At 40.4% G+C, this 71,530-nt stretch overlaps 3 protein-coding genes across 9 annotated transcripts in view; all 3 read left to right on the forward strand.

The window, feature by feature from the left end:
* The window catches only part of rgs12a (regulator of G protein signaling 12a), a 45,661-nt gene extending 41,026 nt beyond the window's left edge, over positions 1-4,635 (forward strand). For all 5 annotated transcript variants that reach the window (XM_055024439.1, XM_055024438.1, XM_055024442.1 and 2 more), the window contains one exon: positions 3,291-4,635. In XM_055024439.1, the coding sequence (XP_054880414.1) occupies positions 3,291-3,571 (281 nt within the window). In that variant the 3' untranslated portion in view covers positions 3,572-4,635. The remainder of the gene's footprint in view (positions 1-3,290) is intronic.
* Positions 4,636-7,179: 2,544 nt separating this feature from the next.
* Positions 7,180-21,938, forward strand: LOC129354874 (hepatocyte growth factor activator). 2 transcript variants are annotated; one of them, XR_008605206.1, is made up of 14 exons: positions 7,180-7,595; positions 7,724-7,778; positions 8,871-8,964; positions 10,611-10,672; positions 10,749-10,886; positions 11,834-11,965; positions 13,959-14,069; positions 14,368-14,542; positions 15,109-15,221; positions 18,148-18,412; positions 19,336-19,475; positions 19,983-20,123; positions 20,276-20,392; positions 21,616-21,725. XR_008605206.1 is itself a non-coding variant. In XM_055024404.1 (14 exons), exons 1-14 carry the CDS (start codon positions 7,545-7,547, stop codon positions 21,787-21,789), a joined length of 1,794 nt encoding a protein of 597 aa, XP_054880379.1. In that variant the 5' UTR covers positions 7,180-7,544; the 3' UTR covers positions 21,790-21,938. The 2 variants fall into 2 exon arrangements, 1 of the variants encoding a protein (XP_054880379.1); XM_055024404.1 differs by having other exon boundaries at positions 20,250-20,392; positions 21,616-21,938.
* Positions 21,939-23,674: 1,736 nt separating this feature from the next.
* LOC129354923 (protein Dok-7-like) lies at positions 23,675-52,982 on the forward strand. 2 transcript variants are annotated; one of them, XM_055024476.1, is made up of 13 exons: positions 23,675-23,761; positions 23,872-23,917; positions 25,778-26,008; positions 27,822-28,022; positions 32,680-32,799; positions 35,680-35,778; positions 36,144-36,925; positions 38,279-38,327; positions 38,460-38,960; positions 39,669-39,757; positions 41,616-41,685; positions 48,141-48,320; positions 51,050-52,982. In XM_055024476.1, exons 1-13 carry the CDS (start codon positions 23,708-23,710, stop codon positions 51,184-51,186), a joined length of 2,559 nt encoding a protein of 852 aa, XP_054880451.1. In that variant the 5' UTR covers positions 23,675-23,707; the 3' UTR covers positions 51,187-52,982. The 2 variants fall into 2 exon arrangements, with proteins under 2 accessions (XP_054880451.1, XP_054880452.1); XM_055024477.1 differs by lacking the exon at positions 38,460-38,960.
* The last annotated feature ends 18,548 nt before the right edge of the window (positions 52,983-71,530 follow it).

Consider the following 71,530-nt stretch of genomic DNA (forward strand, 5'->3'; position numbering starts at 1 on the left):
AAAAAACCCTCCAAACTTGCATTGGTTTGTGTGAAAAGCAGGTCAAGCTATAGCAGCCGAATCTAAAAAGCTATGACTAAATTACAGCTGGCCTCAGTGATCCTAGTCGGAGCCAGTCAGAGGAAAATTTGGCATATTTCTATTACTGAGTCATAATTTGGTGCTTCACTTAGATTTAAGGCTTCCTTCTGACTCCTTTCCAGAGCCAGGTCTTGTTTGTGTCAACGGTGTGCTTCGAGGCGCAGCATGACTCCAGTTTTCCTCGGGCTCTTTCATGGACCTTCCTCCCGTTGTCCCCAGCGACAGGCGCTGACCCCGGGCCAGCCTCATTATCCATCTGACAGTCAGAGGCACAGATCTCTGGCAGCGGGCCTCGGTGCAGACTGTTCCTGGGTCTGGTCCAAGCCTGCTGCTGCTGCTGCTGCCATGAGGGCAGGAGACACCGGCTGCGTTGAAACCCCCATTGTTTTAACATGTCCGACTGCACAGTTTGACAGCTGAAGTATCGAAAACTTACATTTAAACGACGCCAGACGATGACATGTTGTTGCACAGAGCAAAACGACACAGAGGGAGGTGTCACTATGCGGACAGATGTAAGATGAACAAGAATCCTCCATGTTGTCTCAACTCTCGTAACTCAAAACTCTTAAGCACTGCAACTACAGAAGTGCTGCACCACAGAGTGCCATTTGTGCCTGAAAGAGACAGGAACTAACACCAAAAGCATAGTTGTAAATCTATTGGTTCGCTGATTGTTCTCCAGTCTATCATCCAGAATAATCAATTATTTTGAAAGTTTAAATATTTACAGCCTGGTGGCAAAATTGCATTAGCTGATCAGCGACATGAATATATACACACTCCCCCACTAATACTTGGCTAAATATTCTCTATCAAGTTATCGTATAATTGTTTTTTTGTTTTTTTTGAGTGCTGGAGTTTAGACCCAAAAAACTAAATCATAATCTGCATAAAAACCATTTCCAAAACTGTTGCTTAGCTGAAATTATTGATAGAAACAATTTTTTCCACAGTAATATTTTACAAGAACTTAGTTCAGCTTATATCCTGAGCTAGACTTTTTCTTTTTTTTTTCTTTTTTAAACGACAGCGGCTGTGAGAACCACCATCTGTTTTTGTTTGCCTTCCATTTCGGCATAAATAATTCATAGCGTTGGACGCTCTCCAATTCATCACACGTGTCAGCCAGCATGTCTGCGTGCCGATGCATCGCTCGCTGCGGAGCAACCCACTGACGTGAATGTTAAAAAGGAAGCTGAGAACTTTACTTGTTCCCCAGAAAACACTTCACCTTCTTTCACAACTCCTTGAATTCTCCCGGGAGTTCAGGAAGGTCACTCATCCACGTTGTTTCATGTCGGTGTTTTTCAGAAAGGGGAAGTGGAGGATGGCTCGGCAGAATTTGTTTACAGCCGCACAGAACATGAATGAATCACAGCCTGCAGTTCTGTGGCGAAGTGCTGGGTTTGAGCCCTGCTGCCTTGTGTTTAGAGTCTGTGGGGCCACAACTGCGGAAGGTTTTATCGCTCATCACAGATCTTTAGGCTCCACCTAGAGAAGGGGGAGGTAGCTCAATGTAGAAGGATGTTTTCTTTATCATTTTTTATTTTTATGAGGTCAGTTGGGTGAATTAGTCATAAAAAAAAAAAAACCGCTGATTACAAACATGCTATATGACAGCAAAGCAGTGAGTCATCGGGTCTTTGGCTGTGCTCGCCTCCATTCAGTTCTCTCCCAGCTTAAGCAAGTCGGAGCAGAAGTGCTTGTGCCATCGGCCGTGCCTGAAAGCGGCCGATTGCGCAACAAGATAACAAAGACACATAAAAGTATCAAAGTGAAGTGATGATTAAAGCTAAGAAGACTGGAAGGAAGGGGGGAAAAAAAACAGAAATGATGAGATTCATCTTCACTGATCTGACGTTACAAAACATGACTCAGAGGGGATGAGCTCCAAGAATGACTGGGCCTTTTAAAAGCACTTCTAAATTTACCTTTGCTCTTCATTTCAGAGCCTAATGAAACGATGCTCTTTTACGTTTGTTCACATTATCACTATAAATGATGTTGTATTTCCTGCAGGACGTAGCTCATGGTTGTGACGTGGATGGAGATCGATTCACTGTATTCAAAAGTTTTAACAAATGGAAATCTGTAAAGTGCAGATCCAGCATTAGCTGCAATTAAAGCATCAGGTGTTTTTTTGTTTTGTTTTTTACCAGTTTTGTACAGACTCAGATGGATATTCATTTAACAGCTCTTCTTGAAAACAAGCTCAATTGTTTTCAATCCGGACTTTAACTAGGCCATGTTGACAGATGAATATGACCTGTCAACATGGCCTAGTTAAAGGCCATGATACTGTCCTCTTGAAGATGAACTGCAGCAATAGTCTGAAGCTTTGTGCAACCTGTAACAGTTTTTCTTCTTTTTAAACAAAGCATCCTCCATTTTCCTAATAGCACTAGCTTCTCCGTCACGGCTGAAGGGAAGCATGCTGCTGCCATGTTGATTAGTTTAGATTAGATTACACACATCTGGATTTCATTTTCTGGATTGTGCTGGATTTCAAATTCACACCACATTTAGATTTTTATTCAGCTTTGTCTTCACTGATGCTTTAAATATTTATTTGTATTATGGTTTGTGGTTCCTTGTTAGATGTGCATGACTCAATGATAATAGGCTGTTTGAACAAACTGTGCTATTACTACAACTACTACTACTTTAATTTGGAAAAGCAGTCAAGGAGAAGGCTAGCTCCTGTTAGCATTTTACTAAAGGAGGCTGCATGATACTGTGTGTAACAATGAGTTCAACATCAGCAAAACTGCAGCTCCTCTTAAGTTTAGATGCAGAGCAGCCATATTAGATTATTATTCCAGCTGGAATTCCAAGTTTTCCAGACAAATCTTATCCATTCATTTTCTCAACCCAGAAATTGAGCATTTCAGTCAAGCAGACTCCCTCATTTAAAGATGTAGCTATGAACAAACTCTAATTCTTTAGTTTTATAACGTATTGCGACAAACTGAGTGTCCGCCACTGTGAGCAAAGCTGTAAATGGAGCAGTGGTAGCTGAATCAACACTGTAGACCAGCATCCCCCTTTTAAGTTCTAGCTTTGAGCAGTGTTCTCCCAAAATACGTTGTTTTCAACTTTTGGGAAGTTTTTATTCTCTTGTGATCCTCAAAGACTCAGATATTTTCCCCTTTAAAAAAAAACAAAACAACAAACTCATCCTCATTATATTTTTCTCCTGTGCACAGAGAGAAGAAAAGAAACGCCCCACGGCACCAAATCACCCGCTGACAGAGCAGATGCTGCGCAGGAGGTGATGGATGTGGAGGGGGTCCACCTAGAAGAAGCCCGAAACGTGGAAGCGTCCCAGGGCGACGACTCGGAGCTCAGCCTGAGCTTTCAGGGCTACGTCGCCGAGCTGCGGCAGTGCCAGACCAAGATGAGGAACGCCCAGATGCCTCAGAACGGCCGAAACCCGTCAGAGGGCAAAGACTGCCAGTCAGACATGTACAAGGCCACGATTGTCTGAAGGGAACAACCCCACCCTGAAACACACACTCTGCACGCACACACACACACTACTGCACTTTCTAAGCCCGAGGCACTGATATGTAAAACTATGAGCTGCATGTAAAAATGTCGTTCTCTTTCTTTGAAAGAAATCTCAACGGTGACAGATGTAGTTATGGTGAGAACCTCACAAACGCTCACCGGCGGCATGGATTACAACAATTTGGGAGTTTTTGATCATTTATTTGAATGAACTTTGACGCAATTTCATTTACGCTGTCACAAGCTTGAAATTGTAGCCCATTAAAAAGATAAATTACACTAAACAGCCTGAATATAGAAGAGTAGTAGTGAAATATAAAGTCTGAATTATCCCCAAACATGGAGTGGAGGTGTCCATTATCAATATGCGGTTTATTTGTGGAAAGGAGAAACTTTAAATTCATTGGAGCGATTGTTTCATGATTATTGTACCTTGGAAAACTGAACGCTTCGAATTGAAGCTCAGGCTGAAAACGTAATTATTTTGGCGTTCACGCCCGTCGTGAGTGCAAACCTCTCACTGGAACTGTGCATTTCTTCAAGGTCACAACTTTTGTTGTTAAGGTTTGGTATTGTAATTTTTAGAGAGTGACACGTAATTTTTTTTTTTTTTTTTTTTGTACAGTTCAATATTTACGTTTAGCGTGGTGGAGTTAAAAAAAAAAAAAAAAAACATTCCTGAAACTTACCTTTGAGTAGTATTTTCTATTACAGTACGAATGTTGTTGGTTGCAGATGGTTAACTCTTAAAATATTTTTTTCTATGGTGGACGACTGTCCAATGGAGCTGATCTTGTTTTAATGTTTCAGTTTGACTTTCAGGTAGATTAATTTAAAGCCACTGGTATGTGGAGAACAACGATGCAGGCAGAGCTCTGTTTTCACAATCAAACAGCGGGCGAAGCACAATTTACGAGTTATTTCTTGTTAAATGGTCTTCCTTTGTCACAGTAATACCTTACACAGTACCTCTATTGTCTGTATTTTCTGCTTCTGTGGTTTTGAGATTGTCTAAATTGTTGAATGATTAAAAAGCCTTCATTGTGACAGTTTGAGCAAACTCACGTTCTTGCCTTTTGTGGGAGAGTCCTGTTCGACTTTGACCCGAAGTGTTACACATTTAAAGTCTCCTATTTGACTTTTATTTTTATTTATTTTTTGCCATGTTTAATGTATTTGCTAAATCGGGCAGTGCTGTAAATTATAAATGGTGCCGTTTTCTTTGCTGAGCCGGCTTTCTCCCACTGAGGGATCGAGGGATAAACCGTCTAGCCTCCTCTTTGTATTTCCAGCTCAGCATCTGGAGAGCGATTATTACAGCTGGTGAAAATTACAGGTTTGATTGTGGGACCGGGTCGTTTGTCTTGATGCAACATGTCAGAGCTGGAATCCTGACAACACACGAAGCTTAAAAGATCAGACTGGCTCTTTGCTTTCATGCCACCCTTATCTCAAAGGTTTAGTTATTAATGAGCTCCTTATTAGAACAGTAACTCCTTCCAGATGTTAAATACAGCCTTAAATCGGACTTTCTCTTTCCTGAAAGAAGAGCATGACAGAACATGTTGACCCAGCTGAGGAGATTTACCTGCAAATATTCCTTTCACTGTGACTCAAACATTTTCCCCCCCTCCCCTTCAATTGCTGCAGAGCCCTGGCATGATAGACGTTTGGTATTTTATTTGGAAGCACAATGCATGTAAGGTATCTTTAAAAAATCAGCTGCAAATCTCTATTCTCTCGGTTGTAGCAAATGTGCGGTGTCTCCTGCGCAGTGTGTGCCAGTGGTTTGGGGTGGAATCACACGACAGGAAATGATCTACATGTGGCAGTTGCTAATATTTAAACTCTTGGCTTCCTTTACCATTGATAGTCCAATGCACTATTATTATTGTGATGTAATTGGTTGCAGTTGTGTCTCTTGCATGGGTTCAGATGGGTTTCTGGAGACGCGTCTATGAAAGAAGAGATCAAGATATAAAACACCTCCACATTAAAAGATATAACTCTTTTATTCCACTAACTTAAACCGTTATAGGTGACGTTTATTCTAGCACTATTTGTCCTGTGAGAAAGAAGTCCCACTCTGAATAATATTTGTTTTTGATAGCAACACTTATTACGCTCCTTCCTTTTCTCCTGTCACATTTTCCTTAGATCCTCTCTCATCCAGAGTAAATCACGCCTATAAATAGCCTCGACTCACCCAACATGAATGCCGAAGCTCTCAAAAGTGGTCGGAAATGAGAAAACTTTGTATATCACAAACACACGGTCGGCATGGAGAAACCGTCGGGGTGTGATTGCATATAGAAACGCTCAGGTGTTTCCAGCCACGTCCTTTCACTGCGTCAAGATGTGACATGCACCGCAGCTCTCCGACGCGGCAGAGCCGCGGTGTCACATCGGTAATATTTCCTGCCAACACGCTCTGCTCATCTCTTGTGCTGTTGCTCTTGTGTCTTGTGCTCTGAGGTGTTCTGCATTTCAAACACACAACGTTGCTGCGTCACATTTGTTAAGGTAATTTTTAGAAAGATGTTCAGAAAAACAAAGCTATTAAAAAAAAAAAGAAAAACAACACTTGGCATTGGTCAAAATTAATCACCAGGTGAATTTTTACATTCAGAAGCTCAAATATTAAAGTCACATTTTCCTAGTTGGGGGCAGCCAACTTCTCCGTCCAGCCAACATCGATTCGAGTTGAATTTTCCACGCGCAAACACCACTTTCGACTTGTTCAGCAGAGTTGCAGGTGCTACGTGTGACACCGAGTTTAGATGCGGTCGTGCAAGTGAGTTGTGAAAATAAACACCACAGAGTACGACTGTCGACGCTGCGCCGACATCCAATGTGTTTTCCAACTCAGAGGCTTGAACTTCTGAGTTCTGACAGCAAATGAAACACTTGAGCTTAGAGATATGATGTTTAAAAGAAGAATTCAATATTTAAAGAAGAATAAAAGCTGCTTTTGATCATACTGCCTCATTTTTTTAACAAGATGTTCAACTGTGAAATAAATGTATAATATGCTTTTAAGTCACATAGTTTAAGGGCAATGGTACCTAATGAAGTGTATTTAAACTTTTGACTTTAAAAACTGTCATAAAAAATTTGACTTAAAAATTCTCTTTCTCCTTTATACTGGCATTTTGCAAACAGAAAAAAAATACATTTGGGGAAACCCAAATTGACCTAAAATAGGAAAAGTTTATTCTGATGTCACGTTCACACAATGTGAAATAAATTAATCATGGTCGTTTTATTTAGTGCACTAAACGCCTGCCTTCGTTTGTAACTTTGTAACTAACGCAATTACACACAGATTACATTTGTTTTATTTATTTTGTGAATAAATAATTCACCCAAAGCAACCAGTCAGTCCTCCGCCCTTGTATAATCAATAGTTAATCAAATTTTTTCTTTTCTTTTTCTTGGGGGGAGTGTGTGTGTATGTGTGTGTGTGTGTGGGGTGGGGGGTGGGGGGGGATTGGGAGGGGAGTGTGTGTGTGTGTGTGTGCGTGCGTGTGTGTGTGTGGTGTGTGTGTGTGTGTGTGTGTGTGTGTGTGTGTGTGTGTGTGTGTGTGTGTGTGTGTGTGTGTATGTGCGGCGATGCTCCTGCCGCCCGCGTCCTCACCTCTGCTCTCCGCCTCTGGGTGGAAAGTTTCTCTTCCCGGCCGATCAGCTCCAGTGATGAGCCGTGGGCGGCTGCGGGAGCAGCAGCGGAGGGAACACCAATCTGGACGCGGGATGCGTTTGACTTAGATCAGGCTAATGACGCAACGGGTTTACTCATCGCAGCCTGAAACGGTGAGGAACAGGACGCCACTCGCAGGGATTCCCGGGTCTCCTGTGACCGAGCGCTGGCTGAAGCTGACGGCTATAACGTGACAGCTTCACGGACTTCAGGAAATCAGCCTCTCCGGCGACACCAGATGTGAACTTTCAGCATGGGATTCGGCAGGCTGGCTTTTCTCTTACTCGCTTTCAGTGGAGGAGCGGTAAGTTTCCTCCTGCTTTATCTTCTTTTATTTTTCTTTGCGTGCGGATAAAACAAAAAAACAAACAAACAAACAAACAAAAAAATTTGAATAACAAATAATTAATGTTTCATTCCACTGATTTTCAGCGCATGTTGGTGTTTGGATCTGAAATTGTGTTCTCCATGGCGCCCAGCAAGAAAGGTAGGTTTTCTGTCCCAGATGTGGTGAACAGAGTCAGAGCAAATGTTTGGAAATGAGGCGAAAGTTCTCTGGAAAAGAAGTGATATGAAGTTTTGGGAAGAGAAGTGCAAATATAGTGTTTATGCAGAGAAGCCAGATACTACTCAAGTTAAAAATAAAAAGTCGTGATGCAAAAAACAATAAAGGGAAGAAAAAAAGAGTAAATTACTATATTTGGATCCTGCTTAATGGAGTAACTGTTTGATCTCAATATCTAATTATACAGAGAAAGATATAGAATATTTCCCAAATTCTGGTATTTTAAAAAAGTGTGAAAAAAAAGTGTTCATCAAAACCATGTTTCCAAGGTGACAAGGCAGAAGAAACCTAATTTTCTTTTACTTTTCCCACTTTCACCTTTACTTTTTAAAGTTTTTAAAACTGCTGGAGGCAGAGTTTGGGAGAATATCAAAAAAAAAAAAAAAGGTAAATTTACTTCTGTATATTTTTGCTCAAGTAAAAGTAAAAAGTAGCCGTCTAAAAGTATTTTGTAAAAAGTCCACTTGACTAACTGATCATAACATCTGATTTAATATTTAAACATGATGTCACAAGACATACAATAAAATGAAATTATGTGCAAATATGAATATTTCAAAGACTAACATAAATAAATAAACTTCTGAGATGTCCTGACCAGGAAAAACTTCTCACTGACTTTTGTAGAATAGCACATTTCTCTGTTCTTGAGCAGTAAGTACAGGCTTTTAGTCTTTTTAACAACGTTGAGTGATAACACACTGAACTTTTTGCATATCCGCAATCATTTGAGTTAAGTGTGCATGAAGGACTGTGGGTTCTGATCCAGTATGTTTCTGGTTATACGGTGATATTCCAGCTGGAAGGTGAAACCCTGCCCCAGTCTTAAATATTTTCCAAGTAGCTAACTCTCCCACCTGAGCCTCTGACCTCTGCAGCTCCTCCTACTTAAACGAGTTTGAACATTTTAGTTTGTTTGTTTATTTTTTGGAGATGTCAGTATTTCCTTTGTGTGAACAGACTGAAAGCCGTTTTTTTTTTTTTTTTTTCCTTTGGTTTTGGTTCTTCTCCCAGTTCTGACTACATCTGGCCAAGAATGCAAGTTCCCTTTCCGTCAGGGTGGATGGCTCCATCACCGCTGCATCACCACCTCCGGCTCCAAACCATGGTGAGTCCCCGGCAGCTGGATCAGCTGGATCCGCCTCAGTAGGTACACCTGCAGTCGTTAATCTGCGACAAGCTCAAACCTCGCTTCTCTCAGACTCTTTTCTCTCATTCACCGTTTGGTGGGTTAGCATAGCGATTCGCTGACTGATCGCTGATGCAGTTTGTAACTCGAGCAGTGAAGTCACACCTATTTCCAGCTGGCTGTGCTTGGGGTTTCATGCAGCAGTGTCATCACAGCAGAGTGGTGGGTGAAGGATTCTGCCCCCTAAAGGGAGACTTGCATAATTTCCTCATTGCTAAATTGTTGGCGGGACTCATCATGTCATCAAGTCTTCATTACTCTGGAGTTATCTCCATTGGTTGTGTTAAAAAAGGTAGCTCAATATAAACAAAGACACTTCCTCTAAAACTGTGGTAACAGCAGAAGTTTGTACTACATCTTAGTCTTTCTCACAGTTCATCCTCGGGGTGTATAAACAGCTGACGCAATAAAACCATAATGAAGCTTTTTTTTTATGACTTCAAGTCGTAACCTCTTTCTCTTTTATTATTTTGGAAGAAGCAACCCAAGACATGTTGAATATCTTTCGAGTTGCCGTCACTTGGAGTCGAGACAGGAAGGGTGGATGCCAACAAGTCCTAGCAACCTATACGCAATTATATATGGCCCAACAACACTTGTCCACCTACACCTTAAGTTTTTGCAATAAGGCCCCACATGTCTCTGTGATGAGCTCATGGGCTCAGCGATGTTGCAGCAGGTTTGTAGTCTTGTGCTGTAAATTCACTCAGAAGGGTGGTTGAAGAATGCAAAAGGGGGTTGGGGGGAAGAACGTCTTTTTTGCTGCCGATTACTAAACAGCTTTCAAAACGAACAAATGAAGCCAAACCAAACTGCACCTGTACTGAAAATATTCCTGAGCCTAATAACTGGTTGTGTCACTCAGTCTGTGGAATCCTTTCCTTTAGTGACATTGGAGAGTTTTTGAGCGTTTTGTTTAAGGTTTTATTGTAAGGTCTAAACTCGATGTAGCTCTGGACTTTGACTAGTCCACTTCAGAATCTTCATTTTAGTTCTTTTTTAGCCATCCAGGTAGAAAACGCAGGATTCCATTAATTACAGCAATTCTTCCAGATCTGGATCACCACACTGATCATCACACTCCCACCAACGTGTTTGGGTGTAAGGAAAATGCTGTTGGTTTCACGGCGGGCGGAATGGGATGTAGACCTCCCAAAAAGCACGACTTTTGTCTCATCTGTCCACAGAATATTTAGTGACTTTCATGTTGAAAATCATCCAGAGGATGTAGTTTCTGCTCAGTCTCTGTGTCACTATTGAATGATCAACACTGACCTTAACAGAGGTGGGTAAGTCTTCATCAGTGCAGACAGATTGTCTGCACAGCTTAGCGTGAGATTGAATAACATTATTGCCAGCTTATTGCTGCTGGATTTGAGTAACATCTACATATTTACTTCACTTAACAAAAAATGCCTGCTGGTCAGTATTGCAGAGGTAGCAAGTGTTTCACAGCAATACGCACAAATCAACCAAAACTTGTGAATCCATCAGCATCTGAGCATTTTACTCATCTTTGTTGAACTTGTTGAAAAGGAAGCGTCGCCCTGTTTCTTCTGCCGTAGGTGCTCCCTCACACACAACTTTGACCGGGACAGACAGTGGGGCTTCTGTGCTCAATCTGTTGGTGAGTGTCCTTTTTTGATTGGAGTGGAGGTTTCACTCACGTCCTCCACTGAATTTTGTTTTTCTTCCTTTTCGAGGTGCGTCTCGCAGAGAAGTCGATCCCTGTCGCTGGAGGAATCCCTGTCAGAACGGAGGCATCTGCACAGCGATCCCACAAACAGGATCTTTTCGGTGCTCGTGTCCCGAGGAGTTCACCGGGAGACACTGCGAGCAAAGTTAGTCAGCACTCATATTTCCTGCTACAGTTGGCTTGATATTCAGCAACCAAAAAGATTCGTTTCTCATAAACTTCTAAACATTTTATCTGTAAGCCGCAAACTGCAGAGTATTTCACTGGGATTTTCAGTGACAGGCTGACACAAAGCAATGGAAACTGTGACGTGATAGGAGAAATGACATAATAGTGTCAACATTTAATAAATAAAACATTATCAGTGTTCATTTGTAGACAGCTCACATGAATCAAATTATTGTAGCCACATTGTGTTTTCTTCACAGAGCAGAAAGATTCATTTTGGTCTTGTTTAACCCGAGCAACTCGGTGACAGGATGCAAACACGACTTCTGGCTTTCTCTCAGCATTGGCTTTCTCCTTGCCACTCTTCCATAAAGACCACAATTGTAAATTGCAAAAGCACTGCTTATTTATTGGTTTACATATTTTTAGTAAGAAAGAAATAGAGAAACGTGTCGCTTTTTTCAAATGATTTCACGGTTTTGCACTACTTTGTGTTGGTATCGCATAAAACATCCCCCAAAAAGAAGTTCAATTCTGGTTGCAATGTAGAAAATGGTCAAAAAAGTCATTGGAGAATGAAGGCTCCTGTGAAAGACTCTTAAATAAAAGGGCATTTTATTTTAATGTTCCTTTTATTTCAGAAGCTTTGCACCCAAAATATATATCATTGCATTCATTCTGGCTTTTAGCATCCTTTTGGTTTCAAGCCAGCAATTTGAGAAATTAGAGCGTTTACTTAGTTCTGACTCACTTGTTACTAAGGTTTCCTCATTTCTAACACATGCAGTCAATGCAACAACGGCAAAAGAAAAAAGAAAAAAAAAACTCAGCCACTTAGCATGCATTTTGCACAGCTCATCCATCCTCGCTACGCTCCGATGAGCTCTTTAATCTCCTCTCACGTTTCCACCCGCTGCCTTTCAGAGAAGTGCTATGAAGCCGCACACCTGCGGCGCTATGACATCGGAGAGTCTTGGGGACGAATTCACCTCCGTAACGTGGAACAGTGCACATGTGAGGCGGGGGAAATCAGCTGTCAAAGAGTCCACTACACAAGTAAGATATGCTTTCTGCCTTTGATGCCGTGCCTCCTGTTTGTGCTCCTTTGCCTCCTTTTGTTGGCTTGTTAAGAAGTGAAACCCAGGATGGGAGGTTGTGCTGACCTAAGCAGTGTTTTCTCTCTGATGACCTCTTTGATTGTGTACGAAGATAAACATATAGAAAGAACAGCTTGAACAAACTACTGCGTTCAATGAAAAGGATCACCCTCCCTCTTATTCTGAAGAAAATGTTGTTTTTTTTCCCTCCTCAGCAGAAGCAGCCCTTCCCTTTCTTTGATCACAGCTCCATAGCTACAGGAGTAACCTTGCCTTTGAATAAAAGGCAGATTATATGACTCACAGTGACTCAGGGTAGGTGTTATATAGAACACACCCCGCGGGTCCTCGCTGAGCTTTTTATCTCAGCGGAGGGATGTTCATGGGAATTTGACAGATTTTCTCGCATGAAGAAGAGATCATCACTGGAGCGTTTTATACTCTCCCATGTGGCCCTTTCTTTTTTTTTTCTTTTTTTTGTCATCATGGTATGGGCTTAAATCACATCAGTTCTGCCCAAAATAAAAGAAAAATATGTTCACTTCCGCAACAAATGCAAAAAAAGAATAAATTAAATTGATACAGTCTACCACTGCACTGGTGTGATTTGTGGTGGAGAGAGAGAGAGTCTCCAACTCTGATTAAGAGGCAAGCAGGTTGACGCAAAGAAGGAAACAGCTTGATACTACCCCCAGTCTGAATTTGCAAAACGAGACACAGAGCAAACAGGGGGCAATAAATCATAAGCAGGCCAAAGAAAGGTTGGTTGTAAAACAGTAAAATAACAGTGGGATATGGATGGATCACACAAGGAGTGAATGAAACTGCAATAAAAAAAATTAAACTCATATGTCATATAGATTAATTACACATGAATTAATATTTAAAGCTTTTACTCCTGTTAATAACGATGAGTAAGGCTGCTGAAAACTAATGAAAATCCAAAATCCATCTGTCCATCATCTTGCCTTGTCAGTTGAAACCTGACAGTTCTTATGTACACAGTCATTAACATCAAAGATCGCAAACCCATAAGTGGTCACTGCGAAAGAAGTTGGGTGTTCACCATCAAAGCACATTACTAGAAGACCGAGTGGAAGGAAAAAGTGCGGTTGAAACAGCACAAGCAGTAGATGAACCCCATTCAACGGGTTCAGGAGGTCCTGAAACCCTTGAGTGGGTTTCAGGACCTCCTGTCCAGGACGTGGAGGTCTTGTTTTGCTTTTGTTAGGCCACTCTTGCACCAGAGACTGAATGGCTGGAAAAACGTTGAAAGAACCACGAGATGTGTTTGTTTGCCAGAGGCGGCAAGGAGAGGAGTCAGTTTCCCTCCGGCCAGGACATGATTCATGAGAAACTCAAATTAATGAACTACGAGGAAGCTCCCTCAGCACCAGAGAAGGCGTTATTCAAAAGTTTCTCTTTTTCCGCCTCAGCCACACCTAGTTCAAATTTCTTAGTGTCACACAACAGCGTTAGGATTCCAGAAAGTAGTAGAGAGCAAGCTGCAAAATCGCCTCACTTTACAAATCATTTTCATTTTTGCCCATATCACCACCATAGATGATCTCAAGGACCAGTTTTGTGAGACTGTATTGATAAAACCTATTGACAGACTGCTGAGATATTAATAAAAAGCTGTTTCTGCATTCAGTAAGTTCTTCTTAAAACAAAATAATATTAAACATTTTTAACATTGATCAGTCCCTCTGGGATTTTGATTGTTTTTTTTTTTTGTTTTTTTGTGCTTTTTCACATTCAAAAAACCGATTTTGTGGTGCTAATTTGGAAATATTTGGAAGAAATCATCAAGTACAGCCGACGCCGGATTTGTTCAAGGTGGAAGAGCTGCTCCACCGGTGTGGAGCTCTCGGACGCTCTTGCTTCATTTCTTTATGCCATTTGGCAGTAAAATGCAAAAATAGATGATGTGATATTTTGTGTGTTTTCAGAGTGTCGCAGAAACCCTTGTAAAAATCAGGGAACATGTCGGCTGATTACGTCCACCGGAAAGGAAGTGTGTTACTGCAAAAGCGGTTATGGTGGACCTGACTGCAGCCTTGGTAGGTAACTGTAACATGACTCTGTTTCACTCAAAAATCCAATAAAATTATGAATACCCGCTACCCCGCACACACACACTTAGGTGCTGCTTGTGTGTGTGTTATCTTCTATCCAGAATAGAAGATAAGTGTTTCAATTTTCTGGTTTTTCACAGATACTTGAATGTTGTGTGAATTATAGTGGCAGCGAAGGAGACAAGTGACATTTCCTCTCAGCTGACTTCAGTTCTTACTTGAATAAATGGGTCCAGACTGATTTCGCTTCGTGTGTCTCTGTCTGCCGTGTGTGTTTGTGCAGTGCCAGAGACTAAGTGCTACAAAAGCAGGGGCACGGGCTACAGAGGAGTGGTGGGCACTGCCGAGTCCGGCGCCCGGTGTCTGCCCTGGAACTCCGACCTGCTCTTCGACGAGCTCCACCTCGGCACGGTGAACGCGTCGGCCCTCAAAGGTCTCGGGGAGCATGCCTTCTGCAGGTGTGTGCATGCTGGGATCCTGCCATCGCTGCGCCCCGAAATGAAAATGATGCGGGGAGCCGGCGGCCTTATCAGGAAAACCAGGCTCGCTTTGATATTTCTTATAAATTCTATTTTAAAGCAGAGATTTCCAGCTTTCTTTTAAAGCCCTGCGCCACCCAAAGCGGTGCGCTCCTTATCTCCAACGCTTGTCACCCGAGTGGAGGCACCAGATCTACCTTCAGCGTTTGAGAAGCGGTGGGAAAAGGGTTTTATCTCTGATACAGTTGCTCTGTGTCCGGTTCCCACTGTTTTTCTTTAGTCCTTCTTGTTGCCATGACTACTTGGCAGCAATAAGGTTCACCCACATCAAATGCTATGTGTTGAAAAATGTTCCAGACGTCCAAGAGACAATTTTAAGAATCGGTAAAGGAAGCCTTTCGGGCTACATTCTGATAACAAGAAAGGAAATCCTTCAAAGACTTAAACACAGTTTCTTTATTTTATTTTTTACGTGTTTACCCTGAGAGACCGATGTGAGGGTCTGCCTCTGTGTTGTGTAACCCGCTGCATCTGTGTGTGCACAGAAACCCAGATGGAGACGTGAAGCCCTGGTGCTACACAGTGACTGACAGCGCCATCTCCTGGGAGTACTGCAACGTCCTCGCCTGCGTGACGCGAGATTGGCAACAGCTGACAGGTAAAGAGGAAACGCCGTTTGCCGAGTTACAAATATGGGCCTTTTGTGTTGGGCTTGCACATCAACATGACGTCGAAAACGGGAAGAAATGCTCAGAGAAAATGAGACAGAAAGCGCAACTCATGACCAGCAAGATACAGAATCCCTGGAAAATACTGATACATCAAAAATGATAATAAAGTTTCTAAAGGTGAATCGCTCCTTGAAAGTAGGATGTGATTTCAAAGTATTTTGATGGACGGTTCTTCTATTTGTCCCTTCCCTGCACTTTTAATTCCACCTCTGTAGTCTCGTAGTTTAACCTTGCCATGGTTCAGCATTTGAGGACAGTTATTCAAAACGCAACTTTAAGTTATTCAGAGAAGATGTGCCTATTCGCAGATTTCTTTTCATAAAGCACATTCAGAATATTATGCAGGTTATAAGACCAGTGATATTCCTCAGTGCTGTATCCCCAAGCAGAAGCGGTTCTGGACATCGGGCAGAAGTCCAGAACCTCCCGATGTTCTGGACATCATTTTAAATTTTTACTCTCACTGTTTTAACGAATTAGAAATCAAAGTGTTGCTCCTGCAGTTCCACTCGAAATGGGAGTCTGTAATCAGCTCTTTGGCTCACTTAATATGCTAAATGATGAAATACTGTCCTGTTTTTATTGTTTCTTAATTTTCTGTGTGTACCGATGCATATTGAAATATATTTGCTGTTTGAACTGTTAAAATAAGGAGTTATGAGCATTTTTAGAGGGAATCTCTAAAATATGTGGTTCCCAACCACATAAAACAATTAACCATAAGCTATATTTGACATGTTTGATGTAAGAATCATTAAATCCCATCCATCCATCATCTTTACAAGGCTGTCGTGGGTGAGAGGCCGTACTGTTAAATTTGACCAAAGGCGCAAATTGATCTCACACACTTGAAGTGCACCGCAAACATCCTGCAAGCAAAAATCAACACAGAAAGGAAAATACTAGATGGAGACCTAAATCGTTGAAACAAGAACTTAATTGCTATGCAAAGATGCACGATGACCCAAAATAGCCCTCAGAATCTGAACTTTATTTTTCTCAAAAAAAGGGAAATTTCAGTAGCTTCTTGTTCAACACAGAAGATGCGAACCTGTGTATAGTTGCTTCATCATAGCAAGGCAAATATCTGGTGAACTAAGTTTGAATTAGTCTTAACCTTTTCTTCAATAATATTATTTCACCCTCACCCATTCATTTTAGCGTCCCTCTGCATTGCGACTCTTGATTCATCGACCCGGCGACACTTTGTCGCTCGAGAATAAGCTCAGCGCCTCTTCATGCACCCAACCGTTTGATTAAAGACCTTGTCGTTTTCTGATCTGAAAGAGAAAAACTGAAAGCGCATTGAGCGCCGCTAATCTCCGCCGAGCCGAGGCGCAATCAAAAGCAAAGAGTTTATCTAAGGAGCTTTTCTCGAACCTGGGCTCAGCCAGATACCGCGGGGCAGAATGAGGCATGACTCAGCCCGAATCAACACGTCACTGTCAGGTGCAGCTGAATGTTTATGAGCCGAGTGGGATCTGGCACGGTCGGCTCTCTGTCGCGATGCCAGGGGTTTGCACAAAATCCACAAGCTTCTCCCATGTGCAGGAGCCGCTCTCCAGCAGACGATTTGCATAGAGAGAGGAGACTGTGTCACCCAAACACTGTCACCTTAAAGAGACACTTAGAGGAAGGACTCTTGTAACTGGAAGGAGGCCAGGAAGGTTACAGGGAAGGAAACTACCGGCAGAGCTGTGAAGACGCTTCAGATCTTCAATGTAATATTTAAATCAAAGACAAAGAAAGTAAAAAAAATTTTTTTAAAAACATCATTTTTTATTTTTTTTATTTTTATGAGGATTTCATCTGTTAATGTAAAATTGCTATACTTATGTGAAAAAGTGATCACACCCCCAAACCTAATAACTGTAACCAAGCATTTTTCATAACTGGCAAGTAGATTTTGCATCACTGAGTAGAAATTTTTGTCTTGATTCAGCCACAATGTAACATTTTGAAGCATAAATGGCCTGCTAAAGGTTCTATCACAGCATTTAAATCGGGCTTTAAGTTTGTACTTTGACTAGACCACTCTGAAACTTCATTTTATAGTTGTGATTTGGATCATTGTCTCACTTTGTGATCCAAGTATGCATCAGCTTAACGTCACACACACTGACAGTTGGATTTCTGGTAGAGATCAGATTTCTCGTCTCTCCTCGGGAGGCTGTCTAGCGTTTCCATCTTTTATGCCTTTATGAATAATGACTCACTGTGGTTCACTGAAATTCCAAAGCCTTAGAAATGGCCTCATTTATTTGGATCAGGGATCTTTTAGCTTATCTTAAGTTGTCAACCATATAAATAGTGAAACTCAATTTTGCAAAAAAGGTGCTCCGGGTTTCCCCCAGTCTGTTTTAAGCCTGGCGGGCCAACAGGCTGTACTTGCATCCCCACCAGGTTAACCAGGTGGGGATGTACCAGGTTGTATTTATTTTAGTTTTCTCATGTTTGCCTTTTTTGACACCCTGGAGTTGGTTTTTCGGTGCTATTGATAATGTCTTCCAATAATATACAATCATCCAATGATATCTTAACATTTTCTGTCACCTTTAAAGATTTTTAAACTCAAATATTAAGCGCCCTAGTGCCCCTACCAGTGGGGTTAGCAAATGTTCGGGGGGAAACCCTGGTGCTCAATTAAAGAGCAGCAGGGTTAGTTTGGATGACTTTTGTCTATTAATTAACTGAAAAGCGCAGTTTGTTTTTTTATCTGATTATTTGTGCATTGACATTTGCTAGATGATCCGAGGCATTCATTTATTTAGAGAGCTGCAGCAACAGCTGCGTCTTATTGCTTGGAGTATTTATCTGCTTTAGCCATTTCTTTTCTTGTCTTTTTTTCTTCAGCTGCTTCTCGACGGATTGTCCCGTTCAACGCCCTGCCTAACATCAAAAAACCCAACTCCTCCAAGCAAGCCGGAAATCCTGTGTGCGGGGTAAAACACAAAAAGAGGTTCGCGGCAGCCAGGGGTCGGATATTCGGAGGAAACGCAGCCCTGCCGGGAACTCATCCATGGATGGCAGCCATTTATATTGGCCAATCTGATTTCTGCGGCGGCAGTCTGATCTCCTCCTGCTGGGTCCTCTCTGCTGCTCACTGCTTCTTCAGCAAGTATGCAGTGCAGTTCAGCTGCTCTACTTATTAAATATAGACTAAACAGTATTGTTTTGTTTTTTAATCCAGATACTTTGACAGAATGTGAAAAGGGAAGCTTTATATTCTGCAAAATGTTTTAGAGGTTTGTAGATGGGGATACAGAGTTTTGTTTTCTTAACCTATGAGCTTCAGTCACATTCTGACTAAAACCTTAAAGTTCAAAGACAGTTTTTTCACCTGATTTTGGAAAACAGGTAGTTTTTCTCCTTGAAGACCTAAATACAGATACGCATAGATAAAGTATTTGTATTTAGGTGTTTTACATTCCAATTTAATCCCTCTCCTTGGGTCACGATAGGTCACTCTGTCCAACAGGAACCTCGTTGACTTGGCCGCAACTTTGTGTTTCATAAAGATGATGCGAGTTGAAAGACAAATTAGAGTCAAACTACATAAAGCAGAATCAGCTTTATTCACTTTGATTTTGGCTCAGATATATAAAAATAAAACAGGCTCTTTCTTCTTGGGAAATGTTCAGTGTTTCTACAAAAGACCAAAGCAACGTTGAAATAGTGCGACATGTGTGATATTGATTTGCTGAAACATTATGCAGAACTCTAGTACTTCCTATTTCTGACTGAGGGAATTAACTAAATGAAAACATTACATGCAAAGCATTTGTGATTCATTAATATTAATGTGAGAGAGAATGTTAAATAATGTACATTAAAGACAAGGAAAACTATCACAATTACTTTTTAATTTATTGATTTTCTAGAGATTAGAGAAGATAGAAAAGTTTGCCTGCATGTTTACGCTGCCTGATAAAAATTCTCCTCAGTGGGGCGTTTTGTGATGACCTGGTTTCAGACAGATTTTAAACAATGTATTATTTTCTGTGTTGCTTACAGCTGATTTAAACTTATTTCCCCCCTCAGCCCTCTGAAGTCTCAGCTGCGCGTGGTTCTCGGCCAGCACCATTTCAACATCACCGGTCCCAACACTCAGACTTTTGACGTGGACGACTACGTCTTCCATAAACACTTCTCCATTTTTAATCCGACGCTACACGACATCGGTAAGCAGCCTTGTTTTATTGGTGACCCAGAAAAGTGTCTCCTCCTTCCATCCGATAATCAAATAAAACGTAGGAAATAAACTAATTTCTGAAGTGTGATTCACCACAGCGCAATCCGACAAATAGCTTGTAAAATGGTCTTCCCCACGCTCGGCATTAAGCACCAACTTCTTTTGATTTTTTAACATCTGCTTGTGTGCCGCCCCTCTTCATAACCCCCTGAGCGACTGCCCATCGTCCCATATCAAAAACTACCTCTGTCAGCAAGGATTCAGTTACAAGTGTCCCAGTGAGTCACTCTGGTTTGGACAAACAGCATCCTTGTTTAGAAACACTCAAATGAGTTAAGACCCCCACTCTGCGCTCGGAGCCGTGCGTCACTCAGCAGCTGCACTCTTTACTGCCGAGCGTTGCCCCCGGACTCCCACTTTCTTCAGCTTTCTAACCCATTTCGTAACCTCGTGTTTGTGTTTTTTTGATTGTTTTTTTCCCCCCTCTTCCTCTCAGTTCTAATCAAGCTGAAAAAGCAGGATGGGCGATGTGCGAGGAAAACCCCGTTCATCAGGCCCATCTGCCTCCCAGAAAAGAGCATGAAGTTTCCCGCGGGCTACTGCTGCGCGATCAGCGGCTGGGGACGCACGCAGGAAAGTTAGTCGAATCGGCACTAACGAGGAGTTTATTCACTCCCCAATCCCATAGAAGAAGACATTTTTTAAAATTATTATTATTATCTTTGACATAATTAATGAGCTATTTGTGGTTTCGACTTCACAGAGGCAAATGGTTACTCTACTCTGCAGGAGGCAGGAGTCAGGCTGGTTTCTCATGACATCTGCAAGCGACCACAAGTGTACGGGAACCATGTCACCGACGACATGATCTGCGCGGGGCTCAGTGGATGCGTGGATGCATGCCAGGTAGGCAGCGCATTTAGACGAGCGGAGAATGATTAGGAGGGTTAAAGCCTCCACTCTGAATAGGGCCTGCAGGAATTGCTGGGCACATAGTGAGGAGAAACTGTGAAGGTTTGTAGTAAATGGTTACAGTCTGATCAAAAGTATCCAAACCACCTTTTTCACATTTTGTCACATTGCAAAATTTGTTTGAATCGGACTATTCAAGCTGATGTGTAATGTAATTTGCAGGGATTTTGTTTCAGAGGTGAACAAAAATGAATAAACACTTTTGAATTGCGATCTGAAAAAACAGTGAGGTGAACATTTCTATTTAGCCCCACTTAAATAAAAATCAGTGTAACTTGCCTTGTTTTGATTCACTCAGATTATTTTTGCCACATGTTCTCAGTGTGATTCAAATCTGGACTACACCCATGCACATATTTAACAGGCCAGATTTATATGACCGATATGCGGCGTATGAATGCATCACACTAAAAATCTAACATTCCTCCAAATATTTCATCCAAGCAGCTCTGTGCAATCACATTAAAATGCGATGATGGCTGTAGTTCCGTGTTAAGGTCGAGAGCACCTCCAGGGCATCATCTTGTATTATTTTTGTTTTCAATAAAATCTAACTATATTGTTTTTAGTGCCTATTAAAGAGGCAACAATAAACAGGCAAGAAGCTCTATCACTGTGAAGAAAAAATAAATAAATTTGCATTTTACTTTATGTGTTTTGGAGGAATTTAAGTGAAACATTTTACATGTACGATTTTCTTTGTTGAATTATTAAAATCAAGGGAAACGAATAAAAGCTGACTTCAATTGCCCACAAATACAAGAAGAGATGCTTAATCATGATGTATTTTGGGAAATATAAACTCCAGGCTTGAGTTTACACCAGAGTGGTCGGTTTGAGTTAAAAACTTCTGCTCTCTAATTAAATGTAGCAGCATATGAGTTGTCAGCAGGGATTCTTTGGACAGAAGTGGAAGTTTTTGAGGCTCCTGCAGGCTCACAGGCATCGTCACCGAGACAAGTTTAAACTTGAAGCGTTTAAACTCCGTCCTCTCACGGCGAACGTCAGAGCGGACTGTTTATACCTCACTGGCAGAGAGCAATTTTTAGTGACGCATCGGGTTTCAAGTGTGTGACTGAGTTGTTTGCATGCGAGAGCTTTAATCTGTGTATGTATGTTTACACGCGTGAGCCATGTCCACTTATGTTCTTCCTCAGGGCGACTCTGGTGGCCCGCTGGCTTGTGCGAAAGGTGATGTCAGTTTTCTGTACGGGATCATCAGCTGGGGCGAGGGCTGCGACCGGCCGGGAAAACCCGGAGTTTACACCAGAGTGGTCAATTATCTCGACTGGATCCATTCCGTGATTAAACGGAAAAACGGGAAAACATGACAGTGTGTCACCTGGACTATCAACTTCATATTTTACTTGTATGTTTTTATGCTATTTTTGGAAGCAAATAGAAAATATATATGTATATATTTTTAACTGTGAAAAATATGTTTTAAATTACTTGACAAACCGTGAGTCTTTAAGACCAATAAAAGTGAACTTTAAACAAAACAACTACATTGAAACGTGTTTATATCTGCACAGCGACGATCAAAATCTTCTGCTTTTCTGATTATTTTAGAAGTCTGAGTTGAATTTTCTCCCATTTTCTTGCTGAACCAATGAAACCATTTTGATCAAAAAAAACATTTTGATCAAAAAAAAGAATCCTTGACAAAATCGTCAAGAGAAGGTGAAAGTCATGTTTTTAAAAACCGGGATTTAAACTCATCCCAGTGGAATTGCGATGAACCCAAAACACAAACTTAGGTAAATAACAGAAAATGACGATATTGGGTTCATAAAAGAGGTCAAAGGAACTGACCTTTTACTCAAACTGACAAGAAGAACAAAAACAAACAGATTTACCTTAATAAGACAAATGGGAAACTTTAATACTGGCTGATCAGCCCACACAAACACAAAAAGGGGAGAACACACACAAACTGAACTGAACCAATAGCATAAGAAAATCCCACTTCTCCTGGTGATGCTGAGTTTTGGTATGAATCAGTCTGCAGGTCTTCATGTCCTCACTCCATCCCTTTTACACCTCTTCGTTTCTGGACTGGAGCAGATGGCACTGAGGTAACAAAAACACAGAGATTAAAACAAGTCAGACTCATAGCAGTGTGTGACAGAACAGGGAAGAAGTTGTGGAGAAGATAATGTTGAGTGAGGTTAAAAAAAACAATGTTCCAGCATATAAATGTCTTCAATAGCAGCCATAGTGCTCCACATGAGCATTTTGAGCAAGGAGAGCATCACTCAGAAATACATCTACTAGGTCCAGTAAATCTGCAAGAACCGCAGCTAAAAAACAAGACAGCAATTATTTATGCATGTCATAAATCCGGGCTTTATGGAAGAAGAGAAATTAATTGTAATTCACAATTTAAACTTTATTGCTACATTCAAACTGCAGGTCTTTGACACTATATTTAGCAGTTTATGGCCCTGAAAAGACCAACAGAAGGCGACATGACAGAACCCACTGGTGGGTCCTGCGTGGACGGCTGCTCCTCTGCAGGCCCCAAGCCAATTAAAATTCTTGAAATTGTCTGAAATCTTAGGGAGAGAAGAAGGCAGTGCAGTCCTCACAAACAAGCCAATCAAGTCCCTTCTGTCTGGACAAGCATGAAGACCATGGAAAAACATGTCCAGGTGGTTTCCAGGTCACATCTCGGTTTTCCTGTAGATCATTTCCTAATAAACCCAGCACCTCTCACAACATCAGCGTCTCTTCCTCAATCCTGTTCCGGGAACCGGTTCACCCAACAGCCTTCGAACATGAGGAAGACCTCGTTCAGAGGAGAGGCTCAGCAACTTGATGGTGACTCTGAGCTTCTTCTTTCAGCCAAAACAGGACAGAGTCAGCAGCAAGTAGCATCCACTGGCGTTTTCTTGACTTAAAAGTCCAAATAAAATACATCAAATCTTCTGATTGCAATCTGATAACATTTTAATGTGAATGGGACTGAAAGCACTCAGCTGTTCATGAATTATGTGTAGCTTGTCTCCACCAGTGCTCCCAGCAGCAGCAGGTGGCTCAGCCCAGTCCAGGTGGCAGCCAGGAGTTTAACACCGGCTGCTGGAGCCCTGAAGGACGGACAGATAGGACACCAGGCCCCGGTCATGGCATTTCTCCCCCGCCTTGCTGTGGGTGGAGGGGGGGGGGCAGAGCGACCAGCGCAGCTATTTTGAAAGTGACCCCTCATTCAGGCAGCGACTCTGCAGCTGTCAGGAACCATGACTGAAGATGACGGAGTCTGTTGTCGTGGAGGGATACGCCAGACTCAGAGATGGGAAAAAGGTGCTCAGGTTTTTGTTTGTTTTGTTTTTGTCTTTTTCCGCTCCAGGGAGGAAAATATCAATAACTTCCGCAAACACGCCTGTGTGAGACTTTTTGTTTTTCCTTCACAGTGGAGGACTCGGTGGCTCGTGTTTCGTAAGCCGTCGCCTGTCGCAGGTAAGGAACCGCCGATGTGTCCACTGCGCGCTTTTGGTGCCTTTCACATCTGTGCGCAAGTTTATTTGCGCCACTTTGGAGAAAAATAGTAATTTGGACTTGAGCCGTAGTTTAAGGGCATATGTAACTTTTTTTATTTTTTTATTTTAACGTTAATCGCTTGAGTCTGTAAGTTTTGATGATGTCACATCTTTCTAATATTTGTTATGCTGAAAACATAACAAATATTAGCCGGACGGCGGTGGAAGGATGATGGTTTGGCGTGTAAAAATGAAGAAAATCAAATCAGTCTGTTTGTGTTCATCAAACTCAACAAATGTCAACTTGTTGTCAAACTTACAGCATGAGGCTGTTCTCAGATTGGACTATACTTCAATATGTCTTTATATATCTACGTGCCTCAAAGGGAAATTTGTTATGAATTTGTGCTGAACTGAATTGTGCTACTTTAGCTGAAATTATAGTTTATTGTTTGTTTGTTTGTTTGTTTTAAAGCTTCCTCTGATAAAGCTGTGCTCATTTTGCTTTTCTGAGTTAGAGTTATATGTTGACTTGGAGAAAGAAGGTCCCCGGTTCAAATCCAGGCCTGGGGATATTTCTGCAGTTTCAATGTTCTTCCCGTCTAAGCCTGGGTTCTGTCTGGGTAGAGGTTTATTTGCTTTCCAGGTTTATTAGTTGTCTTACATCATGCAACAATAGCTGGATATAGACGACACAGCGATGGGAAAACTCAAAATCACAATAAAAAAAATCTACTAATAGATTTTATGTATGAGGTTGACATATGTGAAACTTGTCAACATTTTTAAACAATTTCTCAACATTTCTCATTGCAGGATTGTTGCTGCGTTACTGCTCAGCTCAATGCTTAATACAATATACATTTAGCTGTCTCTAAAATTTTTAAAATGTAACATGGTCTGTAATGAAACACAGTAGTTTAATTTGATTCCTGTGCAGATTAAAGCTCTTTGGGTGTCATGTGGGACGTCCCAGTGAAGTGTGTGTTTTCTGTGTGGTGTGTTTTCTGTGTGGTGTGTTTTCTGTGTGGTGTGTATTCTGTGTGGTGTGTTTTCTGTGTGGTGTGTTTTCTGTGTGGTGTGTGTGGAGGGTATGTTGAGCTGCACAGCTTAACATGCTGCACAGGTTGAGTGGTGCTCCTCCTCAGATCTTTGATGTCAGTGTTGTTACAGCTGTCTGCACTAATGCTTTGTCTTTCTAAAAGTGTGTGTGTGTGTGTGTGTGTGCATGTGTGTGTGTGCGTGCGTGTGTGTACGTGAAGGACGGTAGGATGCGGACGTGCTGCTGTTTTGTCAGTTGACACTGAGTTGTTCTTGAAAGGTGTCAACAGGCTGGAGGACACACCAGCGGCTACTGTCGGTCAGAATATGGAGTCAAAGTAGAAATAAATGTATATGTTGTGTTTGAGGAAACATCTTGAATTATTAATACTTCTCATCAATTATTTGATAAAAATGCCATCAGTATGTGAAAAACAAGTCTGCTCTTTCTGTCTCCATAACAGTGTTTGCTGCTCAAATCAAATCCAGTATCCGAGCATCAGCCTCTAAAACAGGAAAATATGTTGTATTTATGAGATGATTTCTGTCATTATTTTAGTATTTAGTGAATATGAATGTATTTAATAATTTTACCTGGAAACAAGAAAAGCTTTGTCTGTTTTAATGTCAGTGTTATTTTTTTATCTGGTGCATCTAAATCTCATTTCAACTGTATTTAAGTAAAACAAGTAACTTTTAGGAGTCTAAATGTTAATTTAGACGTGTGTACCTCTAACTTTGAGTATTTATTTATTTATTTTACTCATCCTGTGTAAAACTCTTTGTCTCTCCACTCCAGATTGCCTCGTTTTAGTGGTTTTTAAAGACAAATCAGACAAATCCCAGAGCAGCAGAGAGAGGGCGAGCGTCACCTTGGAGGAGATCTGTGGCCTGGAACCTGGACAGTTGTATGAAGGTGTGGCTTTTACTCTGGCCGTCCTCTGCCTGAACCAGGTCGCGCTGCTGGGCTTCGACAGCAGGGAGGCCCTGCAGGCGTGGGAGCTCCGCCTGCGCTACGGCCTTGGCGAGGGTGAGGACCAACGGACTCCAAAATGTTTCGTTATTTCTTCTCTGTGATAAAATCCCAGAACTTTGGCAGCTTCAGTTTCAAATTACCAAACAAGGAAACATATACATTTTTAAGCATGCAATCTGATGTGAACCAATCAGGACTTTCCCGTCTGATTCCAAATTCTTTTTTTTTGTAAATGCGAGAACAAAAAAATGCAGGAGCATCCCCGTGTAATCTTCAGCACGTCTCCCTTGTGTTTTTGTGATTTTAATTGGATTTAAAATAACTGAATGCAGTACAAGTGAATGTTTCCATTATGGTGATTTGTAACTTGAAATTCTCGTATTCAGACCATCTCTTATGACAACTTGTCTTTGAACAATGAGCATTTCTGGCATTGCAGTGAGAGTCACTGCCGTGTAACCCTGTGGAGCTGTTATATAACCTACATAGAAACTAATAATAGCATTGAACTGTTCATCAGTTGGCAGCTGAATGGTAAATATGTCTCTGATGACAGTCCTGTTGGAAACGACTTTGCAAACGATGCCAGGGAGAAATCACGTCACACTTGTTCCTCCGAGTTTTGGTGTTTGTCAGAGTGCGACTGTTGCTTATTTCAAGTAAGTAAACTTTATTTCAAATCTGACAAAGTGACTTATGGCGGGAATGGGCTTAAAATGAGTTGAAATTAAACATAAACGAGAACAGAGTCGATAAGCCGGCAGCCATCTAACATTATAGAAACTTAAACTATTTATAACGGCTCTGGAGGAGGATTTATCCCCTCTGGTTTTAGAACGCATGACCTCAACAGGGCTCTAAAAGTGAAGACTGTGATTTTAAAATTCATTTCAAAAGGTTTTAAAACTGCAGAAGAGCTTTAATATGTTTGATAAACCAACTACATCCAAAAGTATTTTGATCAACAGAGTCAAAGGTGGATGTAAGGTCCAAAATATAACTAGAAATTTAAAGTAAATCAGTTTTTGTGGAGTGACGTTTGTAAAAACCAGGTTAAAATTTGTGAAACGGCTCCCATTTATCAAAAAGAAAAAAGAAAGAAAAACAAGAAATGAGCTGTTCTGTCACTACCTTTTCAAAACCCTTTGACATAAAAATAATCTTGGAGAAAGGTCTGTAATTTAATAATTTTTGAGCCGTGTAGGACCAAAATTCTAGTTTTATTTTCGGTCGTGGCTCAGCAACATCATGCTTGAAAGAGCTACACTTGTTAAAAGTGAATTATTCCAAATTTCTACAGAGCTTGTAGGTGAGCTTCTGCTTAATGGCACAGAATGGAAATCATCCAAACCTGCACACATGCCACCTGCAGCAGCTACGTTGGCCCAGGGCCAGCTTGCCTGGTGCTTCTATCGCCTTGTGTGCCACTGCATGAATCTCTCTCAACCTGAGTGATGATGTGAAGCTGCCGGCCAACTCTTTGTCATTGTCACCAACGTTAATCTCATCTGTTTGTCTCGGGTTCCTTATTAATCCTGCACCTGTGGAAAGCTGCAGAAAGTTTGGGTTGGAGAAGCACAAGCCTTTTAACCAGAGTTTTCTCTACTCCTCAACTCGGAAACGATTTTCTACTGTGTTTTTCAGACTATAAGCCGCCACTTTTTTCCCCACATTCTGAACGTTGTGGCTTATTTATATATGTTTAAAGTTTTTTTTTTTTTACTTTGTGGGTACGGCTTATATTGAGGGGCCCTCTGTAGTTCAGAAAATACGGTACTTTACATTTTTTCCTCAGATTTTCTTACGCACTTTGCTCACATCCAGAGTTTATTAAAGTTTTGCATCTGTTGTCGCTCCGTCTGCTCAGTTCACAGATTCGCCGTTGGGGTTTTACCAGGGACCAAGCTGGAGAGCGGACCTGCCACTCTTCACCTGTGCAACAACCTTCTGGCCCTCGTCCGGGACTTTCCTCCCGTCATCATCGGACACTGGAACCTGCCGGACCTGCGCAGATACGGACCGGTGCCGAATGGATTCGTGTTTGAAGGGGGAACAAGATGTGGATACTGTAAGTAGATTTAGTCATGATGCTCCAGCTTTGTGTCTGCAAATCGCTTCCATACAACTCGGCACTTAAAGAAGCTCTTTGATTTTATTAATGATGCAAACTTTCTCTCGTTAATTCACTGATGAAGATGTGTCAGACTTCTCCCCCCAAAGTTTCCTGTTGACGTAGTCGCGCCAAGTTGGGAATTTTTTTTCTGCTATTTGTCGTGTGAAGTACAATTCATCCAGCTTTTGAGAAATGATTGAAGGAACACAACAAAGCATTTGCTCTGCTTTTTATTGTCTGGTTATTAAAAACACGTGGATAAGGATATAAAATATAAAGTTTAATCAGATGTTTCTCATTCCTTGTCAAATCTGAGTTCTTTGAGCTTTAATGAAGGATTTTTGGCTTCCGACTCTCTTCTTCTGTTTTTTTTTTTTCTTCTTCTTGTGCATCTGGCCTCTCTCACGCAGACACATTAGCCAAGACAGATGGATTTTATTGTTAACTCTAATTTTTTTTAAGAGTACATCCACAAATTTCTCCCCAAGAAGACATTTTTTAAATTGTTTGTTTTGTTGCTTTTTGTTTGAAAAATCTTCCTGGGTAACTTTTGTTTTTATGTGCTAATTTTTTGGCTGTTTATATTTTCTCTGTGGTTTGATCTTCATTTAAAATTTCAGGAAGTATTTTACTTATTAGTCAGATTTTATTCCTGTTAATTTTCAATGATCACCACAATATGATGTGCAGCTCCGCGTGTAGAACTGCGAGCTCATTGCAGCAGCGACTCAATTTTTCCCATAACTAACATTCAGAACAACGTTATTAACTATTTAGGCATTTTAAGTGAAGAACTCAAACTTTAATATATTAGAGTTTTTGGCCTGCATACATGGAGCATTAATGACATTTTAGTCTGTGAAGAATCTTTGACTCCAAACTTTTATTTTAGAAACTGCACCTATTCAAAATCTCCTGACTAGTAAGATCTTTTTTCTTGTTGAGAAATCAATTTATTGTGCACACCAATGCCTTGTTCTGCAAATATGGAGAAAAGGTTTTCTAAATTATTCAAAATGCACGATTCAGTTTCCCCCAGTGCATTATAAGCCTGGCGGGCCACCAGGCTTTAATTGTCTTTTCAAAATGTTTGTATGTTTAAGACTTTATAGTTGGTATTCAGGTGTTAATATTTCAGTCTTTTAATAACACATAATTATCAAGTGATATTTTCAAATTTCTTGTCAACTTTAAACATTTTTTGACTCAGAGAGATGACAGACCGCTGGATGAATGACTGCTAAGCACCCAACCACTGGGCTTAGCAAGTTTTCTGGGGGAAACTTGATGATTACTTGTACTTTATTTCTCCCTAAAAGAGACTGGAACAAACTCCAACTATGTTCCTTGGTTTTCCCTGCAACATGATGCTTTAGAGGTGCCAGGTTATGTATTGCTCTGCAGTACTTCATCCCTGGTGTGTATGAAGCTTCAGAGCCTCGGGCTCATCAAGCTCAGAGGATGAAGAAGGTGTCTTGAGATGAGAGAATCTCGGGTCGGCTGAAGACGGACAGATGGATGGATAAATCCAAAAAAAACGAAAACCAAAGATGTTTGATTGTTGGCGAATTTCATTGCGTAGTTCTGCAAAGCAAAGAACTGACTTAAAGCAGTTAGGATTGGGAGTGAGGAAACATATGGCAACATTAGACATTTGCTTTTTATGAAGCAATTAAATGTAGGAGCATCAGTTCCCACATTACAAAGTAGTGAACATGATGAGAATGGTGAAACTTTCTGCCAACAGAACCACACACAGCAGATAAAACCACCAGGCACTGCTTTAACTTTCACTTACAAAACAACAAGTACAATCTGGTAATGTAATCTCTGAGTACAGTTTATCCGCAGCAGCTCAGGGACGAGTGTAGCTGAAGCTTCTTCTTTTGGCAGCACACTGAGCTGTTGTCTGTGTCCTCTCTCAGGGCCGCTCCTTTGTGGGAAATATGAGCCGCTCTCCCAGAACCGCTCAAGGTTCTGCTCAGTGTTTTCCGCTATCAGTGGGTGTTTAGCTTGGTGCTGCAATGACAGATGGCTAATGAAAGCAGCAAAAGATTCAGGCTAAGTTTTCACTCGCCTTCAAGTTTTGTACCAATGGACTATTAAGTGCACATTTAGATCAGCGTAGTTTAATTTCTCAAATTACCGTAAGCTTCACTTTCTTAATTTAGGATTTACTCTCCAATCGTAGACAGTAATGTTCAGCATTTTAACTGCCGTAAGCTGATATATTTCTTAAAAGATCAACACATTAATAAGTAATAAGAATAATCTTTGAGTGCCCAGTTATTTTCCAAATAATGCCAGTGATTGATTTAAAATGGGTGAAATGAGAATTATTTTTTTATGTATAACTGATCATATTACATTTGGAAATGTACCGCCAACTTTTTTTCAGCTCTGTGAATTACATTTGCCTCAAACTACCTCTGCAAGCTCACTTAATTTTTTTGCTCTAAAATAACTTTCTTGGCTTTCATCAGAACTATTCAATTATGTTCAAGAGATTTATCTATGTCAGGAATTCACACAAGACCTCAAATGAACCTTTCCAGCAAAGCAGATGAGAAACACAGCTTTAAAAAAATATAACCTTGGTGAACAGTGTGCTTGATTGACACTGGTAAGTTTCATCATTAATAATTAGCAATGCAAGTATACTCTGTGTTTTCTGCAACCTGCTGCCTGCATCTCTTTGGAACATTGTTGCTTTGTGGTGATTTTTCCTTTGAAATAGTGAAACTATTTTGTTTCGTTTCCACGTTTTCTCTGGGACAATTTCCCTAAATCGTTTCAGCCTGTAGACATAATGCAGAAACAGGGGTGCAAAGGCCCGGCACACTTTTCAGAGTTTAAGCTAAGAACCATGTACTTTCCTGCTGTTATCAGAAACTCTTGGCTCTTGAGTGCATGTGAAGATCCAGGCAAGCTCACACCTCCTACCTCCTGGACCAGTTTAATAAGTTCTGCCGCTTTTTATAGAGACCGTGTTTTGTCACTGGTTGAAGCAGAAGCCACAAGGGTCCACTTGAGTTTTTATTTTCTTTGTTTTTACTCAGAATAATGTGAGCCAAATAAACTCTGAAACCTGTGCTTTGCGGTTATTTTGCACCCTAGCTTTTGGCAGTGCACCTGATGCTCTTTGTCTGCTAATAAAAGTTCAACTTGTGGGTGTACAGTCACAGGTTTCAAGTTTCATAACTAGCTAGTTGGCTTGTCTGGACTAGACATGCCTTGATTAGATAACACAACAGCGAGCAGCCTGCAGATTCTCAGTTTCACCCGGTGCAGACATTCGAGCAGACTTCCCTGCTGACCTTTGACCTCAGTGGCATTGGAAATACGATTTACAAGGGTGGTCTTGAGGAATGGAGCGACCTTTTTAATTGTTTGTGTCAGCTGTACAGTCAGAGATGTCGGAGACCTTTGACCTTACGACGGGTTTTGTTTTCTTTGAGGCTCCGAGCTGAAAGACGGACGTTTTAGTCTCAACCTACTGCATTGGTCTGATGTTAAATTTAACAGCGGCGTGCTGAGCGTAAGAATCGTCACTTCAGAGCTTTAAGTGGCAAGTTAGCAGTGAACCCTGTGTCAACTTTGAGGTTTATTACTCGTCTTGAGACCATCTGTGTGTCTGAAATGGGCTCATTAACTGGAGTCACGGTGTGCGATTTGCCTCTGGATCATTTGGAAAGTATCAACTATTAATTTAAAACATTTTTTTAAACGTCTTCAACATTTAGTAGGATCTCATAAAGGTCTTAGCTGAAATTTGGGAATGATTTTAATAACTTTAAACCCCGTTAAAGACCTCATTATTGGTACAGATGGCAATGGGTGTGTTTTTGTTTTTACCAAGACTATCTGATGCCAGAAATGCTCTTTTTGTTACAGAATGCTGTAGAGCAGGACCTAAAGTGCAAAGGAGGCAGGAGGTTAAAAAATAAACTACTTACTTTTAACAAAATCAGAAAACTTAAAAACTCGTAAAAATCAAAAGTCAGGAAGAATAACGAGGACCAGAGGAGAAGCACTGAACTAACTCTGAAATACATTTAACCTGGAGAGGTGATTACTGGACAAGGAGTCTGACTAGAAACAGGGTGTAGCTGCGATGAGAGCAAGTAACTGCAGTTGATCTCAGGGAAAGAGAGAAATGTGTGACTGAATGCACAGGGAACATTGGAAACAATTACAGAAATACCAACAAACCAGAGATTAATGAAAGTTAGTCAGCCCAACATAGGACGTGATGAATATTCAAGCAAAGCTGAAGACCAGAGAACGCAGAAGAAACAAATATAGTAAAGACAGTTTTTCACTAAATATTGCCACAAAGAGCTGAAAATACATTTGAAAAATCGAAGTTAAGAACAAGGAATCTCAAAACTGAAGAAATGACTGAAGATTGTGACACTTGCTATGTTTGACTTTCACAGACTTTTAGGTTATGGTGGAAATTTTACCAACTGTGTGCTCTTTAAATTTTTGCCCACAAGTCTTACGGTATTTACAGCAGAACCTCATGAAGATATCAGTGTGGTTTATTAGCCAATAAATGTTATTTAAAAAAACAACAAAAACGTAGACTGATGACGTCCACTTTCTACAGGGGCTGGAGTTTTTCTTCTGGCATCAGCAGAGGGCGAGCAGATCAGCTTCCTGTTCGACTGCATCGTTAGAGGCATCTGCCCCAGCAAAGCTCCGTTCGGACTGCGGCCCGTTTTGCCAGGTAAGCGCTGCAAAACGTTTTCCCTCCAAAGCTCAAAAAGATATGCGAAAAAAAAGTGTAAATAAATAACACAGAGAGCTTTTAGATTCCAGAACAATTATACAAAAAGAGGCAACGTAAGCAGAGCCTGATACTCGTCTGCTGCGTTTCATGCAAAGATCGACCCAAGCCGCCGTGTTGAAACTATTTCTGCAGAATGAGTTGGTGGATTCAAGAATCCATCACTAAGATGTCTTTTATCCCATTTGATAATCCTGTGAATCAGTCAAGAATTCAGACAGCATCTGACTTGAGGTGTTTTGAAGTGAATAGAAGTTCTTTGGGCCACCTTAAATGTAACACAAGGACAAAGATTTTCCTCCAGCTTCTCTGCAGATACAAGGGGAACCAACATTGAAATAAGAACAAAAAGTCTCTTCTGTTAATTGCCAACTTAAACAGCAATTATTTTCTTTTATTAGGAGTTGGAAACAGAGAACCCAAACCCATGAGGTCGAACAAGTATTAAAAAGATGTTTTCCTGCTTTAATTATTAGACAGTGGTTTCCAACCACAGTTTTTTTTTCATTTAAAAACTTTTATATGTGAATTTGAGTCCGTTGGAAGTTTACATACTCTTATTATGTCCCTACTGAAGACCTCTGTCCTGTAAGAAACGTTGCTGTCTTTTATTTCCCACAGTGCTACCTGCAGAGGTTTGTGCATGTTGCAGTTTTCACTCATCTCGCCGCCCAATCACAGGTTGAGCTCATCTTCCTATTATTAGAGTGCGAAGAGCAATAAATAGCCGGGACGATGTTGGAGAGGGGCCTTCGGGCTCAAAGTCATAGTTCACACAAGCAGAGAAGCCAAAGCCTCCTAATCACTCTGAGCATGTGTGTAACCTCATCCAAAGGATTCCTCTGCTGCCTCCTCTGATCAGTCAACCAGCGCTCAACTCTCCCTGCTGATGTTTTTGTCACTTTTTAAGGTTCTGCCGTCATAAATCTTCTCTGCGGTGAACAGTTTGTTTTCACTTTAGGTCCGCGCCGTATCATCCTGCAGGTTGCCTGACAGTTTTGATTAACTGCTGTGATGACGCCGGGTTCACTTGTCGCTCTGAGCCGCTGTGCTCCTCAGTAACACAAACTCTATTAGCTTTCTGATCTGCATTCTTAATTTAAGATTTATTAAGTTTGAAATATTAATTAGAGATGTAAAAGCAGGTTATCTTAAAGGCAAATAGCAGTGACTTTTTTGGCATGTTTTGTAATTTGCATGTCATTATGGATTTCTTTATTAAACTTTCATTCGATTTGTCGTGCCTGTAGATACAGGAACAGTTTTGAAAGAAAACATCCATTTTTTTTAAAAAGTCGTGGCATTGCAAAACTACTTCCTTTTATAGTCCAAAAACATGACTGTGGTAAATTTACTTGGGCCTGTCTAGAATTACCCAGGGGTGTGAATGTGTGTCTGGCAACGTGTCCACGGAAATGAGTGGAAAGGAAAAAAACACGGTGTTCTAATAAGGTCTTTAAAAAGTCTTAAAACTGCGGCATCTACATGTTCAGCCAGCTTCACTTATTTACTCTTTAATAAAATCCAGGAAACCCACCTAATTAGTTAAAACATCACACTTGTGTGTGTGTGTGTGTGTGTGTGTGTGTGTGTGTGTGTGTGTGTGTGTGTGTGTGTGTGTTTATCCCTAAATGGAAAAGTTCCTCTCAGAAAGACCTGTATCTGTGAAAACAAAACTTATGATTTCTTGTACAGTTGGAGCAAAAATAAAAAAATGATTATTGCAGGTCACATTGCACTGTCGGGCACATTTATTTATTGCTGTTTTGATGTTGACACACGGATCAATACGATCGTTAAATGAGAATCAGCTGTTTGATTTACACAACACATTGTTTCATTTATGTTACAACAATTAAATTCTCCATCACTCACTGCAGTGAGGTAAATGTAGTTGTTATTTTGTGGATGTTTTTGTAACAATTTTACACAATCGTTGACTAATTGCTATTTTTTAGGTAACGTATTTTCACTGTTTTTTTGTGGATCGTCACTCTTATAGTATTTGACTTTGTTGCTGGTCTGCACTTGTTGCTCTCGTCTTGTGACATATTAACTAAATATTGCCATCTTCTTTGTGTAATGGCCTAAGTCTTTTTTTTTATTATTTGCCAAAAGTGATTTCAGCAAACAAATCACTGCCTCATTTTTGCCAAGATTATTAAGGCAAAAAATGACTTAGGCGATTATTTTAGGAAGTTTTACGACTGTTAAAGAAAAACTACTTGACTTTAATAAAACTAACGAATAGCGCTGCATTTCACAACTTTCTAAACCACAGACATGGATTTATACATTGTGTGAAAATTTCTCAAGCATCTCATTCTGGGATTTTAATGAAGCCCCTACTCTAACATAGTTGTGGAAATGCTGCCAAATTAGTTTTCTTCTTTAGTCTCAATGTGTTTTTTTGTAAAAACGCAGAGTAAAAATGTTTCTTTTTAGCGAAACGCAATCTCATATTTACTAAAAACTTTGCTCAGGATCGGAAAGATCAAACAGAAATCGGACCTCTGAATCAATTCAGGGTCAGGGTTGACCTTGGCGATTCGAGGTACATTAGATCCTTGCTCGGCTCCAAGAATCTTACCAGCAGCAGCAATAGAAAGCATGCCAAAGGAGCCACGTGGCAGTGCTATTAATAAACCCTGTACTGGTGCACAAACATTGCAATGCTAGACCCTTTTTTCCAGGCCCGGCCAAAGCTTCAGGATTCTCACAGTTTAACCTTTCATCACACCTTTCTCCTATATCTATCCTGAAGATTTTTTTGTTGTTGTTTATAATTTAAAATAGATTTTTTTTTTTTCTTTTTTGCAGAACTCAATTCAGGCCAAACAAATTCAGAGGAGAAGCTGAACCTGGAAACCCAGGAGCTGGAGAAGCGGCTGAGCATGCTCTCTCGTGGGACCAGCACAGGTGGGATCCTCCAACCCGGGGCTGTCAGAGTCTTTGTGGCACAGCACAGACTGATGTACCAAGTGGCAAATTTCACTTATAAAAAAAACCACAGCGACAGATGTTTGGATAAAACCAAAGGTAGTATGTACATAATGCAATGATGAATTATCCTTCCACCAAAATGTCCTGAATGTGAAAACCTGGGAAACAGAATCTTCAAATTGTTTGGTTTGAGACTGTAAGTAGTTTCTGTTAAAATATGTTTTCAAAAGGTGCAATTTTACATTTCAAGCTTACAAACTTGAGCATAGTGATTATGATATCATGCTATTTTTATTTGTTTTATAAAATGTTAAACATAATGTATACTTTTTTCTTGGCAGTCTCATCCACTTACTTCCCATCTGCTGGGGGAGACGACCGCAGCATATCTGGCTCCTCCGACACGTCCGACACCAGCCAGTCAGACTGCAGCATCGGCAGCAGGCTGGCCATTTGGACCGAACCCGCCTCAAACATCATCGGAAGCGCTAAGGTGCCGCTGCAGACTGTAGAGAAGCTCTCGGCCGGCCCGGGAGGCGGGGGCCGACCTTCGGTCAAGCCGCCCCGGCAGCTTCAGGACATCGGCCGTCAGAGCTCTTCAGACAGCGGCATCGCCACTGGCAGCCAGTCGTCCTACTCTGGGAGCTTCTCCTCGTACACTGGCAGCCTGGACATTGCCCCAGGGGAGGATTTTGGCTCCGTGTTCAGTTTACCCCCTCAGCTGGCTCAAGAGCTAAGCCCGTGCAGCTGCCCCACTGCTCCTGGACAGGAGTACCAGGTGCCATCATCGCTTCTTGGGTACCTCTATGACTCTCCCAGGAGAGTGTTGCATGAAACGAGTGGGGGCGACAAAGACTGTGAGCCCTTTAAATCAACTGAAGACCACCCTGTTCCTTCAGACTGCCCAACAGAGTCTGATTTGGGGGGCGCAGGTGGAGCAACAACAGCTGAGGTTCAGTCAGAGGCGACGGATGAACAATCAGATTCCGCACAAGCACAGGGCCCTTCAAGTGATGGCAGGAAAACAAAGGCGCTGCCCTCTAGTGGGTCCTCTCTTAGCTGCAGCTCCCTCTCTGCCTCCAAAACTGTAGTGGCCGTCTGCTCAGTGTGTGGTGGGTTTAAGGTAAGAGAAACTGATCGTTTCTCCTTTTGATGTGTCAGGCAGCCTCAGCTTTGTGTTCGCGTTATCAGCAGCATCTCATCTGCTCAGTGGATTATTGTAACACTGACCTTTGTTGGTTCAAGCTGCGTTTTGGTGGCAGGATGTCTAACAAACCCACGCCCCATCTGACTAACAAGTCAGCATAGCAGCCCATTTAGCTTCAGAGTGAGCTGCCAGCGAGTCTCTCACTCTTTTCTGTCTACTTTTGTTGGTGCGTCTTTTACATTTGAAGCATTTAGGTGCTTTTGATTAAAACTAATTGTTGTCTTTATTCTTCAGATTTGTATGATTATGCTGTCGCCTGAGATGATGCATATTCCTGCTTCATAATTATTGCTTTTGGGCTGAAAATTCAGTAATTCATCTCATTTATCAACTTCAGTGTTAGTACGTATTTTTTTCAGTGTTTGTATTTTAACAATTAGTTTTCCGGGTGGGTGGAAATCAAACCTCAGGAATTATGAATGTGACATATTCCCTATGCAATGTGTGTGGTTGTTTGCTGATTTGGAAAGTTTGTTCACGGTGATCAAAACAGACTCTAATTTTTATACCGGCTACTTTGTAAGGTACAGATGATTAGTTAGGATCCTTTCTTGACTTCTGGACTTTGTGGCACAGATTCAATGTGTTAACATTCCTGAGGTGTCATGGTCCATATTGTCATGAAAACATCACTAGAATTAAAATCTCCCATTTAGATAAAATTAAGATGCATAGAGTCAGGAAGCATCTTTCCAATTTTATATTGTCCAGTTTTTTTGAGTGCGAGTTATTTTTAGCCTGAGCTTCCTGTTGTTGGCTGGCAAGGAGTGGCATCATATGTGGTCTGATGCTTTTACCTGATTTAAGGCTGGTAACCTTGGCAACCTTGATTGTAAAGGGTTGTTATTTGAGCTCCTCCTGTCTTTCTTCATCTCATACCGGTCTGTCCAATCTCCTATGACATCAGCAAGGCATTTTCATCCACAAAGCAGCCAGATACGTTTTTTTTGTTGTTTTCTGTTTGGACCATTTCATGCCAAGCTGAGAGATTGGTGTGTTTCAAACTACTAATGGAGCAGCAGTTTCTGAAATATTGAGACAAGCTCAGCAATTCAAAGTCACTCTGCTGACAGTTTCTTTCATACCAAATGCATTAATTGCTGTAAGTCATCATAAGCCAACAGGAAAGCTGGAGAGATGGGGAAACTGCAAACTTCACACAACACTGGCAGCTAATTTTGAATATTTTAGATTCTGAAGGGCTCTAAAGCCAACTATGAAGGAAACAGTTTATTTGCATTATAATGTCACATTTTTATTGTTTCATAGGGTAACCCCTACATCCAAATGAGTTCTTCAGGAATACCAACCTTACCAGGTAAGAAAAAAATCTCTTTAAAGCTTTATGAACATAGTGCATGTGTTGTTTCTTGCATGAGCAGAAGCATCGATGCATGCTGGGAAAACTCAGTAATCCGTCAGCCGTTCACTGTCATGCACACCACTGCAGTGACGAAAGCTCTGGACATGTCCCGGGCCTCCACTGGATGCATGATGGAGTCGCCAAGAGTGCAGCCGGGTGATGAGTCTCCAAAGAGAGGAGAGAGAGAAATAGCCGACCTCTTATCTGATCTGCTCAGCTTCCTGAGTGCAGGCGGCCAGCCGCACACGGCGAACCTGTACGAGTCAATGAGCCCCGCTCAGGCAAATGAGCTCATTTTGGCACAGGCTGCGCCGCCGCGGGGCTCCCAGCAGGACAAAAGACCTGCCGTTTATGAAAACTGTTTGAAGTGTCGGGGAGAGCTCTGCCAACCTCCGCTGCAGGCCGCGCCTGCTAAAATGCCCCGCAGCAGGGGCATTCATGGTTGTCAGAGCTTCCCGACTGGACTGTACCTGAAGAAAAGCCAAGGCAGCGACAGAACTGCTGATGAGGAGCTGCTTCACAAACTCCTCAGGGATGTTGATGAGCGGTGTCGGCCGGAAGACACAAATGTCTCGACGGGAAGTGAAGGTAAGAGAGACCCCCCGGTGTCCTTTGTGCCTCTCTCCTCTGAAGTGGATCTTCTCTTCGTCCTTTTTTCTTCTGCTTCCTGCCAGGTTTTGTTTAATCAAATAGGTTTTTACTCGTTGCACTGATTGATGTTTGCCTCTTTTGTCATTTTCAACTAAGCTCACCTGAACCTACACTATACAGACTGAGGAATTTGACTATTGCCTGCATATTCTTCTAATAAATGTTTTTTTTTTTCATATTTTATGAATAACTTCTTTTAAGATGAATCTAATGAATAAGGTTGTTACTTTGCAAAGTTTATGCAAGATTATGAAGTGCAATTCAATCAAAAAATTGACACCAAAATAAACGGATTAAACAAAACATAAAGATTGTTTTTAGTATTATTGTGTATTGGACATGCATGGTACAGTCATGTAAAAACACCCTGTGTGCTTGCTAACATATTTGAACATATAGCTATTCAATAATAATTTTACAAGCTTCTTACAAATGCATCTTAATTGTAGTAAAAAAATTAATTTTATTTCCTCTTAGAATGGCACTAATGGTTGATTGGAAATTAAGATTACAAATATGTGTGTCTCTTCTCTGTAAACAAGGCATCTGAATAATTTGTTCTAAGAGAAACGATAATTTACGTGCTCTGAGTGTAATTGTAGAGCATGGCGTCAGTTAAGCAAACATATTCTCCTGTTCTACCAGAGAAAAAGCTCGATGGTAAAGAAGAACGATGCAGAGCTGATCCTGCTTATGAGGTCATGGAGAGTCGGATGCCGGAGAAACACCCAGAGGTACGTTGACACAACGCTGCGATCCGGTTCACACAATCAGCTTTTCACACATCACTTTATTTAAACCAGCGAAGTGGATGTTGTATTGGTTCATAAGTCCTGAATGTCGGATTCAAGAAATAAAATATAATCTTTCGCATTTTTTTGTTTTCAGTCTTACTGATTTTTAGTTTCTCATTTTATGTTTGGAATAAAATAAATCACTTGATTATTAGTTGTTGTTTATTTGGTTTATGTGATGATTAGTGTCAGTAATTTCAACAAGTGGCATACAATGCATGTTACTCTTTGATATTAACATTAATGTTCATAGTTGAATTGATTTTCAGAGGTTTATCTAAGAAAACAAATATTTTTAGCATTTTTAAAATTTTGTTTGTATAAAACGTACATTAACGACCCAAATAACTCATGAATTCACAAATAAGGGTGTTAACTTTTCTTTTTTTCATTCTAAAAAATTCCCATTTACCTGAATGTAAGAGAGTGGGTTCTGAGTGCAGCTGAAGGATTGCTGTGCTTTGGGGTGGAGGCGTTTAGCAGAGGAAAAGCAATACATGTTCTCAGGTCAGAGGGCCTGAAAGTCTCCAGTAACCCCAGAAAAACCCTTAACTCCTTTTTTTGAAAAAGTTTCTTTGTGGGAATTTGAAAACTGTCTCAATAATAGCTGCAGAATTGCTACACTGACAACACTTCTGCCGTCCTGGCTTCCCACAGAGCCGATCGCATCAGACGCAGACAGAAACATATAGTGACCAACACGGCCTCTTTTAGGGCTGTCAGGACAAATCATTTGCTAAAATAGGCATTAAAAAGTACAGTTTACCAAAATTCATCTGGTAACTTTTGATCTGTCGTGAAAATGCACAGCAGCAGCTGTGACAATAATTAAAACCTACAAAGCAAACATGAAGTTTTATTCTTATTGGTATCAAGTTGACAATATGTCATTTTCTATTGTGAAATTTAACTATGTAAGCTGCAGCTGCACAGAATCACAGACATGGAAGCAGCAAAAAGGACTTAAAATAAGTTTCTGCGGACTGTGACATTTTTAAATGATTGCTTTGATAGAAATCTAATACTAGTTTTCAGTTTATACAACTCGATATTTACCAAACACTGATTTCAATATGAGGACTTTATTTAATGTAGCCTTCGTAGATTAAAGTTTCAAGTTAACTTTTAATTTTACCAGCATGTCTCTTTGAAATAAAAGCAAGACTTGATATTTTAGAGCGGTCCAGGCAGCGTCCAACTTGAATTTGATGTCATATCTATGGAAACAGACAAAGATTAAATTGATGGAAATTAGCTCTTTTAATCCCAAGCAGCTCATAATCAGATTTTTTTTTAAAATACCACTGGAAATCACTATTGAGCAATTATAAGAAGAGTTTGAGTGCTGTGATGCAGACAAATTTTATGACTTATGATTTCATGACTTTCATGAAACATTGTGATAAAAAAATATGATCTAGCAGTGAGCTCAGATAGAAATATATCACGAAATATATTACACCTTACATTCCAGCCTTGATTGTAATGGTGGCCACATGAAGTCTGTGGTCTTTGATCAATTTTCCCAGCAGTGTTGCTGTCGGGTGTCTGGGATTACACGACTGAGCTCTGAGTAGCAGCGCTTTGGATAATAACACTTTGGACATGGTTTCCACAAATGAGACAAGGTCTGACTCCTCAGTAAATCCTGCTCATCCTCTCTGTCCTTAAATCCTCCTGACATGTCCACTGAGTAGGGTAAAAAGTAGAAAATCACACTCACATAATGAAGTCATGCACTTGGTATGGCCACTCACTGCAAATTATGTTTAAGAGTGCTCACTTTTCTGTATTCCAGGCGGAAGAGAAGAGCAAATACGAGCTGATGGGCAGCTACAGCCAGCAGAGGTTCCTCCAAGAGACTGAAGGTGAGTGAAAACCACTTCATTTGGTCACCATATCCAGGCAGGTTTTGACTTAATTTGCTTTCATCCAACCACCCTGTCAATCATTTACAACTCAGGTTTCCTAAAATAACCACAAGCCACTTATCGATAGTGAAATAAACGGATGAGTCACCCACTTGAATCAAGATTGCTTTGACGCTTCACCTGTTGCTTGGTGTGCGAGAATCGAAATGAGTCTATTAAAATAACTCAGTCTGCAGAAGCAGACAAACAGATGGCACAATATCCCTGAGGAGGGAGGAACATCCACGCTGTAATTCACTTTGTTCAGGCAAATGGACCAAGTGGACTGTGCCGTCGGTGAACATTGTTTTTACAAATTGTTTTCCATGTATGGAGCAGAGCAACGCGTCACTCGCCAGCTGTCGGTGGAAATAGTTTTAATGAAAAAAGGATGAACACAAACACAGCGGGTGTGGCTTGTTTAAACTGGTCAAAATTTGCAATTTTTGTTCATTTATGTGAACTAGAAAATTGGTGCATATACCCAAAAACCGTTATATTTTTGCAGAGAAAAAGTTTCCCATTTCAACATTTTGTCAAGTTGAGGGTTGTTAACAACTTTTAGCTCAAAAGTTTAGTGTAAGAAAGAGTTAGTATTACCAACTCAGAAACCCATGCCGTTTTCTGAAAAGATGCACCAAGAAAAAAATGGCTCTGCAGTCTCCAGTCTTCAGAACAATTACAAAGCAAGTGTTGGAAACATCAAATTTCTATTTTATTTCTCAACCGGTCTCTCCTGTGCATCACAACTGTGATGAGGTCATCTCTTAGTCACATCTCAGTGACTACTATCATTATTTTGGCTTAAATAACATCTTGATTTACATGTTCAGATGTCCTTTATGCCTTATGCAATACTATAAGTTATCTTTTTTATTTTCTCATAATACTCTCTGCAATAGGTGGAGGACGGGAAGCTCACCTTGGAAATAATGCAGCCAGACTTTGATTCTGTGACTTGTTTTTTAACTTTTCAACTTCCCACCAGAAAGGAGCTAATGTGTATTCTTAAAATATCTTAATGAATTATTTGAGCCAAATCGACAAGCTCAAAAAGAAGTGGACAAAAAGAAAAGCGGTGGTGTAAAAATGACAAAACGAGTTGTTAAAATTAACTGAATGATTCATGATCGGTGAAAATTAGAATCCTGGATTGTTATTCATCTTTTTTCCAAATAAGGATGAAAAAAAGGCTTGAAATATTCTGGCAATGATGCGGCTTTCTTTCTTACATTTCTTACAGAATTATCATTTGTGATTTTTTTTTTTTTTTTTTTTTGACAACAGTGACTCTTCATTTCAAAGCTGCCAAGAACCTTTCAGTCAAAATCCCAATTTGTTTCCCCCTGGCTTCAACCAGACTTGTTCTTCCAAGCTGTCCATTTCGTTGCTCTTAAATGTTGACATATGGTGTCGGATTTGTTTGTCTTGGCAACTTCTGGGCTTCTACCAAGTTTTCAGCAGTTTAAATTTAAAACAATGAGATATTGTCTTGCTTGTACATCCACCAGGACATACGGCATATAAATCTTTTTCGTAGCACTTCTTTTACCAAGTATGGAGTACAATGTGGACGTTATACAACATGTTTGTTTTTCTTATTTTATGTAGCTTGAAATAAACCAATCAAATCTCATTCCAGGATTTACTTGCTGCCAACTGCGCCACAGTGATAAAGTTTGAAGAGTATATCTCCCTTTTTAATAGCATCTGGTTTTTGATTTCAGTTTAATTAAAGTTAAAACTGTAAGGGAAAAAAAAATCATACCTTGGTTGATGCCTTTTCAAGGCTTTAAAACAGCATAAATTTGAGTTGAAGTGCTTTCAACCATCCAAAACTTGAAAGTTTCTGCTTTTGTTATAGTTTAGTAATATTTTGCTGGTTTTCATTTTAGATTAAAACAAAAGCATGTTATTCATTTTGTCTTTGTGACTAATAGCCTTTCAAACTCAAGTGTGCTTCTGGGCTGAACATTTTGAGCGTTTTCATTTGAACTTGGCAAACAGATTTTTTTTAGAAGCAGTAATGTAACTTTCAACACCGGGTGTCTCTCTGGATTTTATCTGCATTTCATGTCAGACACTCTAACCTTGTCTCTAGATGTTTACTTATGTTTGGATCAAGGTTTTGAGTAAGACAGAACAACAAACATGAGCTGCAATCGTTCTCCAAGAATCTTCATACTAGTCGTTTCTTTCAGCCGCAGTCAAGATGTCCGTCTTTGGGAAAGTTTCAGCAGTTTTCTTGTAATTGTGGAGCCTGCGCAAATAGAAAGCTTATTACAAACCGAGGAGAAAAAAAAATGTTTCAAAGCCCTCAGAAATCCTCACAGCTCCAGTTAATCTACTCGTGAAGTTGTGTTGACATCTTTATTCTAACTTTGTATAAATTTAATTAAAGAATGATTCGACAAGCTGGTGTTTAACTTTCTTCAAAGACCGCCACCCACACGCCAGTCACATCAGAGTAAGTTGAATGCATTTAAATTGAAGCAAGTCTACTGAAGATTGATTTGCATTCAGTAGCAAAAGACTGGTAATAAGGTCTGACCACATTTTGATAATTGGAACATTGTAGGACGTAAATGACTTATTTAATGTCTTGTTTTAGTAAATATTATGAAGCAGTGTTTTTATTAGTCAAAGAACATAAAGGCAAGTTCATTCCCATGGTGCTAGAAAAGCATCAGCATCTCTCTCTATGTTCATAAAACCTTATAAACATGAATACACTACCTTGCAAGAGCATTCACAACTTTTTCATATTTTGTAATCTTATGCCCAAAAACCTTAATATAATTTGTCAGAATTTTATGTAATAGACCAACTCAATGTGGTAAAAAAACTTTAAAGTGGAAAGGAAAAGATGTCCAGATGTCTTCAGATGAAAATTGGTAAATGTATAAAACAGGACAAAGTTTTCAGCTTATTTGTGGTCACTGAAACCACAAATCATTTTCCTTCTGTGTCATTAATACAAACCACTTGGTTTGGTTCTGTCACAGAAAATCTTAAAATGAAAAAAAATAAGTGGAGCTTGTGGTTGTAAAATTGATAACTTTACAATAGACGTGACAGACAATGTTCTTCATCACCTGCTGAACCAAATGCAAGTTATCCCGTGAAGTGATTTTATTCATTTTTAAAAACATACAAGTAGCAATAGTTTCATCAGTGATTTTCCTGTAGATACTGTTACTATGGCACATGGTTTGCATCTGGAGATCACCAGGATTTAAAACAGCCAAGATGTGTATATTTTAATGTAATTCAGAGTTCGCCACCTGCTGCTGTCGTGACGTATCTGAGGACCTCTTCTGTCGCTCTCTGCATTTTATGTAACTCCGGGGACTTCAGTTGCATAACGGCCTCTCGTATGTAAAGCAACCAGAAGTGCAACTGAACGAGTGTGGGGATGTGTAGTGAATAAAGCCATCACATTAAATGTTAAACTGATAATTCTGGCACATTTTTACCTGGTTGAGTCTTAAATTTTTATAGATTTTGAACCTTTGCAAGCTTAATAAAATATTGTCATATTCGGAATGCCCTAACTTTACCGCCTGCAAGCTTTCAGAGTGCAGAGTTTGTCAGAGTGCAGTGATGCATTTTTCATTTGGTTCATCTTAAAGTGCATGTGAAAATGATAATTATTTAACTAGTTGCCTTATTTTAGCCAGGGATCAGTATTCAGACTGAACATATGATGGGATCCTGATCAGATTACGCAATGCTCTTCCCAAATGGTGACCCATGAAAAAATCTAGAGCTCAACTACGGTGCAGTCACATAATGAACGTAAAACAGTTTAGCCTTCACTCGTCTCTATACTGCTGCATTAGTACAACAGCCAAACATACAGTGAACGACTGACTGGTGTGCCCTCTCTTAGAACTGCCTATTCTAATCATTCAAATACAATAACATGCATTAATGGCCACAGTGGGAACCATTTTAGCATGACCGCAGAGGCTAAAATACATGCTTCTCCTCATTTCCACTCGATGGGAAAAAGGAAAGTGATTGCCGCTGCTGGATTGGCTGTTTTGCAAACGCCAGCCTTTATCGTGCCACCCGTTGCATCTTGGTATTTCAGTTTCTTAAGGTGCATTTTTGTTTTAGAAATTTTACATATGAGCTACACAAAATCCCACAACAGAGCAAAATGTCTGCAAATAATTTGGTGCCAAGCTCCACAAAAAAAAAATCACAAATGGGTGAATCTGTGACGACTGAACTGCAAACAGGCAGAGGTCCGCTGCTAGAAAAAAAATGACAGGAGATGCTTAACCTAGTCATTATTTTATTGTAAATAGTTGACAAACTTGCTTAACTTGACAAAAACAAGCTTACAAAATAACGCAGAGACACTTTATTTTGGTATATATATCTAAATAAGAAAATAATTCTTATTTTGTGCAGCTTTGGCTGCAAAGCTTAATATTACGGATTACAGTCCTCACTGCTTCTGCTTTATTTAGACTTGTTTTACTTACCGTGCTGCAGTGTCACATTAAAGATGGAAGACCAACTGGAAGTCAAGCCTCTCCACAAGTCTTCCTTCTCTGTCTGCATGGTTTTCACCGCTGAGCTCTAGCAGGTTCAGCCTCCAACGATTCCCCTGGAGGCTCTGCAAGGTTGATGAAAAAAGCCCCCCAGCCATAGTGCTGTGGGCTAACCCAATGTTCTAATGATGGCCATTATAAAACACCACACTTCTGCGAGGGCTGGCTTGCTGTCTGAACAATTAGGTTAGTCGTTGCCAAAGGCTGTACCCACCGAGATTCTGTTGGCGTCTAATGGCCTCTCACTGATCGTAAGTGTCCCCTGGGGTTGATGCTCCTGAGCTGCGGGTAATGGCCACTGCTTGCTGCCATTTAGGAAGAGTCCCTGAAATATAAGGATTCACCTTGCGTTGAAAAACAGATTTTTTCAATGCAATCTGTTTTACCCATTTGGAGCGTAAAGGTCAGGCGCGGTGAATAAACACACATTTAAGTTGGTGTCTGTAGAAATGCTAGATCTTTCTCTGGACAATCACAAGACGTGTGCTCTGTATTGAGAATATTTTGTACAATTCAGGTGTTTCAAACACTTGCAGACTGCAAGCCTGCAGATACTGTCTACAACCAGTTGTGAAGTAATGGCACCATAATAGGATGCCCTGAAACATAATCACCGTGCAAAAATATCCACTTTCACCAATCAAGCATAAAACTGCAACCACAAAAATGTGAAGTTACTAACACACATTTTCTCTCCATCACGGCCTCAGTCAGGAGGGGGGATGCAACGGGCAGGTATGTGGTGTTGCTGCAGCAGATGCATTTGAAGCAAAGACAACTGGAAAGTTGCATTATTTGAGTGAGTTTGACACTTGCTGTCTTCTAATGGCTGGATGCCATCACACTGTTCCTGTGATGGAACAGTGTGATTTTTACCGTCTGCAGCGGTAAAAATTGGCCCGTGAAGAGAACGGTGGTGAACCTTTGACGGGTTGAATCATGTATGTGCTGAGTGAGGTCAGGCGGGTGTGGTCCAATCTGATGTCACTCAAACTGCTGAAGAACCTCCAGCTGATTCAGAGTAAAAGGTTTCTGAAATACAAGTAATGATCTCAACTTTACATTCCTTCATCAAGCCTGGCCTTTAGACGCCCTCCCACTTTAACCCATCCATTATTCATCCTAAATTATGCTGACGACAACTTACTGTAGGCAACGTGGCGATATGATTTCTGTTTAACAGAAGAAAGCTGTTCAGTTCAAATGGATTGAGGGAACATTTTTGGCTTTTTGTTCTGCCGAGTGAATATGAGTGAACAGATTCAAGCCCCTCTATTTCCCTCTTCTCATCCGAACTCAGTATTAGCAGAGAAGTGACCGTGGGCCTTATTCCTAACAGCTTGGATCTTGGATAAGAAGCATCCGGCAGTCGACAAATGACTAAATGGTGTAATTAAAAGGAAAATAATTTGGTCAGGTTTACTAATTATGTATAATTAGGCTCCAGAGCAAATGAACAATGCAATGGGGAATACAGATGATTGCAGAGCCTTTAGCAGCTTCTGTGCTGCAGAAAACCCTGTTGTCAGCGTTGATCACACGTCTGTATTTAAATAACTCCAAATAACATTAGTTGGTCGTTAAGTGCTGAAGTCTCAAGAGGCTCTCAGCTTCCAGGGGAGTCTAGGTTTTGATTACCTTTACGATGACAAAATGAGTAGACGCACCCCATTGCATTAGCATGACATTTTGTCAGTGTAAAAAATAAAAAATGAGGTACTTGAGTGTAATGAGATGTACAGCAGAATAAAAAAGTCCCTTCCTGGATTTGGTTTCTTGGATCGAAACGAGAGAAACAAACAGAAAACAAAGCAGTCGCCTGATTTTAGTTTGCTTTTATATTCACAGGGGCAGCGTTTGTTTTCCCTCCAGAGGCTGCGCTTCCTGAGAGACCGCGGAGCGAAAGCGTCACGTACGTGAATATTCCCGTCAGCCCGACGTCTAAGAAACAACTCAACTACATGGAGCTGGAGCTGCAGGAGCCGGGCCACGGCACCAGAGGGACTGTCGCACATCTGCCGTCTCAAAGTAAGAATTTATTGGGAGTGATTTCTGCTAAATGAGAGGCCTCATCTTCAGTCCCTGAAGCAAGTCTGGTTTGGTTTCTGAGCGTCTTCCATATGTTAAGGAAACAATACAACCATTGAATGACTGATGACTTTTCATCAACAGATCTCAATAAACAATCAGTTTATTCCGCAGCAAACCCTTTGTGGATTTTAAAAGTAAATCTTTGTGATGATTAAAAGGAAATTGATTAAGTTTTTTTTCCCCAGTTGTCAATGTGAGCTTACTTAACTGGTTTAATCTAGTATTCAAATTTATGGTTATAGAGGCTGCTGCTAAAAACTGCAGTGGCTTCTCTCTAAGTAGTTATTTTTTTATCCATAAATAAAAACAGAGACAAACACAGCTGAAAAGTTGTTAACACCGAGGTTGTGAAAGAAGCACAAACCAGGAGGAAGTTGTGATTTCTAAGTGATATCCAGCGGGAATTTATCCAATGAGCTCCGACTACATCCGGATCCACAGTCGCTCCCTGTGGATCCGATGAGACTGGAGTCTTTCTCAGGTGGAGGCGCCGTCCTCTTCTGGCCAGAGGTCACTGCTGAAAAGCAGAGCGGTGAGATTCAGACCCGAGGGATACACCTGAAAGTCATCTTTGAGAGAGAAAATACAAATGTAGATTATACTTAGAGCACAGTTCAGTCCAGACAAAAACATTCAGGGCATTTTTATTGTGAAACATTGATCAGGTCTTGGTTCTACAGAGAGAAGAATATCAACAATCACCATTGTAAATGAACGTTTCTCCAGAGCAACTCAATCAAACTTTGCCACATGTATTCTTTTGAATAACATGTAGTAACCTATTTGTATTATTTTAAAGCTAAAGCACTATGGACCAAATTTCTAAAATAACCTAATTGCTCTCAGACAGCATACTAATGTTTAGTCAAGAGAGGAGTCCAGGAGCAAAGCAGTTCAATGTGGGGCAAAAGGTCAAATTTACACTGAGGTATAAAAAAAATAGAAGCACTGAACCTTCACGTTGTTTTTTCACAAAGCTTTCTGATCACCATCTGTTTGCAGCCGCTTTTTTCAAATCAGAAATGATCTCTTCAAACCCTGCAGACAGCTCTGAAAGAGCCTGCTTACAATAAGTCAGTGCGTCAATACCAAGGCCACATCAGGGCAGGATAAAAAGTCATTGTGGACACATGAATCATCAGGAACTCGGTTTTGTCCCATTGGCGCAAAACTTTCACTGAAACTTTTACCGAAAGATGTCGGAGTCCTTGTTACCAGAGACGAACCAGCGAGCTGTAATTCACCGACGGGCTCAGTCTTATCGTCGCTGACTTCAAGAACACGAGAAGGGTGGGAGGTCAGAGGTCAGTGTCTGATGGCACCGCTGCAGTTTATCTCTTATTAATCTGTCGCCTGGGGGGGAAGGGTGTCCTGGCTCACCACTGAGTGGCCCTCAGATCGCAGCTGTGCGTTCGCCCTCTCTAATGGGATCATCCTACCGGGACCGCTGATGGCCTGGAGAAGCCGGGTTGAATTTCTTTCACTGCGAGAGACGATAAAACCCTTCTGAGGTGTGGAATTGCAGGTCTTTGCATTAATATTGAGTTTAAATGTGACTGGTGCAACTCTATAAATTAGGATGTAATCCAATTTATAGAGATCCATGTCAGTAATTCTGAAAGTTGTGTTATAATGATTCATTACATACATACATGTTTAAATTGTTTATTTCTGTTAGCTTTGGTAACAGAAATGAACAAGATGTTGCTTTTCAGAAAATATTAATTTTATATAAGACAAATGAAAAGAAGCATTTTTGGCAGTAATTCATAAAGCTATGAAAGACAAAGTGTCAAGAAAATTCAGCTGAATTATTTGCATATTTTCTCTGATTTATGTGTGGGAACTGGCAACACTAGTGATTTGTAGCTTTGTCCGGTTTGCGCAAAAGGAGAAATTTAAAGACGAGAAGATTATAATTTCTTATATAATGTTTGCACTATTCCAGAATCTGTTGACCGACTATTTGTCTTAATTATCAGATAAACTAAAACTATCAGCAGCAAAAGGATTTAAATATTCTACAGAAAAGACAGTGAAAAATGAACGTCTTTAAATTTCTACCTGATGATTTTGTTGTCTTTTGATGAACCATTCACATCCGAGTTCAATCCAGACAGAAATTTGCCCTGAGCCGGGCTTTAGAAGCAGCCCTCTTCTACCAGTTCACAAACAGCTAAAGGCATTAATGTTTGTATTGTTCATGACATCTATGTGATCTCTTTTATTAGACCTGAACTCAACTTTAAGCAGCTTTAAGTAGGCATGCACATCAAAGGCTGAGTAATCGTATTCATGCACACGGCTCATTAAAGTAACACTGAATGTGTTTTTTGTTGTTTTTAAAAACAGGTGATGCAACATGTTCTGTGGCTATATACAGGTATAGATTAAAGAAAAGCTGTTTTTTTCTGAATTTCCTGGCTGATATATCTGCAGGTAACTCCTTTATGAAGTCTTTTGATTTTGGCTTAGACGGCTCATAAAATTCAGGTGAATATTTCTTCTGTTAGATTTTGCTCATTGCCTTCTTATTGCACTCGACCAGCTCAGATGACGTAGTTGGTGAAATAATGAACTTTTTCTGGGTTTAGACTTTCGCAAAAGACATTTTCTAGATTCAACCCAGATGAAAATCTTGTTTCTCCTGCAATTATTTTTGACAGGAAAGAGCTCCACCAGGTACGCTCAGATCGACATCACCGCGATGGAGATGGCTCACAAAGTTGGCACGCAGCACGCCCTGGGCAGGCAGGAGGGCCTGCACAACCTGGAGCTGAGGAGAAAAGGAACGCCGCATTGACTCCATGCTTTGGACTCGCTGCACTGGACTGTATCCATCAGAGATGTGAAGAACATGATGGGAGCGTTTGTTTTCTGTTCTCTCACAATTTCTAAGCACAGATTCGGTTTACACACGCTAGAATCCAAGAACATGTCGTGTTCGCGTTGTTAGGTAGGCTTTTGCTTCTGTAATCAAGAAGCTGCGATAACGGTTGTGTGGTTTTGCATGAAGCCAGGTGCAATATTTCCTTCTCGTTAGCACAGAAGTTGGTTGCATCATTAAACGGCAGTGCGCCAACTCAGAGGAGAAGGCACTGACCCAGAGATGAGTCACGGCCCAAACGCCTCCTCCTCGCTTAGCTACACCTCAGCACCATCTTGGACCATGCCAGAGAGCGCATTTTATCATCGTTTGGGAAAATAACGGAGATGAAGCAAGAGGTAATTATTCCATGACGTAATTATTAATTACGTTGTGCAAAGCCGCTCGGATTTGGCCTAAACCGTCCATCCAGTCTTACTCAGAGCTGTGCAGGAGAAGTAAACGATGAGTTGTGGTGGAAAGGAAAATCTGTAATTGTTTCACATTTCACCTGCGTTGGCCTGCTGTGACTAACAGATGCTGTTTATTGTTTGAACAGAATCTGAGTGCTGCTTTCTTTGTTTCTTCTGTCATTGTGGGACAGGATTTACTGTGGGAAACTATTTATGAATTCTGCAAAGATGAGAAAAATAATGTTTGGAGATTTTCTTTGGGATTTTTAAAAGACAACAATAATGTTTATTTTGCGTCCTTTTCATTTTTCCTCATTTCTTGTGCGTACATTGGTAAACCGCAGCAGAGTGTTGTTTTTGTCTCGTATTCTGCTACCTTTCAACTGCTGTTGACTTCAAGAAGACGTTTATTTCAAGCATAACATTTGATACATAAGTCGAGAGATATGGAGAATGTATAATTTGTGCTTTCTAAGTAAAACTTTCTTTTTTAGTAAGTTATTTATTACTACAACTTTGTGTGTTTTCCAGTGTTTACAGTTGCAGTGAAAATTTACAGGCACCCATTAGGGGCCTTAACTTATGTTTTATATTTTTAATGATTGATTTGATGATAATGCACCAGTACCACTAATGGCAAATGACCCCTACAGCATGCCTCTGCCCCTACCATGCTTTATAGTAGGTACATCATTGTTGAAAATCTAACCTTGACTGATCCAAGCTCACCCATTCACACAGAGACCAAATCCTTTGAGTGTCACATTTCTCTCCAGAAGTAATTGATCTCATTCATGTAGGCAGTTGCACATTTTAGTCTTTCTTGACGGTGTACATTTTGGAGCATCAGCTTCTTTTTTGGTTGTTACTCTGTGGGCAGAGATACCAATGAAGCTGCATTTTTGCTTCTTTGCAGCCTGGTGGCGTGTTCCTGAACTGACTAATCTCCTTTCAGTTGTTTTTGTCTCTGTCCAAGCTTTCCTGAAAGTGAATAAAATAATGTTAAACTGGAAAAAGAAAGCTAAAGAATAAATATTTGGTTTGTGCCCATGGTTCATAATATTCATGCTCTTGCTAATTGACCAGAACTATACAGCCAGTCAGATCCCGTGTCTGTTTTTTCAGATTTATTGCTTTCAGATGATCAATGTTGTAAGAGGTTAGCATCGTCTGTGTCAGGCTTTAAATTTCTCGACAAACATGTATTTTTATTGGTGGTTGATTATTACAGTTTGATGATCATGAAATGCAGTAAGAAAGAAAACTGAATCACACTCTTATCCAAAAAATATGTAAATTGTAAATAAAATGGGATGAATATTAAACCTTTCAAAATTTGTGTTAATTTAATTTTGATTGCTGGATTCTTCAAGGCGTTAAACCATCTCCCATCAGCAGCTGGGAGTAGGATAACCTGAACAGTTCAACTTTAGGAAAGGTAACAAAAAAAGAAACAAATTGAAAAAAATGTAAATGCCAAACATACAGAAAGGATGATGTGGACAACTGGTTAGCAAATTATAGCTGGGATTTTTAGAAGTGGCTTTAGAAGTACTGCTGAATAATTTAATTGCAATACTCCTAAATACACAATTCTGTTTATTTATATGGTACCAATGAACAAAAACACTGTCTCAAAAAATCATTTTAATTCAATCAGACATGCATTCTGTTTGGTCCTGTTCATCAAACAGCACAGTGAGCTCAATTAATTATTCAAACTAGTTAAGAAGTTTCTATATAAGAAAACCCAGCAGGTTGCACAAAGTTTCTGACTTGCAGCCTTTCCTCCTCCTGGATGAGCTGAAACCTCATTTTCATACTCTGATGTAAAAACTGTGCAATCCACAAACTGTATTTAGGCTTTTTATTTATTTTTTTTTTCAGAGTATTGACTTTGTCCTCTCTTGAGTTATTGTTCTGCTCCTTGTCAACCATTTTCTTCACCAGGTCTGTTGATTTTGTTCTGGGATTCATTTCCACATTTCATCTCCAGAAAAACTAGCATCTTCTTCCTCAAATGTATGATTGTTGGACATTCCCAGGTTGTTTGATTTACAATCAACTGTGGTAAAAGTTTAAAATGTATTATTATCTATTTTAATGACACAACTTGAAGTCACTTTGGTGATAAAATCAGTGCCTTTAGTGCTTTTGGGTAAGTTTTTAAACATAAACTGCTGATATTCAACAACTGTGCTTTGAATTGAACAACCAATATCAACTCTTACAGCATCATTACTCAGATTGGCTTAACCACATAAGTCATTGGTTGTTAAATTCACTAACCTTGTACAAAACCACACAGAGCGACGTACTGCGAGTGTTTCTTAGAAATTAATTTACTTCAAATGAACTGAGAAAGCAGAGAAAGTAGGACTGAGCGTCTCTGCGGCCACATATTGATCTAAATAAAGAAGTAGAAATGAAGATCGAAAATTCAACAAAAAGAGCGGCAGCAAATGTTTGTGAGGGAAGCAGCTCGGCTTTAATCCCTGCTGTGGCTCGTATAAAAAGTAAAGAGCAGGGCGAGCGCCATCTGTTCACCACAGACACACAGGTAGCAGATATAAAGACCTGTGAGACTTACTGGTGTTATATAAACACATTCAATTGAATTTAAATTACCTTCAAAGGATCACTGAACACAGTTCACATTTTAACAAAAAACATTGGTCAGAGGTACGCCACTCTTTTTTTCACATCACTTTTGCAAAAAAGCAAAAAGTAATTTCATCATGAACTAATCATTTGTGCTATTAGCTGTTTAAATTCTATAAATATTGATTTATATGTGACTGATTGTGAGTATTGTGGGCTCTGCGATATTCTGACCTCTGCCAAGAAATCATGAAATGCCGTTAAATACTATTGTGCAGCACAAAGTTATTTCTATTTTGCCCGGTCAAAAGTCTTTTCTGGAGTTATTGAAATGATTCAGTCACTTTCATTCAATAGGATAGTTACACTCTGAATTAAACTTCGCCAAAAAAAAGTGGGGAATTGATAATTGTGGTATGTTTTTGGTTTCTGCTTCAAGTCTTCCTAGTTGATCAGTTTGAGTCTTTGCCAGCAGCCTCTTATCAAGGAACAATTTGCTCCAGTGTCTTCAGCTGAATCTGTGAAAATATCATTTGTTGGGCAACATCCTAAAACGTCTAGAAGATTAAAACTTTCAAAGACACTTCAGATAGTCTGGAGAGCTACTCCAAATTAAATAAAACAATAAAATCTGGCTGGTTTGAAGGTGAAATAAATGAGAGGTGCTTTTATCTTTTACACCCTCATCTTTGTCAGTACTATTTTCAAATCCTTAGTAACTGAAGGTTCAAATACTTGATTTCTTTTGTGATGGAAACAAACTACTTTGTGCAACAGATGCTGTATTGTGTCCCTGAAGACCTTTGATAAAGGATAAAACATTCAAGGTTTATTAGGGACTAAGTTGAGTTTGGCTCTGAAGTTAAGATGCTCTTTGAACGCTGACATGAGGCTCGCCTCAGAAAAATGTAAGATTTTAGCAAAAAAACATGCTCTGTCCAAAGGTCATAGGTGTCACGACCCTGGCTGTAGGTGTCAGATATGCACCATCTCTACCCCAGCATGAACATGTCGATTGGAACCAAATGTGAGCATCCTCAGGATTTCATGTGGAAAAAAAACAGAACAATTTTTACAAATTATCATAAATCCACACAAGAGCTCTAACGAGCCAGCACCTTTCGACCTCGGTTATTTTCCTCTCATTTGAAAATGCAGCCGAGAGTTTTTATTCCGTCATTCAGAGCTGAACTAATTTATTCTTCAAATGTTCTTCTCTCAGAGTAGACAGACACTCCTTATGAGAACAACTATATTATCCATCCATCCTTTGTCTTTTGACATTAAATTAGACTCAACTTTGTCTCATGTCAAAACTACCCTAATTATTTCTATTTGCTTAATGTCAGAATAATGAAAATTGTTGCTTTCTTCAAGAGTTTACATGCCCTCATACTTCACTGTGCAATTAAACAATTTGAGGACGTTCCAATTATGTTGTCAAGACTGACGTCTGACTAAAAACTCCTTGATGAAGTCAAAGGAAATCAGCTAACATGTCAGGAGGAGAACTGTGGACCTCCACAAGTCTGGTTTATCCCTGGGGGCTGACCCTGATGCCTGAAGGTTCATTCATGCATCCGTCCAACAATTACATATATGTGCAAACACTGTGTGTTAAAAATGATCAACTTGTTTTGGTGTAAATTGTGCACATCGGTCTCAAAATACACATAATAAAGCTGGTAAAGCCAAGCTGGTAAAGCTGGTTGGAGATGGAGTCCTGCTTACATTTTAGTATCTGGTTTCCACCACAAATATGATCTAGTTTAAGTCTGTATGTCTGCCAGGAGCCAGGAGTGAGCTACAGAAACATATTTCCACCAGTGCAGAGCTTGGAGCTTCACTTATTGACTTCATCAGCCATAAGTCATGGCTGAAAAAGTGGGTCATACTGTCACTTTAACAACAATTAGTGGTTTAGATTCAGTCTGACTATGAGCATGCTTCACAGGAATGTGTTTTTATATTGCTGTGCCTTTTGGGATTGAACAACAAAGGCCACACATACAGTCTTGAGACACTCGGTTCTTTTCCTTGTACTGGTTCAGTCATGTGAAACCTCCTTTCTCTGCCTCTAAGAAAATTACGTCTGCTGAATAAGTGATTGGTGCTTGCTAATCAAACTGTCCACTCTGCTTTGTCAGTCTTGCACACACTTGTCAGAAAATAAATTCAAACATCTCAGTCAGCTTAATTATTCATGCAAGGTCACTTTTCCTCGCTCGCATGTTCACACGTCATCACTGAGGCCGCTTCTGTCTTCACAGAGGAACTAATGACTTCAGTATTATTAATTATGTAGGAACCACGAGAAACGGTTGGATTCAAGAAACCAAAAGGCACTCAGCAAATTTCCACACTGAAGTGCTTTAATATTGCTTCAAGAAAATTTAATACATTACTGCCTGCTCAGAGAAAAGAAATTTGGGCCCAAGAGAAAGTCTGTCCATCAGCGACTGTTATAACATAACTTGATATATATATATATCTATCTATATATATATATATAGATAGATATATATATATCTATAGATATATATATATATATATATATATCTATATATATATATATATGAGCTGACTGGATAGCTCAATACATAAGGCATCAGTATATCACCCGAGAGGGCAGGGTTCGAATCCAGTCTGGGTCCTTAGGCAAGACCCTTCAAGCTACTGCCTACCTCATACCATGAGAGATACTAAGTTGCATAACATGCCGGCTCAGACGTCGCCCGGCCAAACAAGGTCTGCGTCAGGTGTTGGGGAACCAGAGCACCTTGATGACAAATGGGCTACTGGAACAAGACGGAAATGGGCGAGAGATGAAAATGTGGATCTGTTGGAATGCTACTACTCAAGTAACCCTAGTGAGAGAGGTTACATGCAAAGACTGGGGAAGGAATGGTTACTTCGACATCCCCATTCAACACTAAGCGCTAAACAACTAGTAGCTCAGTGTTCCAACATCCGCAAACGGCAACTGCTATCACAACTTGAGATTGACGAGATACAACACAAATGCTACGGCAAAAGGGAGGAACCCGGATGTCAGGACTGTGGGGACTTAACTACAAGTCCCCACCCAGTGAGGGGATACACGGCCCCAATGAGCGAAACAGAGCTGAACGAGACAGAGAGAGAATCATGACCCGAATGACAACCAGGCCTCCTCGGCGCCAATTACAATGGCTGAGTGAAGTACCATCATTGAGAATGTGAATGCAGCATTGAGAACGATCCCTACCAACACCATAACAGAAACCAATGAGCTGATCTACAACTCAGCATTAGTGATCCTTGAGATACTTGGCTATAAGAGCAACCATGAGACCCAATACCCACCATGGAAAAGACGGTTAGAGGCTAAAATCAAGGTAACAAGGAGGGAAGTGAGCCAACTGTCAGAGCTCCACAAGGGTACAATGAAAAGACCAGTACCCAGAAAGTACAGCCAGATGCCCATACCTGAAGCACTCGAGACTGCCAAACAGAGGCTCCAAGCCTTGGCCAGCCGCCTAAAGAGATACACAAGGGAGAATGAATCCAGAAGGATTAACCGGCTCTTCTCCACTCAACCAGCTAAGGTGTACTCTCAATGGCAGGGTAATAACAACAGAGCAGACCCACCAAGGCTGGAGACTGAACAATACTGGAAAGGCATATGGGAAAGGGAGGCGTCCCACAACAGCAATGCACAGTGGCTGATCTCTCTACGAGAGGACCACAGCAACCTCCCTGAGCAAGCCCCGGTAACCATCACTGTGACAGATGTTCAAGAAAGAGTCTCAGGTATGAAAAACTGGACAGCACCAGGGCCTGACATGATCCATGCCTACTGGCTAAAGAAACTCACTGCTCTCCATGAGCGACTGGCAGCCCAAATGAACCAGCTGCTACAAAGTGGGACTCACCCTGAATGGTTAACTGAAGGGCGGACAATCCTAATCCAGAAGGATCCATCAAAGGGTCCAGTCCCACCCAACTACCGACCAATAACCTGCCTCTCCACAACCTGGAAGCTCATGTCAGGCATCATAGCGGCCAAGATAAGCAAACACATGGATAAACACATGAGCACGGCACAGAAGGGTATCGGTGTAAATACCAGAGGAGCCAAACACCAACTCCTCGTAGACCGCACAGTTGCCCGAGACTGCAAAACCCGACACACCAACCTGTGCATGGCTTGGATCGATTACAAGAAAGCCTATGACTCAATGCCGCATACTTGGATCATTGAATGCCTAGAGATGTATAACATCAACAGGATTCTGAGAGCCTTCATTGCAAACTCGATGAGGCTGTGGAAAACCACCCTTGAAGCCAACTGCAAACCACTTGCACAAGTGTCCATCAAATGTGGCATATACCAAGGAGATGCTCTGTCCCCGCTACTGTTCTGCATAGGCCTGAACCCCTCAGCCAAATTATCAACAAGACTGGCTACGGATACCGACTCAAAAATGGGGCCAACATCAGTCACCTCCTCTACATGGATGACATCAAGCTGTATGCCAAGAGTGAGCGAGACATCGACTCACTGATCCACACCACCAGGATCTACAGCACTGACATTGGAATGTCATTCGGACTAGAGAAATGTGGTCGGCTGATCACAAAGAGGGGGAAGGTGATCCACACAGAAGGAGTCTCACTCCCACAAGGAACAATAGCAGACATAGAGGACAGTTACAAGTACCTAGGTATACCACAAGCAAATGGCAACCTCGATGAGGCCACAAGGAAAGGAGCCACAGCTAAATACCTCCAACGAATAAGGCAAGTCCTGAGAAGCCAGCTCAATGGCAAGAACAAAATCCGTGCGATAAACAGCTATGCCCTGCCAGTAATCAGATACCCTGCTGGAATAATCAGCTGGCCAAAGGAGGAGATGAAAGCCACAGATATTAAGACTAGAAAGCTACTAACCATGCATGGAGGGTTCCATCCCAAATCCAGCACCCTGAGACTGTACACGAGCCGCAAGGACGGAGGCAGAGGACTAGTGAGTGTGAGAACCACTGTCCAGGACGAAACAACTAAGATCCATAAATACATCAGGGACAAAGCCTCAACAGACAATGTGCTCAGTGAATGTCTCAGACAACAGGGAACGGAGGTTGAGGTGCCAGAGATACCATCATGGGAGGACAAGCCCCTACATGGGATGTACCACCAGCAAATAACCCAAGTGGCTGATATCAGTAAATCCTACCAATGGCTGGAAAAAGCTGGACTCAAGGACAGCACAGAGGCCCTCATCCTGGCCGCCCAGGAACAGGCCCTAAACACCAGAGCAATAGAGGCCCAGATCTACCACACCAGACAAGACCCAAGGTGTAGGTTGTGCAAGGAGGCCCCTGAGACAGTCCAGCACATCACAGCAGGGTGCAAGATACTGGCAGGGAAAGCGTACATGGAGCGACATAACCAAGTGGCAGGCATAGTGTACAGAAACATCTGTGCAGAATATGGACTGGAAACCCCGAGATCAAAGTGGGAAACACCCCCAAAGGTGGTGGAGAACGCCAGAGCTAAGATCCTGTGGGACTTCCAGATCCAGACAGACAAAATGGTAATGGCGAACCAACCAGACATTGTCGTAGTGGATAAAAATCAGAGGAAAGCCGTTGTGGTAGATGTAGCAATACCAAGTGATTGCAACATCAGGAAAAAGGAGCACGAGAAACTGGAGAAATACCAGGGCCTCAGGGAAGAACTGGAGAGGCCTGGAAGGTGAAGACCACAGTGGTGCCTGTGGTCATCGGGGCCCTCGGGGCAGTAACCCCCAAACTGGAGCAGTGGCTACAACAGATCCCAGGAACAACATCAGACATCTCAGTCCAGAAATGTGCAGTCCTTGGCACAGCCAAGATACTGCGCAGAACCCTCAAGCTCCCAGGCCTCTGGTAGAGGACCCGAGCTCAGAGGATAAGAACCACCCGCGGTGGGTGAGAAGGGAATTTTTTTTATATATATGCAGATTTTATTAAATTCTTTGCACTTCCTGATACATCAAGTCCTGCAATACTAGTGTAATTCTGTTCTGCGTTTGCAAGGTTGACTACAAACCAACTCTGAAAGGGCAACATCATCTGCTATCGGCAACAACATGATCATGAATTGGGCCTCCTCCATTTTTACACTGCAACTTTGAATTCCCACTTAAATGTATGAACTCATCAGTGATGCATAGCAGACCAGATTAGCAAACGAGAATTTAAGCTGTGTCCACAAGAGCGCTTTGAAATCAGTTATCTGTAAGACTGAAACTGAAGCGTAGATCGTTCTGCTCAGATCACTGAATTGTGGAGAATGGCTCCACAAAGTGTTAGGCTGTGGTTTTCTTTCTCACGACACACAGATGCTTAAAGCCTTTTGCTTTCTAAGTAAATGTTATGCATCCCCAAATAGCGGCTGATTTGTTTATCTGTCGGAGGTGATTTGTTGCAAATGGTCAAAGCCTGCAGGGTTCAGTAGCATTTCCGAACGCCAACCCAATAAGCTCGAGCCCCTGACCTTTTTGTTCTGGTCATTGGCCCTGTTCAGCCCAACTCAATTACAACTACTAATGTCTCACAAAAACACACAAAGAGGCTCTTACAGCAGTTGCCCACAAGGCATCTGAAGAGGATATGCCTTAATCTATTTTTTCTACCTCTCTACACAGCATTCATTCTCACTGTTCAGATGCCCGATGGCTTCATGATTTCTTAACTTGTGTTCAGATTCAAATGTGCTCAGTGGAAAATAAGGGAGAATAATTTGCGATACTTGCATTCGGGTCTCATAAACTAGTCCGATATTGCAGACGGTCAATATGGCAAAAGGGGCAGCTGGAGATTCTAAGCATCATTATTATCCAGTTTACTAATATTCACCCTCATACATCATAGATACTGTGGTAAATCTTATCATCTGCTTTTTCTCTCTCCCTCATCATGTTCTGTCCCTGATAAGTGCAGGACAGTGAAGGAAGTGAGGAAAAGTCCAGTCGTTACACATCCAGAGACTAAGACTTTTGCCCAAAATACCTCAGTGAATCAGACTGGATTGAAATAATTTAAAAACAAAGTAAATGATTACTTAGATTTAGTTTTGGACTAAACCATTCTGACAAATGAATAGGCTTTGGTCCGATTCAAAGTGATGTGGAATTAATAACAAAAACATTTTGAATTTAGAAAAATAAAACTATGCTATATTCGCTAAAGTTGCTATTAGCAGTACCATCTGACTTCTCCTGTCTGGTGGAGAGACCAGAACCAGAACTAGAGGAAGGATCACCAAACAACTTAAAAATGTTCAAATCTGTTACTCCTGAGTGCAGATCCAATAGCTACGGCTTTAAACATCTCCACTACTTTATCCCTTAAGCTGCAAGATAAACTGTTTTTTTAACCAACAGAGACTTTCTTATTAAAAGTAATCAGAAGCAAAGAAAATGTCTGAGTCAGATGGTACCATGGGCTTGATTCTTACAGCAAAGAGCAGATTAGGGTGTAATTAGTCCAGCTGACATATTTGATGTGTCTCTTCTCAGTCTCACATCATCAGTTAAAGCGTCCACAGGCCAAGTTTTAATTTGGTTCACCCACTTACAGCTTCAGGACACAGGATGGCAAATATTGTACGCATGACATATCTGAACAATCGATCTCACAATACGACGTGTGTCAAGCTGACCTCATGTGGCTTTGTTTTTATGTTGTTTTTTTTAACAACTGAGCAATTCTTTTAGCTAAAAAGTAATAATTTTAAAAAAGCTCCATCTCTGACCTCTCTGTGGAAACGCCTGGGAGCTGAACTGCTGCAGCGAGCTTTGTTTCGGGGTGAGTTACATAATGTGCCAAACAGGGTGCTGACATTTATTTGATCGGCATTGAGAAACAGGAAATGAAATCCAAATATGCTGGCCCTACGCTCATTTATGAACAGTGTTTGGAAAGGACAAACAGCAAAAACACTGAACCGGATGAGAGGAAAACAGCAATCAACCGAGACATAAAATGTGGCACAATTCTGTTTTAGATTATAACTACTGATTTTTATCTGTTTGTTACCAAAAAGGATACACACAGTATGCACTTTATCCCTCTTTAAAATGTAATTACATTAATGTCCATTATTTAATTAAAGTTATAACAACATTTTCCTTTTTCAGGGTGCTACATTTATTACTGTAATAGGAAAATTTAGAGGAGTTTTGTATTTTTCTCAGGATTCAGAATCATTTGACAATTAAAACCATAAAATTGTGAATTACATTTGTTACAAATGACCAATTCACACCAAAAAACTAACAAACAAAAATGAACTACGCTCACTGTTCTCCAGGCAGCAAACTATACAATTACAATTAAAACATTATTTAGGTGGACAGAGGCCAAAAGAAATTATTTTATGGCCCTAATCTAACTCACAATACTTTATTTTTATTTGAGAGAAAGAAAAGGAGAGGAAACTGAGCCAATGTCCAGCTAAGTTTATTTGTAGATATTTTTTTTCCTCTACAGTCTCCATCCAGGAGAAAGAAAAAAATCTTTTCTTCAATAGATATATTGTTATAAAAGAAGGACCATACAGTTGCACAGTTGCTCTCTCACCGTGAAACAAGAAGGTTGTGGATTCATGGGGTGTTTCTGCATTTGCATGCTCTCCCCATGATTGGGACATCGCCATATACTCCTCGACTTGATGTGAGGAGGATGAAATACCACAAGAAAACAACGACGGAGACGGAGGATGTTAGAGGTCACTCAAACTTAAGGATCTGTAGTATACTCACAACAAGAAAGAGTTTTTGTTTTTCAATTCATGGTGTAAAATTATGGAACAAGTTAAATGAGGAGTTAAGACAAAGTCAAGATTTTATATAATTTTAAAGAAAACATATGAGTGTGGATGTGTGCATGCATATAAAAAACAGATAAAATGGAAAATGAATTAACCTATGTTTTTCATTATTATTATTTGATTTATTTGTGAAAGTCCATCTGAAAACATGTAATGAGTTTATGGGGTAGGACTTCATAAGTTTCTTTTTCTTCCTTTTCAAGCATATTAAGATTATTGTGGTCGTATTCTGCATTCCTTTTTCTACCGTTTTCTAAATACATGAAACAAATGAAACAGTGGGGAGAGTGAAACAAATCCGTCTGCCACATGAAAAGCTGTGTTGGTGTTGCTACACAGTAAGCTGTGTGTCCCTTTATTTATTTTATTTTTTCACAAAGTTTAAAGGAAATGGCAGCATGAAATGAGCAGGGCTGCAGTCGTCCTATGGGATCACAAACACTGATGTGGTGAGGTGAATGAAAATGTCCTGCAGCACCATTAGGAGCGAGACCTGAGCAGAGGGGCCTCTACTGGGCTACATTAGATGTGACACCTACTGACCGAACGGGAAAACGCAACGTCATCCATCTCTCTAAACAGACCGGGAGGACTGCTGGACTTTTACAGTTAAATCACCTGTCAAAGTACCGGGATCACACTGTCTGGCTTACTGCGAGGGCCCAGTCGTCTAAACATTTTTTAGCATGCCCCTGGTATCATTAAAGGTCAAAGGCGGTTATGTAAAAAATACTCCCCCAGAATATGTGACTTTATGAGGAAATAAACTGCACTGCCTCTGACAAGGGAGTTCTTTAGCTTAATGTCTTTTGGAGGGCTTCCCAGCACATCTGTGTGGAGCAGAAATGTGGACTTTGATTAGCTCTCCAAGGCAGAACCAGATGACATGAGACGCCCTCCTCACACACCCAGGAAGCCTTGACAGTTTGGAAATGAGTCACAAGATTTCAACAGCGTGGGCCTTGAAAACGGAGAGCTATTGTTTAGCAAAATGTTTGCACAATTATCTCAGTTTGATCAGTAAATGTGAACTGTGTGTGGATACTGTGAGTTTCCTCGGCTGATCCGAACTTGAAATTATTACACTTTGGCCCGACGATGAGCTCTTTGATGCGAATGTTTTTCACTTTGCACTCTTAGGCTCTCCACTAAACCTGAGTTATTTAATCTAATGTTTCCAGTGTGTGCGACTTGCACAAAATTATCTGTCAACAGAACATGTAACATTTTCGATAACATCATCATGTTTGACTTCGACGTTCTGAAATACTGCATTAGTAACCGGATAAAAGTTGAACTTTTGCCTTTTCACTTCAGTGACTTTGTAACACTTTTTCCATTATATCTCAGCAAAGAGGTAAAGGAAGCATTCTAATTTATTGAATAGATCAATTATAAAATATATGATATCTTAGTTTGCTCTAATTCTTTGAGGAGTAATCCATAATTACTGTTAAACAACGTCATACGGTATTAAGTGCAACAATGAAATTCATTGCAATTCTGTGTTTATGTTATTTAAATCTAATCTTATTTAAACAAATGAATCTGAAATGGCTCCACATTCTTCCTGCTCTTCTTCATTTCCTTCTCCCTTGAACACAAAAGGGTGAGTGGGTGTTGTCGCAGCATGCCACCTCTAACAGATTTTACACAATGGACCTACGCAGCAGCACTGCACCTCTTGCAATCTGTAATGAAAGCTCTCATGAATAATTGGCTCACATATATTTTAATGCAGGCGGGGGAATTGACACAGCTCTGTTGATGAAGGGTAATGGCTGCTCCCTTTAAGTAGGTGTAATGATGTGTGGTGGAAAAAACACAAAAAAAAAAAACAGCTGATGAGACTCATACATGCTATTGTGATTAGCCGTCACTGCCCATATGAAGTGGGTGTATTGTATGAAATTTTGACTGTGATGAGTGTCGTAGGGCAGCAGTATTGAAAGCTCTGAATATTCTGACGATTGTGTTATTTAGAGACGATGCTGAAAAGCTCATAAATGAGGAGCATGAAGAATGGTTGTTTCCCCAGCCATGCTTCATGTTCCCATTGATTTCCATTTAAAAGTACCTGTGTCTTACAGGCTGTATTAATCAGCCAGCAGCTGTTTTACACCGTGTAGCAACTCAGTGCAACTTTTAACACGCCGCTGCTCAGTATTACCAATCAATGTGTGTGATGCCATAGCTACATCACGACCTTGTTAGAGTAGTTTATGTCAAAAACTGCTACCAATAAAGCTTACTGATTAACACAACTCTGGAATACGGCGTTTGCATTTATGCATATAGAACCAGATTGTGGGATCTGGTTGTTCTTCATTTGAAGCTGCTGAATATTTTTCCCAGAGGGCAGCAGGGAGAATTATAAAAAATAATTTGCCTAAGAACAAAGTGTCAGGACTTTGCCAAGGTGTAGAGGAAGATCAAGCTGTCATCCTCAAAGGGAAAATCTAAAATGTTTCGGAACAACCCAGGAACCACCAAGCTCTATAAAATAGAAACTGCTGTGTCCTTGTCCACAACGAAGCACGTTTTCAGCTCCCGACATGGACAAGAAAAGTTTAGAGGAGTCAAAGTGAGCCTTTCAACCTGAAGATCACTATTACAACTGTCAAGAATGGTGGTGGTAGTATTGTGATGAAGAGTTGAAGAATTTGAAATATACTCAAATTCTTCAATTTCAATTCCAATGAACAGCAAGATGGTTGAGACTGGGAGACCTGTGGGTGTCCAAACAACTCAATAATCAAAAACACATTAAAAATGGTTTTGGGGAAGATAAAATAAGCCAGCACAGCATTAGAGTTGTTGAAAATTGAAAGAGCAGGAATTAGTTGGACAAGACTCTGCATCCCATGGTTTTAATCTTGTTTTAACTAATACTAGAAATTATTCTCATTAAATAGGCCTAAATGCACTAAAAGCTTAAATGAATAAATAAAAACATTCAAACCTGGAGCAACATGATTATTGCTCCAGGTTTGATAGTTTTTTGATAGTAAAAACGGATAGTTGACCAGTGTCAGCAGCACTTGACTAAAAAGGTAAACCGTATTACCAGAAAAAAAAAATTATCAAGACTGAGTGAGACTCTTTGAGTTTTTGGCAGGTGCACACTCGGGGGAAATATCCGAAGCTATGAGGAGCTCCTGTTCAGAGAGCGAGAAATATGGCAAGGAAGAGAGCAAAGGGAAACAAAGTCATTATAAAGTAATTATCAGACCTAGCAGTGTAATTACGAAACCAGGCTTCAGGCATATCGAAGTCACTTACTCCGCTCTGCAATCAGCAATACGGGAACAACAACATCACCAAGTATGGAAAGTAAAAAAAGAAAAAAAGAAAATCCAGTAAAAATGCAGCTATGAGTGTCATGACTAAACACACAGTGACACAAAGACCAGACTGCAAACTCTGGTGGCTGTTTGCTGATTTGCATTTATAAAAGCAAACCACAGGCTTGCTGGCTGGTTTGGTAATGGATCGAAAGTGAGGACAGAATCAATATGGCCGCCCCCACTTTGAGCTCAAAAACCTTTACCGGGAAGGAGCAACCCACCCCGGGGGGCTCGATGGAGACCAACAAGCTCCCGTCAGACACTGGGAATCTTTCCGGGCAGCGAGAGCGAAAACGGAAATAAAAGCCACGCAAAGTGATGCCAAGGTGTGCGGCTCGGAAAAATCTGAATCTGTGAACAGTTGTTCAAACAATACATTGATTGAGTTTGTTTCTTGTCAGCAATGGAAAACAAATTCAGCGGTGCTTGAAGCCAGGCTCAATCAAAACCTCCAACAGACTCAGTAGGAGAAGCTTGCAGATGTTTTGTCACGTTTAATCTTCTGTTCACTCAGCAGCAGAGACCATGAGATGGCAAAGAGGGAAAGTGTTTCCATGTGAGTTTTTTACAAATAGCTTTGGACAAACAAAGCTATTTGTCTACCTACACATTGTTGTTTTAAATGCATTAAGAAAAAAACATATAAAAAAGCCACAAAGTTCCCAGTAGTTTATTGTTATTCTAATACTGTTTTTCATGAGACAGAAAGATAAAGAAGATGAATAATCATCTAACCTGATGTGTTACTATGATAGAGACGTGTCCTAAAAAGCATACAGCTGTAATTTCAGTGAAAAGTGGTTCACAGGGACGCTGACTCATTGAGGAGAATAGATTTAAATTCATACCACAGTTTCAATATGTTCATTCATTAAAAAAAAAAAAATCTAAATGATGTTTTGTTTTTCCTACATTTGACATCAGTGCTGAACTGTCTGACAAAATCATGAGAAAATATCCTGAAGTTTGTGGTTGTAATGCGAAAAACTGAAAAATTGATAAATATTTTTGGGAAAGCAGGGTGATGTTTTTTAACCTTAAATTCATGACAGGTTTACGTGTTGAAATCGTCAATCCTGTGAGAAAATAGAAAGAGGCTTCAGATTTAGAAAATATATTCTCTAATTCAAGTTTCTGGTGATTTAGGATGCAATAATTTGTGCAAATGACGCTCTGAAGCTATAAAGCAGCAGAGCCTTCAAACCGGCTGTCATAATAGAAAATTGGGGATGCATATGAAGACGTACAAAAGCACAAACTCTTGAAAAATAAAAGAAAATAAAAAATCCTTTATACTTCTCATTTAACCTGGCCAGTCTCTCTGCAGTCCTTGAGGCAAAACGGAAAAAACAGAGGAGAGAAAGCAGGAGACCTCTGGGAGAATCTCAAAATCCTTCTGCTGGAAGAATTTTGTCATGCTTGAGTAAACAAAAAAATAAAGAAACAAAATAAATAATAAAGGCTTATTGGGATTTGACTTAGGAAAACATCTGTTTCCACTAGTATAAAAATGTCCAAAGCAATAAATTAATGATACCTTTTAGTTGTATAGCAATGATTAAAAGCTCCAGCCTTTCAACAGTGCAGATTTATAGATGAGATATGTTTACATTTCACTGTTGACATCTGTATTATTTTATATGATAGTTCTGAATCTTTGGAGAAAAAACTTTGACTCTGTTGAAAGTCAGCAAAGGGCAGATGGACCCTTGCTCTCCATGTAAGAGAGCAAGAAAAGCTCTTAACTGTTGATCCTCAGGCTTAGTGAAGTGGACTTATTTTTGCCTGGACATGGCTTGGCACTTCAATCTAACTGCTGCTGATATCAAGGAGGATTTAAGAAATCCTGAAGGGAAAAACACACTTGCAGCTGAATCTATTTGGAAAGTAATGGAAAGAAAACCCTAACACACAAAAGTAAAATTGGGTTTGAGATGGGGAGAGTGTGCATTGTGATGGAGAAAGAGCATGCTTTTGATTTGAGATAAATTTCACCCCTCCTGTCAATTTCATCCTGGTTTACTGCCTTCTTTGACAAATGATGACTTAAAGGGCTGGCGTCATGTATTTTCCAGGCACATGGTGCCATTTCATATCAAAATCAAGGAACTATGCCACCTTCAGTTATTAGAAAAATGCAATATATGACAACATAACTTAAAAGAGAATTGATTTAGCAATTTAACCATTTGAAATTGCGCGTCTACGTCTTTAAGAAGCTCTTACTCTTTCTGACACTCTGCTTTTAGCATGTCATCACATTATCCTGTTTGAGAAGAAACTTGCATGTCAAGCTCAATAGATTTGCAGTTCCACCAGGTGTTTGCTAATAGCTGCTGCTGCTAGTCTGGAGGAGCTGAGGGAGGAATGCTCTGAAACATGACGGGAGAGCTTTGTGGAACAAGGCTGCACTTAGTGGGAGCAAGTTTTTATGAGTGGTTACCATTGGAGATTCTGAGATTTCTTAAACATGTATGAAATACTCAAACTATTCAAGAATATTTTTTATGTCAGAATAACATTACATCATGATCAAAAGCTCAAAAAAGTCGGTTTTACATATTGCTCCCCTTTATGAAGATAAGCCATCATTCAGAAAGCTGGCCACTTCCTGCTCTACATCCAAGATTTGTGTTCAAACGAACAACATTATCATTATCAATATGTTACTTAGATCTCTTTTTTTATCTTTGCTAGTTCATTTCTTTGATCTTGTTCTCAAACTTTTGGTATTTTTGTTTAACTTCCTTTTTCATGCATATTCGGCAAGTTCTTGACTAAATGCACGAAAATCTGGCCTGCAGGCAAAAAAGTAAGAAATGCTTCATATTGAGTTTCCCCTCTCAAAAGGCTGACGATGAGAATCTCTTTTTCAAAACACTCAGAGGGGAAAAAAGAAATAAGAATCCCAATTCAGTCAAACCATAACATTTGACAAATCTGCAAACAAATTAGAATTTTTCACTGTTTTCACTTCAAAACTGATGTACATTTAACTTTGCCAATAGTCCCAGTGGATTCATTTGGTCTTTTCACAGCACCATTTGTGTCCCAGCATTTCCAACACGAGTTGCTCCAAGATGTTACAAACATTCACTGACATTTCCGAAGGTCAAAAACAGTTTCCATTCTTGACCCTGGCCTTTGCCTGACTTGGCATTTAGGCTGCGCCTGATTGGCTGAAAGAGAATACCGCCGTTTCTTTCATTAGTAACCCTCCCCTGGTGAACCGGGTTAAGACTTTTATGCATCTTTCATAAAGGAAATTTGCCTGTATGCGTGGCCATCAACTCTTCCAGCGGTGGATACATGACACAACGCCGCTGACCATGATTCACAAAATACTTTGTGCAGCAGCAGTAATAAAATCTCATCAACGAGTTTGATTTTAATTAGATTTAAAGAAGGTGAAATGCATTCCGAGCACAATGTTCGATGATTCATAACAGGCCTAATCAAATAATAATCAACTGAGTGGGTCCCGCTTTATCGGGCCTGCAGGCAAGTGGAATAAATTTGTTGTCAAGGAGCTTTCATCAGCCCATCTCTTCAATCTCAGCAGAAAAGCCTTGATTGACACAGGTCTTTAATTCAGCCTGAATACATTCGGCCCCACATGAGGGGTTCTTTCTAACCTCTCCATTCATCCCCTTATCAGAACCAGAGGTGGAACAAGATACCCACAGGTATTTGTTTTGCCTTGCTTTACATGGGCAGATACCACTGCTTTCCACTCTCCTGCAAATCAGATCCACATCTTTTTACATCTGATAAAAAAAAAAGTATCAGACAAACCAGTCAGATCCCATTTCTAGCATCGTCTTGCTTTGCCTTTATAGCAATCAAGAAAATCCTAAAAACTACAAGGATTCAGGGAAACACGGTGTTGTTTTCCTAAACAGCAACTTGAATGCTGGTCAACAAGAAGGTTTTCATATATTGGTTGAGTGATAAACTCTGGTTTTTGTGTGGTGTGTTGCTCCTGCTTCAATTTATTCCATATGACATCTATAAATGATTTCAGTTTGTTTCTCATCCCTCAACGGTGGTTAATGTTGTTCTTCATTAAAATGATCCACTGGGGGTCCTGATGGAATTGCCTCCCCATCATAAATTTATTTGCATTCTGGAGTCCATTAACAGACCTTTTAACCCGATCTCCAGTGATAAATTGTCAGTGACTCAACAGCAATCAAAGTGTAATTTAACACATCCTGCAGCCACAAAGGAACAATATGCTGACGCCAGGGAGAAAAATAAAAAATCTACCCGGCGCCATTGTGTGAGTGAACCCTTGCTGCAGAACAACACTAGTTTGCTGAAGCAAGTTTTTTTTTTTTTTTTTTTTTTTTTAGAAATGTTGGCGGGGAGTTTGTCCATGAGCTCTTCACAACTTTTCTGCTTGCTGAATTGCTGCTGCAGGGTAATAGAGAATTGAAGCATCAGAGGGAGCGCAGTGATTCATTATTTTGTTTTAATGCAGTGTCAGACATTATTTACACAGATGGCAGCATGATGTGTAGCATGAATGACCCACTCACAGCTCAGTGAACTGATGAGAGCCACTACAGCGCAGAGGTCGCCTTGTTCCACAGTCGACACCCGGATGCAGAAATCCTCAATCTCTTATTTGTTTCAAGCTTCACACTTTGAAAGTGTTACACAAGCTTCCTAAAGGAGGAAGTGGGTACTATGAAAAGCCTACCAATATATGAATTTATAATCATATTCATATAATATATGTAACAAGAAGGCTGATTTGTCAGATTAAAAACACCTTTTGAAAATAACATTTTTAGGAGATATTAGACTCTTATAAACCCAACATTGCTGTATTAAAATCTAATTTTTCTTTCTTGATCTTATGTAATATTCTAATCTTAAATGTTGTGTTTTTATTATCTGTGAGTGGAAAATAACTAATTAACAGAAATAAAGGCTTTAAACAGTCAGTTTGTAGTTTATCTCTATAACATGCTTCACTTGAGCGCGTCAGTCATTTTCTAATTGACTATGTTTTACATCTTATAGTTGCTTTAATTCTTTTTATTTTTATTTTAA

Source organism: Poeciliopsis prolifica, unplaced genomic scaffold, assembly GCF_027474105.1.
Source record: "Poeciliopsis prolifica strain line A6 unplaced genomic scaffold, Auburn_PproV2 SCAFFOLD120, whole genome shotgun sequence".
Taxonomy (NCBI): domain Eukaryota; kingdom Metazoa; phylum Chordata; class Actinopteri; order Cyprinodontiformes; family Poeciliidae; genus Poeciliopsis; species Poeciliopsis prolifica.

Excerpts from the sequence above, each read along its gene's own strand:
- LOC129354874 (XM_055024404.1), top strand. The coding sequence starts at position 7,545 with ATGGGATTCGGCAGGCTGGCTTTTCTCTTACTCGCTTTCAGTGGAGGA. Across the intron at positions 14,543-15,108 it reads GGGGAGCATGCCTTCTGCAG|AAACCCAGATGGAGACGTGA; the intron begins GTGTGTGCATGC and ends GTGTGTGCACAG. Across the intron at positions 20,393-21,615 it reads GATGCGTGGATGCATGCCAG|GGCGACTCTGGTGGCCCGCT; the intron begins GTAGGCAGCGCA and ends GTTCTTCCTCAG.
- LOC129354923 (XM_055024476.1), top strand. The coding sequence starts at position 23,708 with ATGACGGAGTCTGTTGTCGTGGAGGGATACGCCAGACTCAGAGATGGG. Across the intron at positions 36,926-38,278 it reads CAGTGTGTGGTGGGTTTAAG|GGTAACCCCTACATCCAAAT; the intron begins GTAAGAGAAACT and ends ATTGTTTCATAG. Across the intron at positions 48,321-51,049 it reads CGCACATCTGCCGTCTCAAA|GAAAGAGCTCCACCAGGTAC; the intron begins GTAAGAATTTAT and ends TATTTTTGACAG.